General features: G+C 30.6%; 4 protein-coding genes across 5 annotated transcripts; 1 reads left to right on the forward strand and 3 right to left on the reverse strand.

Moving 5' to 3' along the window:
• The first annotated feature begins 7326 nt into the window (after positions 1-7326).
• LOC124822891 (uncharacterized) lies at positions 7327-14048 on the forward strand. Of its 2 annotated transcripts, XM_047294977.2 has the most exons (6): positions 7582-7939; positions 8053-8296; positions 8594-10086; positions 12216-12625; positions 12735-12795; positions 13193-14048. In XM_047294977.2, the coding sequence occupies exons 3-6, from the start codon at positions 8710-8712 to the stop codon at positions 13703-13705; spliced, it is 2361 nt and encodes a 786-aa protein (XP_047150933.1). In that variant the 5' UTR covers positions 7582-7939; positions 8053-8296; positions 8594-8709; the 3' UTR covers positions 13706-14048. The 2 variants fall into 2 exon arrangements, with proteins under 2 accessions (XP_047150937.1, XP_047150933.1); XM_047294981.2 differs by lacking the exons at positions 7582-7939; positions 8053-8296 and adding an exon at positions 7327-7546.
• A 7318-nt stretch (positions 14049-21366) lies between these two features.
• On the reverse strand, positions 21367-23431 carry LOC124822892 (alpha carbonic anhydrase 7-like). Its single transcript, XM_047294982.2, has 7 exons — positions 23353-23431; positions 22993-23210; positions 22762-22868; positions 22482-22584; positions 22221-22388; positions 22031-22084; positions 21367-21450 (listed from the first exon to the last, which is right to left on the reverse strand). The coding sequence occupies exons 1-7, from the start codon at positions 23429-23431 to the stop codon at positions 21367-21369; spliced, it is 813 nt and encodes a 270-aa protein (XP_047150938.1).
• Positions 23432-36264: 12833 nt separating this feature from the next.
• On the reverse strand, positions 36265-44686 carry LOC124822890 (isoprene synthase, chloroplastic-like). The gene is made up of 7 exons (XM_088092830.1): positions 44451-44686; positions 44078-44345; positions 37773-38151; positions 37375-37593; positions 37127-37265; positions 36790-37041; positions 36265-36707 (listed from the first exon to the last, which is right to left on the reverse strand). Exons 1-7 carry the CDS (start codon positions 44631-44633, stop codon positions 36381-36383), a joined length of 1767 nt encoding a protein of 588 aa, XP_087948956.1. The 5' UTR covers positions 44634-44686; the 3' UTR covers positions 36265-36380.
• Positions 44687-52431: 7745 nt separating this feature from the next.
• LOC124833701 (isoprene synthase, chloroplastic-like) lies at positions 52432-55346 on the reverse strand. The gene is made up of 7 exons (XM_047308243.2): positions 55118-55346; positions 54750-55017; positions 53872-54250; positions 53539-53757; positions 53291-53429; positions 52954-53205; positions 52432-52871 (listed from the first exon to the last, which is right to left on the reverse strand). The coding sequence occupies exons 1-7, from the start codon at positions 55286-55288 to the stop codon at positions 52545-52547; spliced, it is 1755 nt and encodes a 584-aa protein (XP_047164199.1). The 5' UTR covers positions 55289-55346; the 3' UTR covers positions 52432-52544.
• Positions 55347-60948: the final 5602 nt, after the last annotated feature.

Below are 60948 nucleotides of genomic sequence, written 5' to 3' on the forward strand. Positions count from 1 at the left end.
AAAAAAAATATAAAATTACAATTCTTTAATAAATTATTTTAAATGTAAAGAAAATTTTCATTAAAATATATAGAACGAGTTAGTATATAATATATGTATAATGTTGCGTGCTATACATGAAATACACTTTAATTTATTTTTTCTTGACAAAGTATTCTTCTTCACTTTACTCGTGTTGTCTAAAATAAAGTTAAGCGAAACAAGAATTACAAACAACATTTCTAACTTTAGTTTTCGACGTGAGAGATGGTTGAAGCATTAATTAAAAATAAAATTAATTTATAATATATAAATAAATGTAAATTTTATTTTATAAACGGTTTTGTGAAATTAAATTACACTTATATTCACTTCTAACCATTATAAGATTTATTTCTTCACAATCATTGCCCATCTAATTAGAGTTTTTTTATTTTTTCTAGTAAAATTCATTCGTTAATACTGAAATAGTACAATTAAAATATTCATAATATATTTCTTTCAACAACACTCTTAATTATTCACTGTTTTTAAAAAATCAAGAACTAGATAACAGGCACTTGAAAGGTGACAAAATTGGAGTATATTAACAGTACAAATGTATCAGAAATAAAAAAATTATTAGTTAGTATTAAAAGGAGAAGAAGTAAAGAGGAAAATGTGTTCGAAATGATGAGAAAAAAATAATTGTTGACAGAGGGAGAGGTAGAAGATTACGTCACCTGAGGATTTGAATAGGGCGAGCAGAAAAGAGTGAGAGTTATGGGGTTTCCAACCATGCATGCAGTAGCAGTAACAGTGAAGTTGCAGTAGCAGCAGATCTTTTGCTTAACGGCAGTGATAATTCACCATTTACCGATAAATTCAAAAGCTGACCACACTAAATTCCTAGCACACACAAACCCTGTCTCTCATTATTCTCTTTCTTTCTTTCTTTCTTTCTTCATCCATCACACACTTTCACTGTCTTCTCTTTCTCTCTGCATGTTTTCAAATTAAGGTTTAACTTTATCTTTTTTTTTTCATTATTCTTGTATTTTTTAATATATATTCCTTTACAAAATTACTTTTATTTAACTGAGATATTAAGAACAGGTAATTTTTAAAGAAGAACACTGTTACTAATTTACCATTGTTGACCACTGACCTTGTAAGAAGGTTTTCTGTCAGCTGCATACCAAGAATTGTTGGGTTCCAATCAATGAAGTTGCTGCGTGTTTACTCTAGGGAACGATGACATATCTGTTAGGAAAGTAAATGTAACTAGTGCTTTAAGGTACTTTTGGAAATTTTTTGTTTACATTATCCATTATTTTAAAAATTCAAGAAACATTATGAAAATAACTAATATAGTTATCAAGGAGTACACATAACAAATAAATAATCATTTTTGATAAACGATCGAATTTACTTATTTTTGTAATCTGTGCTACATAAAATCTTAAAAAGAATTATTATAATCTTATAAAGCGATAGAAATAAATGATAGATGAGTTGTCAAGAAAAATATTTTAATAACGTTATAAAAAATAATTTTAAAATATATGTGTAGAAAAATGAAATTATATGTATATTGTTCATGAAGGTTGGATATCCGTATATATCATATGTATATGGATATCCATTCTTGAAGATTTGTTTGCCACTTCAATGGGTGGAGCAGCCGTGATTAGCGAATGCGAGGGTAGCCTAAAATCGGGTTTATGCTATTTTGATATTACCATTGTCTGGATCGTGTGGCTCATAGGAGTCGCAGGAGTTTTGTCTCATGTTTTGACTTTTAAATATTAGAAAGATAAGTTTCTCACTCGAAATTTAAAAATAATTAAAATTTATTCTTATCAGAAGGTTTAAGAGACTCAAGGTTTGATATTGAGTACCATTATTATGGTTAATTATTATATATTTGAAGTATTAGTCATTTTGAAGAGTTAGTCTTTGTTATTATTTTGTATTTAAAAAATACTTTGAAAGATGAAAAGAAAAGAATATATTTAAACTATGTAAACTTATTGAAAACGTAGGAAAAAAATATAGGTTACAGTGATGGGTATTTCTCGAAAAAATTAATGTTCAGATTCTTACAATAAAAAGTAAGATTTGATTTTGTTAATGCGGATGATAATAATCAAACAAAAGATATTTTTGACTTGTTTAATAAATAATATATGACTCAAGTAAAAAAATTATAAAAATAAAAATAATCACAAACTTAAATATACAGATAAAATTAATAATTAGATATTACTTAGATATTAGTTATGGATTTTTATAAATATTTATGAAAAATATATAATATCTTTAAAATATAAGTCTAATTCATGTAATTAATATTATTTATAATTTAAAATTTTAAGATAATAAATTTATTAAGTTTTTGTATATATTTACTCAATATAAAAATAATTTTATGATTTTCTTTTACTTATATTACTTATCATTTTCACGTGACATACTTACCTAAACCAGATATAATATTCAAGCCGGACGGGACATTCAATTTTGATATCACTTATAAATTTTTTCAAAAAATTTTATAAAAAAGATAAATAAAAATAAAACATAAGTCGAAATTACGTGAATTATTAATATCATTTTCAATCTTAAAATTTCGTATAATACGTTAAGACTTAAACTCACGTTCAAATTCAAATATATAATATTCTTATAATATATACTATAATTGAATTTATTATTTTAGGTGTAATTAATTATTTACATATTCATAATTATCTATATGTATAATTCTTAATTTTCTTTTAACTACCACTTTATTTGTATTTATATGTAGTCTAGCATGCATTTGTATGATATTTTAGGTTTTGTTCGTTAGGAGAGAGTAATTGAGAGAATTTGAAGGTAAATCTTTTTATTGTTTATTTGAGTGGATTTGGAAGTAAGTAAAAGTGAATTTAAAAGTAAATTTTTTTAACCTGCCGTATCAATCAAATTTTACACTAATTCTCGTAAACTTTACTTTCAAATTCATACTCACTTACTTTCAAATCCACTCAAATAAATAATAAAGAATTTATCTCCAAATCTTTTATTCTTTCTCCCTTAAATTTATTTAAGTGAAGAAAGCTTTAGTCATTATGAGTTATTTTTGTAATGTTTTGATTAATTAGAAGGCCGTCGGTGTATGTTAAAGAGTGAAGAAAGGTGAGATGCGTAATTTGGAGGGAAGTAGTGTATTTAAGAGACATTTGTGGGTATGTGGTATCCATCGAATCACAATTAATGAAAGATGTTATATGTTGGTGTTATGGCTGAGATTTGTGACAGTGCGGTCTCATATACAAAACCTGACCCATCCACGTGCTCCAACAAGCATTTCACTGCTTATGCCAATTCTCCATTGGGACATTTCACCGCAAAATGGTACGCATTAAATATGCCAAAAATGACCTTACATTTTCTGTCTGTCACCATCTTTACCCACGCCCTACGCCACCACGCATATAAATCAATTTTATCAATACTTAATTCATTCAATTTTAATTTTCATAACTTTTTCTTCATTTTTAATCACTTTATTCTTTTTAAATACAACAAGAGGTTAAAAATTATTTTATTAAAAAACAAAAAAAAATTAATGTCGAATATTAAAAAGTATAAAATAAATTATAGTCTATTTAAAATAGAAGAGAAAGCAAGTGTGGTTTTATACTAGTTTTATTACACCAATCGAACTAGGTTCATGCCCTTTCACCTGGCCTACTTCAGTCACACGCGAATACTTTACCTTTAATTAAATTCTTCATCCCTCTCTTAAACATGAAATGTATACCTTTTTACTCAACGGTTAAAAGCATATGTTGGTAGATCCATACCGGTGGAATCAAATCTAAAAGGATAACGATACTTTGACAACATTTTTTTAACAACATTTTAATATTATTTACGTGTCATTCTGTGATTGGTCCATGTTAGTGTTTATGATTATTATTATTGATTGTGGAATAATTTTGGACCAATCACAGAATGACCCATAGATAATTTTAAAATGTTGTCAAAAAAATGTTGTCAAAGTATCATTATCCAATCTAAAAACATTGGCAAACTTGTCTTCGAGGAAAATACCTATTTTTATGTATACAGAAAATAGTCCTCTGTTTGAAGAGATGATTTAGTACGTTTTTTATAAAATAGTTAGTGATATTTGAATGATAGGAAAGACATAATAGAATGAAACAATTAAATCTAATGAATATTGTTAATTTACAATTTGACAGTTTAAAAATAAAATTGATTTTTGAATAATTAAACTTTATAGCATATCATCAAAATACAATAAAAACAAAGTATATACTTTTATTGGAGAGAAAATTATTAAGTTACTTTTATCGTAATTAACGTCACGTTTATAACTAACTTTTACACCTCTCTTATCACAACACAGCTTTTAGCTATTGGTTTCTTTTAAAATTGTAAACAAGTTAAAAATATGAATGTCTAAGTTATTTTTTATAAACGTCATATCTATTTTTTTAAAATTTAATATTAAATACATTTATTATTGTAATGCGTTTACTTGTTTGGATTTATAAATGAAAATAAAAAAGAGAAAGGTCAAAAAAGATAACATAAAGTTGTATGAGAACAAAGTATGAAAAGTGAAAAAATAAATAAAAAGGTCATAACTAAATTGATTTTAATGATAAAAAAATATATTGAAAAATTCAACTAAAAGGTAAGAGGAGATAACCTAAAAATAAGTTCACCTATGACTCACTTATGGAACTCGATTTTGTAAAATGCAAAATTTTATAAGTTATATTATAATAGTTATGGATACAGAGTAACCTCTCATTTTAAACATTTTTTGTCTTGCTAAAACTTTTTTGGTCAAAACTCTCTGTCGGGAAGGAAAATAAATAACGAAAAAGTACACTATAAGTTATAAACATTTAACTAATTATAAACTACTAACTGAAGTAAAACTTGAAATGTGTTACATTCTATGTATTAGGTATAATAGTCTATCCTGTCAAATGTTCCAACATGTAAGCATCGTTACCGACATCTTTGCCTACAAAAAACCTTCCTAAATTATAAAGAATTTGCCCTCTCTTTAACTAGCATTGTTGGTCACGCGCCAAACTAGATCACCCTTTTCGAAGGCCTTTGATTGCAACTTAGAGTTGTATTTCTTGAACTTCATATGCTTAGTAGTTGTTTCGCGAATTCGAGCTTGTTATGGTTTTTTAACTGATAAGTCCAGGTTTGGGCAGTATCTGTTGTGTTATATGTCAAACTGTTGTTGTCGAAGAGACGACTCACCAATATCCACATGAATCATGGCGTTAGTGCTGTATACAAGGCTAGATGGACTTTCCTTAATGGAAGACTGAGGAGTGCATTTATAAGCACATTACACTTCTAACAAGTGTTGTAGCCAACTACTATGGTCGAATCTAGTATATTTTTTTAACCCTACTAGATAACTTTATTAGTGACATCAACTTGTGCATTACATTGGGATGCTCCATGGAGTTTGTCACATGCTTAATTCTAAGATTGGCTTAGAACTCGACTATTCAGTTGTCTATAAACTATCTTCCGTTTCAGTTGTCTATGAACTGTTTTCCGTTATTAATGATAATGGTATGCGACACTTTGTATTGACATATTATATTCTTTCAAACAAATCGTTGCACCTGTTGAGTAATAATTGTGACCAGAGTCTCTTCCTCGATTCACTTGGTAAAGTGGTTAAAACCAACTAATAAGAATATAACTTTTCCTTTGCTAAAAGCAAAAAGTTCAAGGATATCCATACGTAAAAGGCAATGAGGGAGAAAATACTGTGCAACTCCTCTTGCTTAATGCGGATGATGTTGTCATGGTTCTGGCAAGGAATACACTTCTTTACATACTTGACACAATTTTCTTCCATGGTTAGCGAAATGTAACTGATTTATAGGACTTGTACTGCCATGATCCTTGCCCCCAAAAATGGTATCCACAGATACGTTAATGCACTTCTCAAATAATATAGTCGACTTGATCTAGAGTAACACAATTTAGTAAATACTGACTATAGTCTATTTTGAATAACTTTTCACCTATGAATGTGTATCAGTCAGTATTTTGTATCCATTCTTTGTCTATATCCTGTACGATACCTCTAGTTTTGAGATATTGGATAAAGGTTGCCATCTATGTTTCTTCTCCCATTTCTTCTTCCATACACTAATCTATTTTTATATGACCTAATTACTTGTTAATTTTGGATTAATTATTTTCTCTTTACTTTAATTGTGATTTATCTCAACTAAGATTCTAACTAATATGATCTTGTATTGATCGAATAGGTGTGAACTGTATATATATTGATTTAATAGATTGAGATATATTTGATCAAGATTTTATATTATCTTGTCCGATAAATACTTAAATGTATACTATATATTAAAAAATACAAATGTTTGTTTGTTTTCTCTCCAATTACTATACATCTAATAAAACAAACAATAAATGTTTAAGATTTGTTTGAAGTGATATTAAACGGAATATAAATGAAAACTCATAAAAGTTGATATGGTTTTTAATTCAAAATTTTAAAACTAAGTTTACAGATTTTTTTTAAGATATTCAACTTCTTTTTAGTCTTTACTTTATATAAAATTTATACATAAAAATTTTAAACACTTTTTAAGAAAAATATTAACTCTTTTTAGCTGCAAATAAATTCCTCTTCAACAAATTCACAAATTTATGCGTTGAAAATGAAAACAAGCAAGGCGCAAAAAATTTAGAACGTTATCCAGTTTTATATGGAACGTATTCGAAGGAAAGAGAAAAATACAAACGTAATGTGTAGAAAAAAAATTATATATTAAGAGAGGAAAAAAAGGATACGAATAAAAATGATATTGAACCCACCAAGTATGGTATAGCTTAAAAATAACTGATTAATACGGTCGCATCAAAAGTACTTAATGTAAGAAGGTATATGATTAATTATTCTCTTACTAAACATAGAATTTACTCTAATAAATCTTCATTTAATATGTATGCTTTTCGAAATAGCATTGACACTTTTTTTGTCGATATAAAATGGACATAAACAAAAATGTCAAAAAAATTTTGTAAGCATGCCATCACATCAGACAATTAAAAGTTGTTCAGAAATAGTTGAAAGTGTGTTATTGATTGATGCCATACAAAACCAAGCACTTGAAATAAAAATAGGAAAAAGGAATGGGATGTGTGAACCTACAAGAGTCCGTCGCATCCAAGTTCCAACAAACACAGAGAATATAAAAAACACAGATAATATGCAAAAAAGGAGGGAGCCGAAGATGAAAGTGTAGGGGCCCCAACCACACTCGTTCAACATTGGATGAGGAAAGTGTCACTGTTTTCCAATGCTTGCGTAGTATTATATACTATTTTTTAACCTTTTAACTGCAACTTTACGTTAATTTAAACGTCAAAGCTAAAGGGCCATCATGGTAATGATTGTGGTGCTGGCTAGGGTGGTAGTAGTGAAAGCTTCTTTCATTCTCTTCTGAATTGTAACTGGTTCCGTCTCCATCATCGCCAACTTGCCATGACACAGGTGAAAGTACCTTAACTAGTTCCTTATAGTCCTTTCTCACCCTTTCAAACTCTCCAAACCAATAATAAAGAACTACACGTTTTCTTTCTTTTCTTGGCTCCTCCATTTGAAACACTAGATTTTTTCTCTGTCGTTTTCTTTCTCGCCGCTTCATGTCTCTGCGTCGTTTTCTCTATACACCCAACGTAGTAGTAGTCCGTGTTTCTTACCTCCTACTTCTTGTTTCTGCATATTCAACAATAATGCTTTCAAGGTGTCTCCGCTGTGCCTCATCCAGTTTTTACCTTTCTTTCAAAACTGGGAGGTCTCTGTGGATGTGTGAGGGCGCAGATCCATTTCAAGGGAGCCCTACAGCTAGGGTTTTCACTCGCTATTTGTGCCTGCCACTAAGAGGTGTCTAACGTTGTCGTTGTGGTTTACGTATAGCTTTTAGGTTTTTCTTTTTTTGTTTTTGTTCTTGTAGTGCTAATTGTGTGGTTCTCGTTCGATGTTTTTGTTACCGACAGAGAGGGTTAGATATTGCGCTGTTTGGTGGGTGGAAAAGCATCATATTGGAGCTGTTTTTTGAGAGAACTATTACTTTTGGTGTCTGGTAAGGGAGGAAGCGCTACCTCTCGACCCTTGACCCTGGACCTTTTTCTTTTGTTTTGTTTTTTTTTTTTTTTTTTTATTTTGCTGCAACGAGTTAAGTTACAGTGAGGATTGAGAAAGGAAACCAGAACGAGAAGCTTTATTCGAAACATGTACAAGGTGGGAATATTATAGAAAATTATGAAGTTAGATCGGTTTCTTCAGACTTCACTCACAGTCTTGTCTTGCCTTGTGTATTGTATTATTGTTATTTATGACGGAGGGTTGCTGCTGCAGTCTCTCTCTCTTATTTATCTCTTTCTTTGGGTGTCTGTAGTGCAATGTTTTTTATATATTAAAATAATAATTTCTGAAATTATACTAGGGTAAAGGGTGTAATAAATGTTGTCTACTTACTAATTTGTATTTTTCTTGTTCAAAATTTAACCCATACGGTGATGCGGAATTTCTGTGCAGGAGATAGCAATTACAGTGGCTAAGTTTCTGCAGTGACTGATATATCTTCTGAGAGGCTTTCATCCAACGTTTAGAAGAGGTTTTCTCATCGGATTGTTAAACTTGGTGAGTGGAAAATGAGCAGTTTAAGGCCTGAGTCTCATGTGGCACAGCAAATTCGGCGCGAAAAATTGAGAATCCAAAACAGTTCTCAACCTCTGCACGAATTTCCCAACAATCTTGAACCGTTATCGTTACAGCCGGGGTTTAATAACTTTGACCTTCTTCATGTTAGGAATGTTAGAAACGCTAACATGCTCGACGAACCAGTTGTTTATCCACCAGAAATGCCAAACTTCTCCACTTTGAACCCCTTGTCTACTCCAAAGAACGCTTTGGAGTATCATCAAGAAATAGGTGCAGCTGAAGCGAGTAACAGGCTGATGATGAATCAGTATGGTTCATTTTCCCATTCCATGCCCTCTATTCATTCTTCCCACAAGGAACAGTGTGAACTTCGTAATTTGGGAAATTGGAGGAACAGTGCTCCCCAACAAGGATCTGATTGGTTTATAAATTATCCAAGTAATGCCAATTCTTTTTTGTCTTCTGAGCTCAGCAACGTGTCTTCTTACAACGAACTAATGGATGCACAGTGTAGCAATGCATCTGATGAAATCAGTGGTAGAGAAATTCAAAAGCAATTAGGTGGACTGCATAATCCTCCTCCTCCTCCTCCACTGTATCAAAATGCTTTGCAAGATATTGTGAAGTCTGCCTCTATCAGCGCCCACACTGGGCAAGACATGACTTCCCTAATGCAGCAAAATGACCACAGCATTTGGGTGGGCAATAGTACTGAAGTTGAGCTTCAACATCCGAGTTATGGAAATCAGCCAAATCCGTTGCGTTTTGGATGGACAAATCGAGCAATAGATAACATCCCGAGTGATTCACTTCCTCAGAGCTTATCCTTGTCACTTTCATCGAACGCACAACCCAAGCCTTCTGTTTCTCAACATGAGCAAGGGTCTACATCCGATGATCCTCGTTGTTTGAAGTATATGACGCCGTCTATTGTCTCTAGAGATTTTGCGAAATCACTTCAAGACACGGTGGGAATGCCTTCGAAGAGTACTATAAGTTACCGAAGTGTGGGTCCCCTTGGCCCTTTTACAGGGTATGCTACTATTCTTAAGAGTTCAAGGTTCTTAAAGTCTGTCCAACAGTTGTTAGATGAGATTTTCTGTGTATCTGGTGCAAAGTTTGCGAAATCATATGATGTTTCAGAACGTGTTTCTCCAGAAGTTAGTGCTTCTACTTCTGCGGATACTGTTACTGTCAATAACACCGGATTTACTGCAAAAGGTAGGAACTCAGGTTCTTCATCAACTATGTTGTATAATGTGTCAAAGGAAAATTGTTCTGATTTGGGAGTTGGAAGTAGCTTTGGACTTTCTTCGCGGCCAGATTATCAACAGAAGAAAGCAAAACTGCTGTACATGCAAGAGGAGGTTTGTTTTCGCTGTTTCCATAACCTGTTTTATATTTTCTTTTCCCATGTATTTGTCTTTGCACATTAATGTCTGTTTGAAACAACTTACTGTTAATATGGAAAAGGACAAATGCTTTTTCGCTGCGTGTGCTGCAACCAACAGGTCTTGATATCTACAATGTTAAGAGAAAATCCGTTTAAACCTCACTTTCGAGGGAGAATATAGGGTAAACAAAATGGTGACCCTGTTCATGTTTTAATTTGTCATTTTGCTTTCTATGTGCCTCGACTTTTGCAACTTCTGGTAGTCGGAACTTCTTGCTATGTTTGTTACCTGTGAAGTTATCATCATAGATTTGATCTATAGTTCACACATAAAGGCTTAAACGGTATCCTAAGAAGAGTAACGGAGTAATGTTTGTTCACCCCTTGTGAAAAACAAAGGGAAAGGAATATAAAGGTCCCATCACATAATGACATTATATAAATATAATATCACCTTGATTGTTGGTAATGATAAGAGATTATTGACTGCTTTTGGATTAACCTCCTCATGGTCAAATCAAAACCTTTTCAGTTACTTTCTTGTTCATTGTGTGGTCTCTTTTACCTTGTTCCTTTGCTTTGTTGGCATTGCTTGATCTCCCTTTTACATTTAAGTTGCAGGTTTCTCCACACAGAAAATTCGAAAAAGAAAATGAATAATGGAATTGATAATATGGTCCAATACTCATGTATATATAAATAGATTTCAAAAAGCACATGTCAGTTCCAATATTTTCTTCCTGGAATGATTGATAAGAAACAAATTCTATATTGAACTTATTTTAGAACAATAAAATAATAGTTCTTCCTTTTGGTTGTAGACCTCGTACGTCTGCTAATTTCTTTCATCTATCATTTATTTATGCTTATCACGCATTTGTGCTCAATTTTTCTTCCATTTTAATTACTCATGCTTTGTTTCTTTGGTAAAATATTCCAGAAGTGGAGTCTCTTGTGTCTACCAAGGACGACATGACAGTAGTTTTGGACATAAGCGAAACTATGAAATAAGAATTTTTGTTAGAATATTTTGCAAATGAAAAGAATCAACTAGTTATTCAAATAAAAATGATTGATTTTTTATTCAAAAGAGAAAATATCAAGTATTTTTCTTGTTTATTTAATCATCCCAAGCATCAATATAATTACTTTTATTAATTGGCATCACCATGAAACTCTCTATCTATGTATGTTAGTTTTAAAGATATCTCTAATGTTGCCAACATCATGATTGTAGCTAGTGAATATCAATTATATTGATATCTTCAGCACTTGTATTATCTTCAAAAAAATGTGAAATCTTTAAAAACTCTAATTTGGTAATCCTTCCATCATATCTACAAACGAGTAACATTTACTACATGACTTTGTGAATTCAGTTTCATACTTAAATACCTCAAAAAATCCTCTTATGCAACCACTTAAAGTACTGAATCAAAGATTCTGAACTGTAAGTTTTGTAGGACTTCTATTCTTTACTAATGGTTGAGTTAGTTACTGTAGTTTCTGGCCTAGGCAAAGCAAAAGTTGAAAATGCACCCAATCACTCTCCTTCATTCTACACACACTAACTCATCAGTGTTCCTAATTTTGTCAGGCATTTGCTTCCAGTACACGGTAATTTTTAAAACCTATCTAGGATGCACATGTGTGCAAGAATAGTGTTAGTCAACCGGTCAACCATGTAAACTACACCTTACAAAGTTTAGTACTATATTCCAAACATCATCAGGAAATATTTAGTACATGGAGGCTATGCCCTACCTTGTTACTGTCAACTTGGTCAAACTGACGGGGTATTCGTGCTTACTTTCAGTGATGTACTTCAACATGCTGGTAATATTTTGCCAGAAAGAATTTTTTATTGTTATATGAAGTCATAAATGTTAAAAAACTCATGTTATTTTGCTTCGTCGTAACTTTTTCTCGGCATGCAACAGTAATACAGTTCCTTGATAAATGTAAAGTTAGGTTATAATGAATTTGGTCCTAGGAAGGTAGAGTGATTTTGCTGGTTAAAATTTTGGCGAAGCATTGCTTTTTGATTTGGGTTAATTTTGAAAAGTTGCTTTTTGAAACTGTTGCGTTGGGCCACTGTTATAGGTTACGAGGCAATGCAAGCAGTACCATCTACAAATGCAGACGGTTATTTCTTCGTTCGAGTCAGTGGCGGGTCTTAGTTCTGCTACTCCTTACGTCTCCATGGCTCTCAAGTCAGTATCAAAACACTTCAGATGTTTAAAAAATTCTATCTCAGATCAGCTGAAGCTTGTAAGCGAAGCCTTGGGAGAGGATGTGTCAATACCCTCTTGCAGTACTGGCAGTAAAGCTGACACTACTATGGCAAGGATAAGATGCAGCATGGACCAAAGTTTTCTAAAGAACAAATCTGGCAGAGGGAGTACTACGGATCTTCTTGATCCACAACAGCATGTGTGGAGGCCCCAGAGAGGGTTGCCAGAGCGTGCAGTGGCAATTCTTAAAGCCTGGTTATTTGAGCATTTTCTTCATCCGTATGTTTGTCTCTATGTCTCTATTTCTTGCTCCGTGACTCTTTTCTCTATTCAACACAGACATTTGGATTGAACATTGTGGCTTTTTTGCTGTTTAATTTCTTTTCAGTTACCCTACAGACACTGATAAACACATGCTCGCTAGTCAAACAGGTCTATCACGGAATCAGGTGGGGGCCTTTTCCTTCAAATTCATTATTATGTCTCTAGGCTTTTTATTGATTGAATTTTTATAAATAATTGATATATGTTCACGTTCGCAGTTTAATATGTTCTTTATTTGATGGAAATTAATCTGTTAATAGTATACATGTTGATCTACAGTTCTAAGGTAGTGCCATAGTATTCAATTTAACAGACATATCTAATGGTCTGGTTAATTAATGTATGTTAGGATCATCATCATAATATATCATTTTGCTATTAGTTCACTCACTGACAATAATAATATAAATTAATATACCGTGTTAATCTTTTTGGCTTCTGGTTCTTTGTACAGTCACTAACTATACTTACAAGATATTTCATGTTATATTTCACTACTGAAACAATGATTGATTAATGAAGGTATCAAATTGGTTCATAAATGCTCGAGTACGAGTATGGAAGCCAATGGTTGAGGAAATACACATGCTTGAAACAAAAGCAACAGGCACCAGAGAGAAGAGTGGTAAACATGAGGGAACATCTTCTGGCCCTGAAGGTGGTGATAGCAGCCAACCTAGAGTGGATAAGCCTTTGAGAAATATTGGTATGAATTCAATACCTGAAAACAGATTTGAGGGCATGGAAATGGAATCAAGCAATGCTGAAGAAAGAGGGTTAAGTGAAGAAGAATGGAGTCAAGAGAAAAGATCTAAAATGGAATGCCAAATGACTTCAAACAATATGGATGGTACATTGATGGGTTTTATGCCATACCGACGCGGTGGCCTTGAGGTTGGTGGACTTGATTCTGTGTCACTAACGTTGGGTCTTAGACATGGCGTTGAAGGAGTACAACATCAACAACAATTGCAAGAGGAGCAGCTTCGACATCATCACCTCGGAGGGCACATGATCCGTGACTATGTGGGCTGATTGTAGTAACTTCGTGATGGGATAATCAAAGTGGACACCCTCTGGGGTACTCTGATCACATGCAACTTTGCTTCAGACTGCGAAATTCTGAACTAAAACTGGATGGCAAACGTTCAAATACTGTTCAACAAGGGCATCACTACCAAATGAAAGAAGATAGGGTATAAGGTGGAAGAAGGCTGAGGAGTAAAATATATGAATATATGATGGAAAAATTTCCTCCTCTCTGAAGAGTGGTGAATAAAGATGTAATGGTTTTATTAATGTTTTAATTATTATACAGCAAACTTTTTATTATATCTTTTTATTTTGTTAAATTTAAGTAACTCAAATTTTCAGTTCAGCGATTCTAAAACTTGAGTAAACTTTAAACCATCTGTTTTGCCGGAGCTGAACAAGTAAATATTTGTGAACTGGTTAAAATAGTTAGTTATATAGACATTTTCTATCTTTGTAACATACTATTTATCGATCATTAGATGAACATTTTCAACTAAATAATTATGAATGAGATTTTCTTAAAATCTGGGTCCAGTTCTAACCCTTTTTCTGACATATTTAACTCTATTTTTCTGATATGAATTTTTATATTCAATAATCATTATGACTGATCTGGAAAATGTACTAGTTAGTGGATTTAGAAACAGGCGTTGGTGTAATCTTAAAAATTTGATTTGAGTCTTGCCTTCATGTTACAAAAATAAAAATTGTTTCTAATTTGTACAGCTTATTTAGGAGAGTTGGATTTTTTCAGCTAACTATAAAATGATAAATAAATAATTTAAATTCTACAAACTTAGTTATTAGAAGCACATTATTGATGAAAAGACATGCATTTATTTTGTAAGAAATGGTAGGAGCACAGGGAAGCAAACAAAGCGTCTAATATCTTTATTTATGAACAGAAAACGATGATCATAATTACTACTGCACTCCTTTATAGGTACACACTGATCGAAGGGGACACAACATACAGGTACTGAGATATAGGCTCAGTTCTACGAGTACTGAGAAATTCTTGTATCTGTGAAAGGAACAGCCAGGAATTTCTCGTAATCTACTTTCACACACATACATGTCTACCAGTAACTGATTTATTTATGAAACATTTCGCACAAAGTTACACATATATATCATCTTCATCTATGTATAGCAGCCATATATTTGAATTCCTCGTCACAAAGTTGCATGGGTGATGGTTCTTGTGAGGGAAGAAGCATGCCCTTGAGATGATTAACCATGGGTTTTTCTTAGTCCCCCAGGTTTGCCATAATTATAATTAGAATTATCGTCATTGACATGATATTGGACAGAGGCAGGTTTAACAAAATCATTACCACGAGTGACGTCAAAGTGGGCTCTGGCAGGGGTTTTGCCATGGTGATTATTGTCGTAACTAAGTTGCTTGGTTTTTCCATGCATTTGGGCCTCTATGTTCCACCTATTCCCAGCCATACAGCAGCAGAAGCATGCTACCATCAAAATTAATGCAATTGCCAGAACCCTCATTCTGACTGACACCACTGATGTCATTCTGCTCTTTTTCTAACATCAAGGATATTATCATGTTAAGCAATGGAATACATCAGCATATCAAAAGAACTGTTTAACGGATAAAAGTGAATAAAGTTTGAATTTAAATTCCATGCAAAGTGCAAGTTTTGTTATTATCATTCTTATATCCCATTAGAATCTATCTATCTATGTTAAGTAAAGAAGACATTAACTCACCCATACGAGTTAGACACAATGTTCAACAGTTGAACTATAGTTATACGTTGTAAATTACTTTAAATCTAATAAAATATAAAAAATATATAATTGTTATATTTTATATATTTTAAATATATATACCGATTTTAATATCTAAATGAAAAGTGTAAAATAATTATAGATTAATTTAAAATTATGTAAATATAAATTGATAAGAGAATGTTTAATCTACTTTTGGAATGAAATTATGAAAAAAAAATTACAATGTCAACTAATTAAAAATAATCCTAATTAATATGAAATTTTAGTTAATTATTATGAAAATCAATATTCTTAAGGTGTATAATTATTTACTACGATGATGTAATTAACTTTACACTACAATAATTGTATAATAATTAAAAATTTAAAAGTTAGTGAATAATGTGAAAGTAGATGTATTCATATTGATGTAAATTTATCAAAATTTCTTTATGAAAATATTATCAATCTGATTTCAATAATAAGAATGCATGGATATAAGTTGAGGATCCATTTATGATGGAAAATAAGGAAGGAGGGATAAGAGGGAGCAATGCATAAACTCACCAGGTAAAAGTTGGATGCAATAGATTCAGATTTAGTATGGAGAATAAAGAAAAGGGTGAAAGGTGGTTTTATAGGGAGCAAGATTAGGCTATTACATGGCTAATGAAATGGAGGTTTCTTAAGTCAACTTGAAATACTAAAATGGTGGCAATGTGCATGTGTTGTCACCAAATAAGGCAAGTTTAAGTGCGATTCCCATTAAAAATGTTATTTAATCTTATTAGTTGTTGAAACGTTTTGTCCTGATTTATATGTGGACAAAATAGGATAATTCCACCTCATTCAAGGCTACTGGTTGTGTTGATTGGTATCAAAATAATTTGGCTACGTTAAGTCATTCTTCTTTTAAAATTAATATCATCGGTTGCAACTTGCTTTATGTTGGGAAAAGACTATACCAAAATACCATTTTGAGTTATTGCCTGATTGTAAACATCGAATTCAATTCAACTCAAATCATTTAGCCTACACTATATTCATCATACACATCCGTGTTTGCCGGTTCTTCTACTATTCTTAGTGTTTTTAGTATTTTGGAATATGTTAATTACTAAGAAAAGTTCACGCTTTCATCATTCATTCAATTCATAGAAATCGTAGTGCATAAAACCTATTTCATAACTGGAAATATGAGAATATCAATGGAAATGGTGGAATTTTAGAACGAAAATATTCATTATGATAATAATAATAATAAATTCAATCTAAATTCACATCGAATCTAAGTAGTTATATTTTAACTAAATCAAATTGAAATATTTTTTAGGAAATTTTAATCATACTAAATTTAATTTATATATTTTTAAATTTAAATTTAAATTTGAATTAGTATGACTTGAACTCGATTTAGTTAAATTTAACTTAACATAAACTCAAACTCATAAAACCTAACCTAAAGTGGGATTGACCAACGTAATTTGATTTGAGTTCAACAAGGCTCAACCAAGCTTAAATCTAGCATGGATTTGTCTTGGCTTAATCCAAGTCGACTTCGGCTCGATCAAACTTAGTTTTAGCTTGAATTACAATAAAAAATTTCACTTCAACATGATGGACCCAATCTCACTTGCTTAAGCCTAACTTGATCTACTGTTTTAATACAATCCTCAAATGTCTCTCATGTTGTTTATGAAGTTTGGAATTAATTAAAATGTCATTAATGAAAACAACCACAATTTTATCTAAAAATGCATGAAAAATACGATTCATGTAGTCCATGAAAATGGAAAAGCATTGGCCACAACAAAATGGATTACCACGTACTCATAATGACCGTATCTTCTTATATACAGGAACAACTTGGACTACGAGTTATGCTGTTAATATTAATTAGGCTTAATTTCTATTTTGGTTCATGGATCGTAATGTTTGTTCAAAGTGGTTATACCTTTCTTAAAAAGTTTTAAATTGTCCCACATTGTGTAAAAACAATTTAAGTTGGTCCTTTTTGCTGACGGCATTAAAAACTATAACGGTGTAGCTGCCCCCTAACTAAAACTGAATGAGCTGTGCATTTTTTGATTGCGTGGCACGCTGAGGTTAATTGAGGTGTAAATTTTACAAATAAAAATTAATGATGTGGAAATTTGGGGTTGAAGAATCTGCTGAAATTAGTCTTCAAATTGGTCTTCTTCCTATTTTCTCTTTCTGCCTCTTCAATTATTTCCCCCTTCCCCAATGCAGAAAGAATTTATTGAAGATCTCCATCTAAAGTCTCAATACAGGAAAGATGCAAGACTTTAAGTTAGGGAAAATCAACCAAAGAAAGGGTTTTTAATGTCACCGCAACACCCCATGGCAGCCCTAACCAGTGCCTCCCCCACCGCAACTTGGGCAACCACCATCAATGTCTTCAGTCCAAGAACAGAAACGAAAAAGAAAAAAAACAAAACCCAAATTCGCAGTTATCATCGTCCAAGCGAAAATATAGAATCTTAATTCAAACCCTAGCCTTAAATTGCAATACCAAACCAACACAGAAAAATCAAGAACGCAAAAGTAGAAACCTGAAAAAACTAATTCAACAACTCCAAACCACAAATCCCAAATTCGAAAATTGAGAAAGCAAGAACAGAAAATCCCAAATTCCAAGATCATGAATACCAAAACCCAAAATGCGAGATCAACCCAAGAATAGGAAACCCAATTACCAAACAAAGAAAAAAAAAACCCCAAACGTAAAATCAACCCTGATTCAAAATCCTAATATGAAATCCCTAAAATTTGTAAGACCTGAAACATAACGAAGAAGTGCCACCTCATTTGACCTCATGTCATTAAGTTTTATTTTTAAAATTGACACCTCATTTGACCTTAGCGTGCCACACAATGAAGAAGTGGACAACTCATTTAGCTTGGCTAGGGGGCAGCTACACCGTTAGAGTTTTTAACGTTGTCAACTAAAAGCACCAACTTGAAACTTTTTTACACAATATGGAACAATTTTAAAATTTTAAAAAATGTAGGACCACTTTGAACAAACATTATGAATCGAGGGACCAAAATAGATATTAAGCCTATTAATTAATTACGTGGTTTAGACCCACTAATTGAGAGAGATGGCCAAAGAATAATCTAATAATTGTTTTTTAGGACAATTAAGGCATGTGAATGTTAGATTTATATTAAAATAGAATTCTTGCAAATTAGATTATGGAATCAGATAAATCATAATCCAAGTCAACTAAGCACAATGTAGTGCGATTAACATCTATGAGTTGGTTGCTTAGCAATATGATTTAAATTGATATCATGAGTTCAGACCGAATTGGGTTGAACAAAATTTAAAATTTTGATAAGATCAATTTTGAACTTGATTCACCCGTGCTGAATCCGTGGTGAACTGAGTTGGCTCACCAACCCATGTAATTTTTGTAATAAGTATTTTTCTTGGGTTAGTCATTTTACAAAATATTGAAGTAGAGACTCGTGTAAAATTACTTTTGTATAGAATAATTAGGTAACATGAAAAATTCTTAAATCTCTAATTACTAACTAAATTTTGATGGAGAGGAACAAATCAGAATAAGCTACTAAAACTTTTGTTGAGATTTTGTGATATTTTTGTGTAAATGAAATCTTATGTTTGATTTACCATAAATCTTATTTAAGACATTTCTCTTTTATTTAGATTTGAATTAAAAAATATTATAATTTTTTTAATTAAAAAAAACTTATTAATTGAACTAGTTAGTTAACCCGTTTAACCCACCAACCCATGGTGAGCTGAACTGGGTTCAAAAATTTTTTGACACGCAAATAAGTGACCTGAATTGAATTGACTCACTAAGTGACTTGAATTGACTCACTAAGTGACCGATCCATATATACCGAGTCGGATCGGGTCAGATGACCCGTTTTGATAACCCTAACAAAATACTACATAAAACACTAATTTCTTTTATATAACATTAAAATAAAGTAACTCAGTCAGTCTAGCGTTATCTTTTCATTTTTATCATTAAATTTATTCTAATATAACAATTTGATAATTAAGTCGTTTTTTTAAAGCAATTCTCTTAATGTTATCGTTAAAATGACTTTATTTTTCTTCTCTTTAAAGCTATAATAGAGTCATGACTAATCAGACCACAACATTTATAATTTAATTTAACTTTTGATATATATTGCTATCTCGACCTTATCTCCAAAGGAAAAGCCCTAGGCACAGCTTGTCTTGCATCACAACGCAACTTTGCACTAAAATAGTATGTCCCGCTTGAAAGAGTGAATGTAAAAAAGAGGTAAAGCAAAGAGAAAAAAATAGTTAACACATTAAGTAAATATTTAAATATTTAAATATTCAATTCAAGTAAATCATAAATATATTCTAAGATATCTTTTGAGTGCTACTTTAGACTTGACCTCGTCAATTTTGTGAAATGTATGTTCTTTTATGATATAGTCAAAATGATAACAGTGAACAAATAAAACAGTAAGTGAATTTTTATGAACGAGTAAAATTATTTAATTCAAGACCCGACCCAATACATTCATCAATTAAACTTTATATGTACGCATAAAAACAGCGTATTAATTGAATAAAATAACTTCTGAAATAAATTTGTTGTGTATGATATGAGATTCATGAAAGAGATATACTCAATTGATATTAGAATCATATAGAAAATAATATCAGATGGTTAGAATTGAATGAATTCCAATGATAGTTTGTGATACAAAAAAGAATTGTGTCATAAATTGCATAATATTATAAACTAATTTAGAATTGATAATAATTAGTAGTTAAAATTTTAGTAATTAATATTAGAGACTAACTTAGATTCTAATTCACAATCTAATTATAGTATTTTATTTAATAATAAAAATTATTTTAGATATCAATAATTTTTAGTTTATAAAATAATATCTAAGTTAGTCAATAGTAACTAATTATATTTTGTCTCTAAAATTAATTGTTTTAAATTGCTTTTCTTATAGTTTATCAATTTAGTGAAAGTACTATAATATGTTCAAACATCTTAGTTTAATTCAACGGACATGTATTTTTTTTAAAGTAGAAGTGTTTGTGGTGATTAATGTCATTACTATTCTCACATGAGATGTAGCTAGTGGTGAGTTAGTAGTCAAACACTTGGTTATGAGTTTGTTTTAAATGAATGAATTGAAACTGTATTGAATATATGAATTTGATGTAAACGGAATCTATGTGTGTGATTTAATTTATACAAATATATAAAAGTTTTTAAGACTTTAACTTATCTTGTTTTGTGTAATTGTGTTTTTGTCAAATGAGAATAGTGATAGAGGTTTATATTTTACAATTATTTGATATATTTTTATTTTATGTATATATACATATATGTGTTTGTTTATTTTTTATGAAGATGAAAATTTATTTTGTAAAAATATTTAAAAGAAATAATGCAATTAGTAATAAAAATGTAATATAAAGATATTACAATATTAATAAAATTAATTACAGGTACTCATACACAAACGTTGTACAGACAGGGAAGTAGCGTATGAATCACAGTACCATATATCAAACATTTATCAATCGAACTTTAATTCAAAAAACACAGTAATTCTCAAACATATAATAAATAAATAAAAAATAATATATATATATACATATAGCATCCACAAAAAATTATTAAATTATTTATTTCATTCGATATAAAATAAATCTATCAAACAATATATAAATTACGTACGTGGCACACATTAAAAGAATTGAAGCATCTAAGTGCTTCTTTATTTATTTAATTTTTATTGTGGATATAAAAAATTATAAAGAAAAATAAAAATAAAGGCTTGGGCCACGTATGACTGCATTGACGCTCCGACCATTCAGAAGTCAACTTTGGTCAGGTTTGCACTGGAAAATGTCCTGAATTTCAATGTTTAATATATTTTTGCCGATAAAGTTGCAGCAAGCGGTTATTTATTAATTGCAGTGGCCTTGCGTTACTTTCTGATTCCTGCGAAGGTGTCAAGGTTAAAATGCAAGAAATACTTAGTCTAATTTCTCAGCATGCAATTAAGTTGACGCTTTCAAATACTCAATCAAATAATAAAGTAATTTTTTTATGAATGAGAAAAGCCAAACAAATAAAGGTGATACGTTTTCTAGTTTACGAATTTTTCACCTATATTTTTCCTAAATATTAAATATAAGATAAAAAAGAAACATGGTTTTAACATTATATATTTTATATGCAATGTTCATGAGCTTAAGTTTTCCATTCATTAAAGCAAAAAAGTAGGTAAAGAATTGAAAACTTAAAATAGTTACGTAAGGAGAGTCGATAATCAAACTTAGATATCATGATTATTGATTTCGATACAGAGTCTACCTAATATTCAACTACTGCTTATATGGACCTAATTGATTAATTAAGCAAATATTCTCTTAGTGGAGTCTCTTTTAATAATTATTTTATAGCTTAATCATGACCTAGAAGCTTACAGAGAGGGTCTCATGTTTATTATGATGCAAGGTTTTACTTTTGTGTCCTATTGTTTCGTGACATAATTGAACTTCATCATGAATTAACTTACATCATCAACAGCGGCTCGAAGCAATCTAACCTGTTCCTTTGAAACGGATCGTATCTGATAAATTGAATAAGGATCAAACACAGTAAGGTAATGTTATCACAATATTTGAAAAGAGAAGTTCAAGAATTGCCACTATCGTTAAGCAATAATTGAAGAATGAAATCGATGAATAGATAGTTAGAACACGTACCTCTTTAACAATGGTCCAAGAAACATTCTCAGTGCAAGGAGGAATTGTGAGCGAACCCATATACCTGTAATACTGCTTGTAAAATATTTTGATTTGCCTAGGGTCAACTACACCCACCACTCTTTCTTCTTCCGTGGTCTCAGAAATGTTCTTTATATGACTCGTTAACTAGAAAAAGCAATGTCTAACTTCAATATAATAGTCTTTACAGACTTAGTTATTCACGCAAAATGATAACACAAACACAGAAATCGAATTTACCGATGACAGAAAAGAGTCTGATCTTCCAATCTTGTACAGTATTCCTATCACAGTTGTTTGTCCAGATGGAGTTTCGTGCACCAAGTGTAACTCTAGATCAAACCTGCAGTGCAATTCCATTTTTGACTATTTATTTTTTCACGTACAGGTATAAATAAAGGTAAATATTCCACGAAAATAAAACAACAAAAGCACAAAGCAACCTATTATTACAGTTTCTTTGTATATAGAAAAAAGAAATCATGTATTTTTTACGTAAATTCGAAGAAGTATGTATTACCTTTTGCCATCTATGGTGTGTTCAGAGGGAGAATGCCAATGACATTGATTGAGTACGTACTTAGTTTCATTAATTTGAAGATAACCTGCGCCAGAAACCCATTCTAGCTGCATTTACAAACCAGATCAAAGTTTATTTTTTGTTAGGTAGATAACTAGAAAGACATTATAAAGTATATATACTATAGTGATTTCAATATATATTTCGTAATTTATTTCTATATTTACTCACCATGATATCGTGGCCCCTATTCCTAATAGTGGCATTGGAGGGTTGGTAGTTCATCTGAAGCCTCCCTAACTGGGATACTATTTCAACCCTTTCATTCAGTAGATCAATCGGTGACTGCATGGATCCATTGTTGCACGCACTCCATTCAGGGTGTATGTCTCCCCAATGAGACGGTCCGTTCTCGCTCTCTTCCTCGTAACTAAACTCTCTCTCATCTTCTGCACTTCCAATAAAACAGAGTTAATATTCGAGCCATGCAAACTGCATAAATAACATATTAACACGTATATAATGATTTAAACTTTCTGATAAGCATGCATGCAAACTAAAACGAAAGCCGACAAGCTAATCGTTGCTAACCAACTTCTCGAGACATCACTGGTAAAGACAGGAACAAAAGTAAGCAGCAAATCGAAACCGTGGTAGCAAGCTTCTCCATTTTGGTTGTCGTATTTGGTGTTACCTTATGAGAAGTAGAGGGTTACGATTTACTTGATATTGGTGGGTGGAGTAAGTAGCTAGTTCTCACAGCAGTATTTTTATAAGCGCTGAGGGGTAGGTTAGCCAAATATATGAAACAGAGAATATGAGGTAGGGCAAGGTTTTGAAAATGGAAAAGGTATCAATGAGTAATTTGACACTTTGACAAGTCAGAAAACCTTTATATTCGTCGGCGCAAGTCGGAAGACTAAGTTTTCCCGTTTCACGCAGCCACCATAAACAAAATAATATATGTAAACATTCTGAAGCGAATAATCACTTTTTTTTTATTTAATGCATCATTTACATGTTTGTTTTCTTTTTGATTCTCTATTATACTTTCTTCCGTGTCTGATTTTTCAAGTACTGTGTCATGCATTACGATTCTCAGTTCATGCTAAGATGGGGTTATCAATTTCTATTGTTGATCGAATTTCTTTTATATCTTGATTACATCCTGAACTCAGATAAGTCCTGATGGAATGCAAAGATAACAATTCTAATGTTGCGGAGACAAGTTATCGCTATGTACAAATTGTTGAATACATGACATATAAAATATGAAGATATAAACTATAGATAAGAAGTCAGAGATGGGTTCAGGATATCTTTCCTTATGTAATTAATAGAGAATTAATTTAGTTTATATTAAAATTATATAGAAAATTTGTTTAGCTTATATTCAAATTAGTTTATATGATTATTCAAAGCTTAATTCTTTCCTAAATTATTTTATATTATAATCTCAATTGCTTGAAAGTTCTTATCAAATATAATAATCAACTTTATAGATTAAATGTTTAAATGTGATTACTTATAATTAATTAATTCTTAATATTAAACTCAACTAATCCTTTTAAATTTCAAAGAGTTTTTCGAAGTCTATCGTATATCAATTGAACATCTAAAATTACAAATGAACTAGAACATTATTACTAAGAAAATACCCTAAAGCAGAGCATTTAACATTGTAAAAAGTTTCCTCCTTTACATTTGCATTTGCTTAAGGAGTTTTTGCACTCTAAAAGAAATGTTTTGTCTGATTTCATTAGCTGAGATTACCCATCTTGGGGAATGCTTAAGTTCTAGCTTAAATGATTATTTTATTTAATTCAAGCGAATAATTTTTTTTAACCTAGCTGAGCTGTTTAATAACTATTTATTAAATATTTTGCTTAAATTAAACATGCAATTAACTTAGGCTAACATTTTGTCTAACATAACTTTAAACCATTTGATAAAAGCAAAAAAAAACTAAACTTAGAAAAAAACAATTTATTTGCAACCACTTATATACGCTGAAATATATACATTTTAATATAAAACTAAACATTAATTGATAATTTAAACAGTTAAATAATACTTAAATAATAAATCTAACAAATAATAATTTGGTTGAAATATATTTTAACTCACGACTTTAACCATAATTTTGTTTTATAAAATATATCTATAAAATGAGGTTTATATCTAATTAATATTTTGTCTCCTAGACCTGTGATTTCTAATAATTATAAAATAAAATATTTATCACATAAAGTTGCATAATTTTTACTATATAACTGTTTTACCTTTTGGTTTAAATTAGTTAATAAAAACAGTCATCAAATTTATTAAACACTTAAATTAATATCTGTAACATTTATTTCAGACGATTAAATCAAAAGGAAAGGAAGTTTTCGGTAGTAAAACAAAAGAGACGAGGAAGAAAGGTCATAATCAAGCGGAAGCTAAGGAATTTTTAATTTTTTCCATCTTGTCAGACAAAAAATGCTTTTGTAAAAGTCCTTTTAAAATTCTCACCATTCTAAAAATTGACAAGTCATTTAATACATGCTATTTTAAAGTTACTTAAAAATTAAATTTTTGTCTTAAATCTGTTTGGGGTGCGGAATCTTTTGAAAAAAAAAAATCAATCACAGTCGATAATAGTGTTTAAAAAAATATATTTTAAATTAGTTTTCAATATTAACTATAAAAGAATTTAGTATCTAAATTAAAAACCAATTAAAAATCAACAATAGATAGTAAGTAAAACTTTGGTAGTTAATAACATTGTAAACCAATTTATACTTTAACTTTTACAAAATAATTATGATTTTTATTCATAATAAAAATAATTTTAATAATAATATTTCTAAAATTAATTATTATTTAATAATTTTTTAATAATAATAACTTACACGAATTATATTAAGTATCTAATAAAATTCTTCGGTTTGTCCCAATTGTATTTTTTAATTTTATGTATTTTTTTTTTCATGTCCTTATCTGTCTCGTTTTCATATTTATCTCTTCATTTGTTATATGTTTTAATCAGAACCTACTAATTAGAAGACAATACAATATTTTAGAAAAACATATGTCCGATTATTATTAAATTTAGAATAATTAGTTTATTTTTATTTTGAAATCTTCACATTCTCAACTCTTTTGTATTTTCCGCAAGTGGTTTGATTTTATTACTCTCCAGTTAGTTGATAAATAATATTTTATAGTTATCCATTGTTTTGATTATTTTCACTGGGTCTTATAAGTTTTGGTGTAATTCCCGTCGTTTTTAATAATTTGTAAGTCATTGAGTTGAGAAATAATTTTAACATAAGAAATACTTTTAAAACGGGTACTTACCATAAATTTTAAAATCCAAATAAAAATTATAATATATATATATATATATATATATATATATATAAACTTTACTAAATATTAAGGCACAAATTCTGATACCAACTGATAAAAAATTAGAAAAAAATCATTCTAATATTCAGTGTATAAAAGAATATTCACACTAAAAAAATATAAAAATGTAAGTGATAAATTATGAAAGTATAATCGTCTTATATTAATTCAGAGTATTTCACATCAACATTTTCAATGTAAAGGAAAACTTAATATAGTTTTAATTGAGATTATGTGAAAATCAAATATACATCATAACTTAAAAAAATGTATTTATTTTCTTATTCTTCCCCTTTTGTTTTAATTGTAGTTAATAATAATTTGATTTTTATTAGTAGTAAAAATAACTTAATTTTAACTCAGCATTGAGTTCTTCAAAATGATTAAATATGATTTTAAGGTAATATCCTCAACTTTGTCAACTATCTGAAAGGTATAGAAAAGAAACACATAAGCATACAAATGCTCCACGTAATTCCCCTGATCAACTGTCCGTGTTGAAAAGGTTGATACGAACCACGAGTTCAAATTGTTATGCAGTAAAAAATTGACTTTTTTACGGAAATTACAAATCTTTCAAAAAAGAACATAGTTGTACTTGAAGTTTTAATGGACTCATTAGTGCCTTTCGATTGGGTTTTGAAATTAAGTTCCGTAATTAATAAATTATTGAAACTTTAATCATACTAATTGACAAAATGAAGGAGGAATTCTTGCATAGACATATAGTCAACACAAGTTTTTTATAAATTGAAATTTAAATCAATAAATACATGCACGTAAGCATTAGGTTTCATTAAAATATATACTTATTGATTACTTGTGTATACACACAATTACGCCTGTACCACGATTTTTGAAATATTATAATGAGTTTTAAATATTTTTCAAGTAGCACAAAGTTGGAGAAAAACTATAATCTGAAACCTATTTAAATATTTAATAATTTCAAATTATTTATATGAAAATTTACTTTGATTTTGTATTTTTTATCATTAAATATTCGTTTCCTTGTATATTTTCAATCTACGACTTTTTCTTTTCTTTTTGTATATATGCAACGTTTTAGTTGAGTGATTAAAATAATTTTTTAATTGTAAAGGACTAGCATCACTAGTGCAGAACGGGCTATAGACGTCCGTTCTGTGGGTCTTTTGACGTCCGACCTCCAACGGACGTCTATGTGGGTGACGTCTATATAGACGTCCGTTGTGTCAGGCCGGACGTCTATATAGACTACCGTTGTGTCAGGCCGGACGTCTATATAGACGTTCGCTGTGTCAGGCGGACGTCTATATAGACGTCCGCTGTGAACCTCTTGGACGTCTATACACTACTGCAGAAAGGGCTTTATTAGACGGGTTATTTAGGGTTATTTACGGGTTATTTAGGATTACAGGGTTTGGACGTTTGTTTGTGCACTGCAACACGTCTGAAAAGCAGATTCGAAATGAAAATGGAGGGAGATGGAGGAGTAAACGACCTAAAACGTAGGCCAAAAACGCCGCCCAAGAACACGCTACAAACTGCACAAAAATGCACAGAAAACGACTTTTAATCGGTTCAAATGAAAGATATTTCATCACTGAACGATTTAATCGGAATAAAAGTAAGATTAAATGGTCCAAAACAGATAAAAACCAACCTGGAAATGCAAGGCGCAGAGGGAACTCTCACGGGTTCGCATAACTCCTCGCGGGTTCGCGTTTTGGTTAGTAAGTCCTTATTTTAAACGTCTTTTGAACGTCCGTCCTGAAGGGGGACGGACGTTTAATATATATAGACGTCCGTCCCCCTCCAGGACGGACGTTCAAGAGGCTGACAGAGTAGTTGAACCAGTCAGCCCCTTGAACGTCCGTCCTGGAGGGGGACGGACGTCTATATATATTAAACGTCCGTCCCCCTCCAGGACGGACGTTCAAGGGGCTGACAGGTTCAACTACTCAGTCAGTCTCTTGAACGTCCGTCCTGGAGGGGGACAGACGTTTAATATATATAGACGTTCGTCCCCCTCCAGGACGGACGTTCAAGGGGCTGACTGGTTCAACTACTCTGTCAGCCTCTTGAACGTCCGTCCTGGAGGGGGACGGACGTCTATATATATTAAACGTCCGTCCCCCTCCAGGACGGACGTTCAAGAGGCTGACTGAGTAGTTGAACCTGTCAGCCTCTTGAACGTCCATCCTGGAGGGGGACGGACGTTTAATATATATAGACGTTCGTCCCCCTCCAGGACGGACGTTAAAGAGGCTGACTGAGTAGTTGAACCTGTCAGCCTCTTGAACGTCCGTCCTGGAGGGGGACGGACGTTTAATATATATAGACGTTCGTCCCCCTCCAGGACGGACGTTAAAGAGGCTGACTGAGTAGTTGAACCTGTCAGCCTCTTGAACGTCCGTCCTGGAGGGGGACGGACGTTTAATATATATAGACGTTCGTCCCCCTCCAGGACGGACGTTAAAGAGGCTGACTGAGTAGTTGAACCTGTCAGCCTCTTGAACGTCCGTCTTGGAGGGGGACGGACGTCTAATATATATAGACGTTCGTCCCCCTCCAGGACGGACGTTCAAGGGGCTGACTGGTTCAACTACTCTGTCAGCCTCTTGAACGTCCGTCCTGGAGGGGGACGGACGTCTATATATTAAACGTCTGTCCCCCTCCAGGACGGACGTTCAAGAGGCTGACTGAGTAGTTGAACCTGTCAGCCTCTTGAACGTCCGTCCTGGAGGGGGACGGACGTTTAATATATATAGACGTTCGTCCCCCTCCAGGACGGACGTTCAAGGGCTGACTGGTTCAACTACTCAGTCAGTCTCTTGAACGTCCGTCCTGGAGGGGGACGGACGTTTAATATATATAGACGTCCGTCCCCCTCCAGGACGGACGTTCAAGAGGGTGACAGGTTCAACTACTCAGTCAGCCTCTTGAACGTCCGTCCTGGAGGGGGACGGACGTCTATATATATTAAACGTCCGTCCCCCTCCAGGACGGACGTTCAAGAGGCTGACAGAGTAGTTGAACCTGTCAACCCCTTGAACGTCCGTTAGAGGGGTCGGACGTCTATTGTATTATAGACGTCCGGCCCCGTCTAGGACGGACGTCTCCACACTCAATTATTTACATTTATGCCACCGGTCAATTATTTACGTTGGGGTTTTGGTGGACGGACGTCTATGATGTGACGTTAAAGATCAATTTTGCACTAGTGCATACGACTCTTCTCTCTCATTCCTTTTTCTTTTTCTTATTTTTATTTTTCTAGTCAGTTTTTATCTTTTTTTTATTAGTATCATTAGCAATAATTTTTTTCATAGGAAGTTTATTTTTGCTCTGAAATTTTTATAATTTTAAATTTCTGATTCCAATCTTCATATCCTTAATAATCTTATTAAAATGTTCCATGTCCAAATTCAATTTAGAGTAAGTATAATTTTACTCCACTATTATTTCCCAAATTCTTGTTAATTTAACTTATTTTGTGATTCCTCAATTTTTTTACCAGTGTTTCGATTGAATTTGTTTGAGGGTTGATTGTCCTTTTTTAGTTTACTTTTTTTCGACCGTCCAATCCTCTCTGAGAATGCAATCCACTTCGATGGATTGTTGATCTACAGAAAATACTTCAACGCTCAAGTCAGATATGTTTCCTAGATAGGTCTCTATTTTATTAGAATAGATAAGGTTATTTTATATGGACATTAATTGTATATTTATGGGGCTTAAGCACATTGATTAACCATTAACACAATATATTTTTACTGAATCAAACCCAATAATAAATTATTAATATCGAATATTTGTAGAGCGCAAGACAATCTGACCCATTAATATATGCAAATATACCTGCTAACTGCACATAAATGATCATTAACTTCGATATGTATATTTCATATAGTACAACTAGTTTCGAAAACTACGAAAAGTTATTTTCTCATATTTTATCTTTTAACTAAAGTTTTAAAATATTTAGTATTCTTATCCTGCTCAATATACATGCCAAAGAGTATGAGCTAATAAGGTTTATTAAGTCTCTTTATTCTAGAACAACTCAAACCTATGTTTATTAGAACAATATTCAGAAATAATAATTAATCACAGTTTGGTGTTATGATTAATATATACGATGATGTATTATTATGTTGTTATTAACTATTCTATTATATACTTCACTTGAATTAAATACTATTTTAATGATAAGATTGATCCTCTAGTTGAGGTTTAAGGGTAATGACAGTTCATCCCTGATGGAGATCTTAAGGAATAAATAGTTCTGATATGAGTCCAACATTAGGTGTCAATGTTCTGATCTCAAGTCCATCTATGACATCATTATTGTTTTCTTTGAAGTCTAAGAAGAATGACTTGTCTGAGAACCTCGTTATCAGCCTATGATAGGTGTCAATATTTCGATCTCAAATTCATCAAGTAACATCACTAGTATCAATTGCTATACATTCCAACTATTGTCCACTTTAGAAATTTGTCCGTTTCAATTTTTCTTTCTTAAAATACATCTGGTAGGATAAAAGGAATAATAAATATTTAAACTAACTTAATTAACCACAATTGAATATATAGCCTTATTTTATAATAATTAGAAACTACACAGTTACTACTACTTAAAGAAAAGTTATTTAGTTGTAATTATTTTATTAATTTGTCCATGACTGGTATGTCTTTAAAATTCTGAGTTGTGAATTGAAATTAAATTGATAAAGGTTTGTAATTATATGTATTTTTAAACTTGATAACGTTTTGAAATAATTAAAATAATCATTAGCTATTGTGAACAAATTGTGTTTTTACTAACTCAAGTTGTATTTCAAAACTTTCCAGTTGTTTCAATTAAAGATTGATTTTAGGTTGATTTTGTTTTTGACAAATTTGTTATTATATATATACAGGAGTTTGCTAACGCGCGTACGCCTGATTTTCAGTTGGTACATTTTAGCAATGTGTATCAGGTTTTAGTAGACAAAAATACCCTTATATATATCTTGGATTCTAAGTTTTAAGGTTAAGGGTATTTTAATAATTTTCATTCTAAAAACTAAAAAAAAAAAAACCCAAACCCTTACTCACCTCTCTCATTCCTCTCAACCCTCTCTCTTTCATCTCTCTCACTCCAACCTTTTCTATGTCATCCTACTGTAGCCCCAATTGAAAAAAATTAGAAACTGTAACCCCAAATGAAAAAATAAGAAACACTTGCTGTTAAACAATTTGCCTTTGTAAAGAGTCGAGTCATTGACATATTCACCTTCAGGCAAAGGTTCATTCAAGATCTCTTCAATTTCACCATCTTCACTAACCTCTCTAATTTCATCATCTACATATGTTGAATCATCATCTCTAAAAAAACCCTCTAGGCCAATTACCAATTCCTTCGGATGTTATTATGCTTGTGAAAATTAGATAAAATTATATACGACAAAAATTATAAAATGAAAACTCATTATAAAATCATTTTTTGTAAGAAATTGTTTAACAACGAGTGTTTCTGATTTTTTTCAGGCTAATTACCAATTCCTTTGATGTCATTATGCTTGTGAAAATTAGATAAAATTAGAAAAGACAAAAATTATAAAATGAAAACTCATTATAAAATCATTTTTTGTAAGAAATTGTTTAACGACGAGTATTTCTGATTTTTTCCAGGTCAATTACTAATTCCTTTATACTTGTGAAAATCGGATAAAATTAGATAAGACAAAAATTATAAAATGAAAACTCATTATAAAATCATTTTTTGTAAGATTGTTTATTTTTTGTAAGATTGTTTAACGGCAAGTGTTTCTGATTTTTTGAATTTGGGCTATAGTAGGCATGACAGAGAAAATGTTGGAGTGAGAGAAATCAAAGAGAAAGGGTTGAGAGGAATGAGAGCGGTGAATAAGGGTTTGGGGTTTCTTTTTTAGTTTTGAGAATGAAATTATTAAAATTCCCTTAACTTTAAAACTTAGAATTCATGATATATAAGGGTATTTTTATCTACTAAAACCCGATACACATTACTAAAATGTACCAACTGAAATATAGGCGTAAGCGCGTTAGCAAACTCCATATATATATATATATATATATATATATATATATATATATATTTTGTTTGAGTAAGCGAGGTTACATATTAAGTGTAGAACATTATAACTAGTCAGTCTTGATGATTTTGTTGCCTCAAGCTATAAGCCAACCATTTGAGCAAAGAAAAATTAAATTTTTATTTATAAATTATTATTTTTGTTTTTAAAAAAGTTTTTATTTTCTCTCATCATTTTCTTTATTTAAAACAAACACACATGAAAAAAAATCAATTCATTTGCTTTTTATATTATAATTTTTCTAATACAAATTTATCACCCTCATTTATTTAGAAAAAATAAATTTATCAACATTCCAAATTAAATCTCAAAACCAATACTCAATATTTCAAGAAAATTAATAACATTTAAATGATTAGCTTCATTTACCTTAAAGTACTAGATTCTTAATATGACTATTTTCTTACCTAACTTCAAAACCTAAAATAGTTTATGTACACAAAGAAGATTTTAATTAAGAATTACATATGTGTACTAGAATGAAGAAAAGTTATATATAAATAAGAAAATATATGGCTTAAAATAACAATAGAAAATGAACTCACTCAAATGAAAAAAAATTCAATCTAAAATATTTTTTAGTTTCTCAACTTCTCTGTGATAGAATTTAATTTTAAAAATGATAAGAGATTGAGGATGAAAAAATTGAGATAAAAAAGGTGAAAGAGAAATCAAAACTAAATAAAGAAAAGAGAGAAAACTGGTTTTTAAATTAAGAAAACTTTTTAAAATTAACTTAATATAAATAATATATCAATATAAAATAATTTTAAAATATATATAAAATAGAATGAAAGTTTAATTCTTATCCGACAAACCGCCAATCATAATAAAGAACTACCAATCTCCTATCCGACAATACTTGCTTAAATGACAATTGATTGTTCGAGAAATGAATTTCTGCCGATTTTGATAAGTCTTTAGTTTTTATTTTCTGAAGTTATATACAAAGGTATAGCTCAATCCTTGGTATTAAATAAAATAAAGCAACCTTTATAAATGTGATGAAAGTGCATCCTCAAAGCTAATTCTAGATAATTTTTTATTTTAATCCTAAATTTTAAAATATGGTTTATGGTACGTTTTGAATGATTATTCATATAATGAGTATGATACTTGTTGGAAAATGTTTGATTTGAGAATGGTATTCTCTTTGATGTGAAGTTTTTGTTTATAAAGTTTTGAATTTATATAAAAGAGTTATCTTATGACTTGGTAGAAGGATATAATTTAAGATGAAACCAATATTATATGTTTCATCAATTAATTTAATTACTTGTTTTTTTGTCCTTATTTAATAATTTTAATTTTGCTAATAAAAAAATAATAACACACGATTGATTTATTGAGTTTTTCCACCTAAGAATATTTTTAAGGAAAAAACTTTTTTGATCAGTTTACATTTCTTTTATATTACTCTTTTCACTTATTCATTAAGAAAACCTCTATCAAATGAATAGGCTAAAGAATGGAATTAAAACCTTAACCATTAAAACCTTAGACTATTAACAAATTCTATTGATAATCCTAAATTATTAAGTTCTACTTTACACTTATGTTTTATTTTATTATTTAGTAACAATAAACTTATCATAATATAATAAATCTTTACATTCATATTTAAATAAGTTTTATATTTCTAAAAGAAAACATGTAATGCTTTTCTTTTTGGAATGATTCAATTTAAATTAGAAAAAAAAATGGGAAAAACTTAAATTGATACTGATAAGTAGTTGAGTTAAAACGAAACCCATATTTTACTACTTTCATAATATGGTAGTCTGAAATTCAAATAACAAAACCGCAAACCAATATATAAAATATATTTAAACAAATAAACTCAAATTTTTTCAACATCGTCATTGCTCATTAATTAAAACGGGTACATTACCATTCACTTAAATGATTTTTAAAATGATTTAATGTTTAAAAAAGAATATTAGTTAAAAGAGAATATTTAATGTTTTTTTTAAACGATTCACTTTAAATCAGAAAGAAAATACTCGAATTGACAGTGATAAGAAGCATTTAAATTAAAATGAAACCCGAACTTTACTAATTATTATAGAACATGACACTAAAGAAATTCAAATAAAAAATTCCAAAAAAAAAATATTTAACAAATTTAAACAAATAAATTCAAATTTAAATTAAGATCATCATTCGAGCTGTCATTACAGATGACTGGAATCAGATAATGATATATACCTTGAATACATTATAAATCAAATTCATCTTCAAACATATATAAATCAAATTCATCTTCAAACATATATAAATCTTTCTTCAATTTTGCAGCGCTTCAAGAGGACATCTCCTATACTAGAGGACACAATTAGGTAGATAAAGCAGGAGTGGACAGCTTATCTTCTGCAAAGATGGAGTTAGAAATAGTTGAATCTTTCTTCAATTTTGCAGCGCTTCAAGAGGACATCTCGTATACCAGAGGACACAATTAGGCAGATAAGGCAGGAGTGGACAACTTATCTTCTGCAAAGATAGAGTTAGAAATAGTTTTATTTGTTGTTGAACATTGCTTAGTTTTAGTTTAAGTTTATATCTTGATAGTTTTCGTAATGGATTATTTTTAACATTAAGTAGAACTTTCTTTATATGAAACGTATATATATATATATATATATATATATATATATATATATATATATATATTATACTATATTGTTCTGAGACCATTTTCTAATTTTTAGATGTGGTTTTATTGTAAAAATAAATTAATTTTTTAAAAAAAAGTACCAGTAGACTTGTTCATTACTTTGTTCATGTATTAATGGTTTCAAGAATTAAGGGGTTAAAGCAAAGATATTAAGAGAAAAACATAAATCCTATAAGGTGTAATTTTTATAAAAATTATTTTGTAAATAACTTTTGCTTTTACCAAGTAAAACTAGTTCATTTTTTTTCCTAATGATTTTTAAAAAACATTATTAAGTATACAACTGCACAAGTTATCAATTATCAAATTCTATTGATGATCCTAATAATTATTAATTTGTACACTTATTGTTTATTTTATTAGTTAGTAATTATAAACTTATCATAATAAATATTTACGTTCATATTTAAATTAATTAGAGTAGGTTATACGTATGGAAAAAAACTCATCATTTTATTTGTCAATCCATAATTTTGAATACACACCATACCATAAGTTACCGTTATAAATATTGAGGTTCCTAAATTTATCCATATTTAATTAAATTGTAGTCACTAAATATATTTTTAATTAGACTAAAAATTAGTGTTCTCGTAACAAACTGGAATATGTGACTTAATTCGGTTCACATAGGTTTGGATTGAAAAAAAATTCTAAAATTTTGATACGGACCAATTATGAACCTAATTCCCAAATAATTTGTCACCTAATTTTTTTAATAAGTATCTTTTGTTGGATTTGTCATTTTATAAACTATTGAAATAGGGGTTTGCATGAAATTATTTTTGTACGAAAAAACAATATGAAAAATTCACAAATTTATGTTTAGTAACTCAATTTTTATAAAAAAAAATTGAATTGTTGTAAAGCTACTAAAAGTTTTTGTTGAGAAGATTATGTGATATATTGATGTAAATGAGATCTTATGTTCGTTTGGTTATAAATATAATTTAAAACCCTTCCCATTTATTTAGATTTTAAATATAAATTTTTTGTTATTTTCTTAATTGAAAAATAAAACTTGTAATTAAATAAAATATTGAGTCAATTCGTTTAATCCACCAATATGTGGTGGGTTAGATTGGATTCAATTTTTTTCACTCGCTAATAAGTGAACCGTGTTAGGTTGATTTACTACGTAGTTAACCCGTGGTGGATCGAACCAGATTGAATCGATGACCCGTTTTGACCTTAAAAGTGATAAATAATCATAAGAGTAGTATTTCAATAATTTCATTATACAAGAAAAAAATAATTAAAAGAGAATATTTAATGGTTTTTTTTAAATTATTCAGTATAAATCAGAAAGAAAATAAGTGATAAGAAGCAGTTAAATTAGAATGAAACCCGCACTTTACTGGTCACTAAAACATGATACATAACTGAAGAAATTGAAATATAACAAATTCCAAAAGAAAATATTTAACAAATTTAAACAAAAAAACTAAAATTTAAAACTTTATTTTCTGAATATCGTCATGGCACATTAGTTGGAACGGGTACATTAGTACTGACTTAATTGTGCTCTTTGTTATATTGTTTTGTCGTCCAAATCCATCTCCATTTTGATATATGAAATGACCACTCCGAACAACGTTAATGACAACTTGAACAAAAGACTTAGGGAATATAGAATCCATAATTAGGTATTTATTCAAGTTTTTCCATTCTTTCTCCATCAAAGTTTTGAAGTATTGACGGGCATCTTCTTCTGGAAGACCAGTTTCGTGCATATAGCTTACAATTGAGTTGGAGGTTTCACCCCTCTCTATCTCGTCCTGTCCAGAACAACATGTTAGACATAAAGTTGGATCAATATGAGTTACGTAATAAGGTTATGCCAAACAAAGTTAAAATTACCGTTGATGTTCCCAAATCATTGCTTAGCCTAAAATTGGTGTATACAGAGCGCAACAAGTCGTGGTCATTATTAGTTAGAGAGTGAATCACTTGTTCTGTGATGTCTTTGCTGATCAAAAAGTAAATATGAGTAAGAATAAACCCTGCTGAGATCGAGATCCTTGCATTTTCTAGGAACTTATCGAATGGTGGAATGATTTTGTTGTGAAACCACTTTGCTTCTTGGAGGTATGCTTTGCACAAATCAGATAACTATCGAATAATCAAATAGACATTTTAATTTTAGTTATACTGAATATAAATAAGACAGAAATAAGTGTTGTGTTGTGTTACATACAGATTTTGTGAGGTAAGGAAGACAATTTGTGCCTCGTTCTTTAAAGATGTCATAAGCCAACCCATTAACAGTGTTATAGATGGCTAGGAAACACAATACCATGTAGTCTGGAAGAGTGTTTATGGAATTCACGTTCCATCTTGTGTCCATGCACATGCATTAAAATTTAAATGATTAAATAAGACATTTTAAAACTTTTCCTAAGCATAAAGTAAAATGAATTCCATCTCAAGCTCAGATGAACAAACCTTTCAATGGCATATGTGAAGAGCTCCAGTTCACCCAAAGTACCGTAGATGTCATATATATCATCGAGGTATGGGATTAATATTGTTAGCTTGCTGATTGCATTGCGATATATAGCAGATTGAGGTTCAGGAAAAAGTGCTACCGTCCAAATAAATATTTCTACTAATCTGTCTCGAGCGAACTTTAATTTCCTTGAAAGGCCAATGTCCGACCACCACCTAAGTAACAACACATTAAAATGGTTATTTTTATTTTTAAAGACCGTTACAGAAGAAAAGAAAATTCTAGTAATTATCTTAAAAGTAAAACACTTTTTCTATTAGGTATGATTTTTTATGCACATAGTTTCTTTTAACATGTGTATAATTTTTCTTTTTGCTTGTCTATTTCTCTTTACCTTGATAATTCTTTTAACTCGTTTTGATATGATGACTGCTCCATGTTGAATTCCACCTTTGCAAGTTCTAACAGTAAGAGATTATGCGGTTCTGTCTTATCATATGTGTTAATATAGTGTACTGCCACTAGTCTACAACAACTTTTATGATAGGGAAGCCCCTCCAATACATGCCTAACTTTTTCTGCCATTTTCGCATCCATTGATCTTTCTTCCATTAAATTCATCAGATGTGTTCTTGAAAATGCATTTGCCTCCCAAAGACTTTCTCCTTCCAAGGTCAAGTATGATGCTTCGTACAAACTTAACATTCCTTGTGCATCGTTGCTAATTTCAGCTTTGAATTTTCCTTCTTCATCTTTGAAACTCATAAAAATGTCTGCAGGCACATCAAAGAATAATCTTAACGTGAGTGATAATTAGAAAGCTTTGCTATGGCTAAGAGTTAAAGATAAGATGAAAGTTGGTTAAAATGAATTGATGGACAATACTTGAGGCATTCATAACCCTACTTTACTAAGGGTTTGAATTGAAGGCAGTGTTCATTTTATTATTATTAGAATATTTAGGATATTTTTACAGACTATTTATTGAAACTGGAATCTAAAATTAGGAGATGATCTTTTAAATAAGAATAATTTTAAACTAGAACTGATTTTCATGTTAACATGAGGGTTGCGCGTCGTGGCAGAGATCCGGACAAAATCTTATAGTATATAAATAAGAAAAGAAAAAGAATGAAACCGGTATTTATTAGGTTAAACAAAAATAAACGAGTTAGTTTTCTGTTACAGTTTGGTACTATATAATTGCTGTAAATCATACTGTTTGATGTCAATAAAAATTTGTTCTGAAAGTATTACAGTACCTGAGTGTCTTCTGTGGGTGTGCCGGTCTGAACCTTGTGTGTGTGTGATTTCCTCCGATGAGCGGTGAGTGTGGTGGTCTGAGGAAGACGTTGGAGAAACCCTAGCAGAGCTTCTAGCTCTGATCTCTCTCTAGAACATCACTCTCTGTTACTTCTCTCTCTTTCACGTGCATGTTTATTTTCTTTAATATCTGAAGATATTAATTGGGTGTGTAGTTACTTTTCTACCCCTCCTTTTTCTAATATGGTATCAGAGCTTAGGCTGTTGCCCTGGTGTTGTGTTGATATCTGGAGGTGTGTATCCAGAAGTGCAAAAAGAAGGGCTCTTTGACTGTGTGTAGTTCAAAGATTCAGAAAGATTGTTGCAAGAAAGGATGGCTGGAATTGGAGGAATTCAGGGATCACTACCCATGTTTGATGGCAAGCATTTTGCAGATTGGCGAATCAAGATGTGGGCTGTGTTTGGCTTTCAGGATGTGTTGGAAATCATTGAAGATGGAGTTTCTGTGTTGAGTGAAAAGGCAACCCAAGAACAGAAGAAAGAACACAAGATGTTGGAGAAACTGGACAGCAAGGCCAGGTTCTTGATGTATCAATGTGTAAGTCAGAAAATTTTAAACAAAATCTCTAATGCAGCCACTGCAAAGGAGATTTGGGGTATGTTAATGAAAACCTACGGTGATGGAGACAAAAATGCAAAGGTGAAACTGCAAGCTTTAAGGAGGAAGTTTGAAACTCTGATCATGGAGGAGAGTGAAACCGTGGCTGAGTATTTTGATAAAGTGCAGGAGTTAGTAAATAAAATGAGAGCTTGTGGTGAAAAGGTGACAGATGAGTACATTGTAGATAAAGTTCTGAGAACCCTAACTCCCAGATTTGACTATGTGGTTACTGCCATTGAAGAAACCCGGAGAAGAGAGGATATTGACAGTGAGGAGCTGTTGCATTCATTAGAGGCCCATGAGTTACGCCTCAACGAACGCAGACAGTGTCAGGAACATGCTCTACAGGCCAGATTTCAGTGGAAAGGAAAAAGGGGCTTCAAGAAAGGAAGTAAAGGAGGCAAGAAAGGGAAAGACTCTCAAGACCAGCAAGGAGAAGAGTCCAGTGAGTCTACAAAAGATAAAAAATCAAAGAAAACTTATGGAGAGTGGAAATTTGACAAGAAAAAGGTAACTGCCAGAAGTATGGCCACTAAGTCAAAGAATGCTGGGATGGAGAAGGGGCTAATAATAAACTCAAGAAGAGAGCTAACCTTGCCCAAGAAGAAGAATCAAATTCAGAGGCAGTGATTTTAATGGCGCTTGTTGATGAAAAACAACCAGAAAGCACTGTTTGGTACCTTGATTCTGGGTGCTCCACTCACATGACCGGGAGAAAGGATTAGTTTGTGAAAATTCAAGGAGTAGAGCATGGGAAGATCAGATTTGCTGACAATAGTAGTTTGGAGGCAGAGGGTTCTGGCAGAGTGGTTTTGAGAGGTGTAGATGGCAGAGAAGTTGTTATAGAAGAGGTATTGTATGTACCTGGATTGAAGACTAACTTACTAAGTCTTGGACAACTGTTACAGAAGAAATACATGATGAAGATGGAAGACAATTGTCTCAGCATCTTCAATCAGAATGGGAAGGTTGTTGTGCAGGCACAACTGTCACAGAATAGAACATTCAAAGTGGTGATGGAGGCAGTAAATCATCATTGTTTTACTGCAACAGAAAGTGAAGAAGAATGGCTGTGGCATCTCAGATTTGGTCATCTGAATTTTCAGGATCTGTCAATGTTGAGCCAGAAGAAAATGGTGACTGGTTTACCAAAGGTAGATATTCCAGGGACTGTTGCAAAGAATGTGTTCAATGCAAGCAAACCCGTGGTAGTTTTCAGACGTATTTACCACACAAATCTGCAGAGAAGCTTGGAGTGGTATACTCTGATGTATGTGGTCCTATGCAAGTAGAAACACCTGGTGGCAGCAGGTATTTCCTACTATTCATAGATGAATGGACCAGAAAGTGCTGGGTCTATCTATTGAAGAGAAAAGGAGAGGTGCTGCAACATTTCCAGAAGTTTAAAAATATGGTTGAAAAACAGAGTGAGAAGAAGGTGAAAGTTTTGAGAACAGATGGAGGAGGAGAGTATATATCCACTTATTTCAGAGAATACTGTGAAAGGGAGGGAATTATTCATGAAGTTACTCCTCCCTACACCCCTCAACACAATGGGGCAGCAAAGAGGAAAAACAAAACTGTTCTAAACATGGTCAGGTGTATGTTGAAGAGCAAGAGACTACCAAATTTCCTATGGGGTGAAGCTGTGGTGACAACTGTTTATGTGTTGAATTTATCTCCTACAAAGAGACTAAATGGTGTCACACCAGAGGAAGCTTGGACTGGAGTAAAGCCAGATGTTAAGCATCTGAAGATTTTTGGCTCTCTATGTTACAAACATGTTCCAGAACAACTGAGAAAGAAGTTGGATGACAGAGGAGTTCCATTGTTCCTAATAGGTTACCATGTTACAGGTGGGTACAAATTGTATGACCCTATAACAGGTGCAGCTTCAATCAGCAGAGATGTGAAGATTGATAAAGTTGGAGAGTGGCATTGGGAGTCAAGAGAGAAAGGAGGACCAACCATTGAGTTGGAAACTGAACCTGCAGCAGATTCAGAGACATGCAGGAGGGAGGAAAATGTTAGGAGATCTTCTAGAGTCACCCAGATACCAACACATCTGAGAGACTATGACCTGGCCTATGGTGAACCAGTTGAGTTTGAACAGGCAGTGAAGGATGAGAGGTGGTACAAGGCTATGGAGGAAGAAATTGGTTCAATTGAGAAGAACCAGACCTGGGAGTTGACAGAATTGCCTCCTAACAAGAGACCAATAGCACTGAAGTGGATTTATAAGTCCAAAATAAATCCACAAGGTGAAGTGGTTAGGTACAAGGCCAGATTGGTGGCCAAAGGGTTCTTACAATGAGAAGAAATTGATTATGGAGAGGTGTTTGCTCCAGTGGCTAGAATGGAAACAGTGAGATTGGTAGTTTCCTTGGCTGTGCAGAACAACTGGACCTTACATCAATTAGATGTAAAGTCTGCTTTTCTGAATGGGAACTTAGAGAAGAAGTATATTTGTCCAACCTCAAGGTTTTGAAGTCAAGAGGCATCTGGACAAGGTGTACAGGTTAAAGAAAGCCATGTATGGACTTAAACAAGCTCCAAGAGCCTGGAATAAAAGGATAGATGGTTTTATGAGGAGCATTGGGTTTGAGAAGTGCATTTCTTAACATGGAGTGTATGTTCAAGGTTATCAACAGGATGGGAGAGAAGAAAAATTGATAGTATGTCTATATGTGGATGATCTGCTTGTCACAGGAAGTAGTGCTGGGAGAATTGTTGATTTCAAAGTCCAAATGTTACAAGAATTTGAAATGAGTGACCTGGGTCAGCTTAGCTATTTTCTTGGAATTGAATTCACCAAGATTGAGAGGGTATGTTGATGCATCAATCCAGATTCACTTTGGACATATTAACTAAAGTTAGCATGCTTCATTGCAACCCTCCGAATACTCCTGCGGAAGTTGGCTTGAAGCTTGAGAAAGAACCTGAAGAAGAATCTGTTGATTCTACAGAATACAGAAGGATGGTTGGGAGCCTACGGTACTTGTGTAATACTAGACCTGATGTGAGTTTCAGTGTAGGACTGATTAGCAAATTCATGCAGAATCCCAGAGTATCTCATTTAAATGCTGTTAAAAGAAGGTTTAATAGCCAATTTAGTCCCCACTTTGGTTGAAAAATCTCAATTTAGTCCCTCGTTATAAAAGTGTTTTGAATTAGTCCTAACTTTTAAAATAGTGGGTCAGATTGGTCCTTTCTGTTAAATATAAGTTAACAAAATTAATGGATGATGATGTGACACAACTTAAAGCTAACGAGGGACCAATCTAACACATCAGCTTTAAGCTGTGTCACATCATCATCCATTAATTTCGTTAACTTATATTTAACGAAAGGGACCAATCTGACCCACTATTTTAAAAGTTAGGACTAATGTAAAACACTTTTATAACGAGGGACTAAATTGAGATTTTTCAACCAAAGTGAGGACTAAATTGGCTATTAAACCTTAAAAGAATTCTGAGGTACCTAAAAGGTACTTACAGATATGGAATTTTGTTACCAAAAGGTGAACCAGGAGGAAAGATGCGAGTCACTGCCTACTCTGACTCAGATTGGTGTGGAGATAAGGCTGATAGGAAGAGTACTGCAGGATATGTGTTTTTCTTGGAAGGAGCACTAATTTCTTGGAGCTCCACTAAGGAACCTGTAGTGGCGTTGTCATCCTGTGAGGCAGAGTACATTTCTGCGTGTGAAGCCACTTGTCAAGCAGCTTGGCTATGTTCTTTGATAAGGGAATGGAAGATTGAAACAGAGGAGAAGGTCAGATTTCTTGTAGATAACAAGTCTGCCATAGACCTGGCCAAGCATCCTACGTCACATGGTAGGAGCAAACACATTGAGACTCGGTTCCACTACATCAGGGAACAAGTCAGCAAAGGGAAGATTGAAGTGGTACACTGCAGATCTGAAGATCAGATTGCTGACGTACTCACTAAAGCTCTAAAAGGAGAAAGTTTTCTAACTCATAGAAAACAGATCGGGGTGAGAAACGCTGGCATGATGACAAATCAACATAAGGAGGTTGCGAAAACCTAGGGTTTTCGTCTCATAAGAAGGGGCTTTCACGGTTTTTAATCGGTGAAAAACCGTTCAAAACAAAAGGAAGGTGTTTTTACCGATTATTAATCGGAGGTTCGCCGGAGGTTCACCGGAGGTGGTATTTTCACCGATTCAATCGGTGGAAAGGGGGTTTTTTCATCAAATTGTTTTCGTTCTTCATTTTTGTTTAGGAGGAGTATTACGTTAAACAAAAATAAACGAGTTAGTTTTCTGTTACAGTTTGCTACTATATAATTGTTGTAAATTATATTGTTTGATGTCAATAAAAATTTGTTCTGAAAGTATTGTAGTACCTGAGTGTCTTCTGTGGGTGTGCCGGTCTGAACCTTGTGTGTGTGTGATTTCCTCCAGTGAGCGGTGAGTGTGGTGGTCTGAGGAAGACGTTGGAGAAATCCTAGCAGAGCTTCTAGCTCTGATCTCTCTCTAGAAACATCACTCTATGTTATTTCTCTCTCTTTCACGAGCATGTTTAGTTTCTTTAATATCTTAAAGATATTAATTGGGCGCGTAATTACTTTTCTACCCGTCCTTTTTCTAATAGTATTTAGGGTTAGTTCCTTCTGAATCGCCCTAGTATCTAATAACCAAAAAATCTTTCGAAACTGCACCATTTTGAAAATTTGGTAAGTCGTGTATTATTAAGTTTATTTGCTGCGGACATGAAAAGGGATTAACAGATTAAGGTTGAAATCGTGTACCTTGGGAGACATGAAAGCCATGTCGTCTGAGAATTCGAAAATGAAGAGCGGTTTCATGAAGAGTTTTTGTGGTTCGGTGTATGATGTTTTCAATCGAAACAAGTGTGAGAAGGGCTTTGTTTATCCAGTCTTGGAACCTGAAGATCAGTCCCAAGCGTTCAATATCATCAATCAGTTCAAGTAGGCTTTGTGGTTCCATGTCCGTTGCATCCATCATAAGTCGTACTTTCTCCTCCAACTCTGCTGCTCTTTCTTGCAGAATTTCTCTCTTCATTTAGCATGCATGACAGAAAAAAAAAACACTAACAGTGAAAAAACAATAGTTCCAGAAGTAACATTGAGAGCAAAGAAATTGCAGGAAAAGAAAGATTACGGGAAGAGTTTTTGGCAGGGAGTGGATAAATTCATGAGTAAAAGAAGGTGTGGGGTTGAAAGTAGGTGGAGTTCTAAATGGGGTATCCTGTTTGTTGGCATCACGAACGAGCTTGACTGAGGATATAGAAGGAGCTTGTGTGGTAGACAAGGAACAGGGAAGGCTCCATTCATTACTTGCCATGTTGTTTTCACTCTTAAGCTTCCACTTTCTTTAGTATCAAATATGTGATGCTCACCAATGCGTGCCTTCTCTTTATATATGTAACAATCCTAAGTAGTAGAAATATACAAGCATTTTTGTTTTTAAAGTCGTGCTATACGTACTTTTACCTTTTTTGTTTCTTCCTCAAATTGTGCTTGATAGCACGTTTTTGTTTTTTCTTTTATGTTATTTTGTGGTAACAGTGCTGTCTAACATGTTTCTCTCCTTTTTTTTTCAATTTTTTTATATTTCGAAATTTTGTTATCTTTTCTTAATTTTTTTAAGGATGAAACTTGGGTTTTGTGCTTTTGATTTTTACAAATTTAGATAATTTAATTAAATATTTATTTATTAGCTAATATAATATTTCTGGATAATTTGAAATAATAATATAGTAAAAAAATATATTGAATTCAATTTTATTTAAAAATATTTAAATATAATGCTTTAATTTTTATTTGTGTGACTTATCTTAATTTAATTTAATTAATTAGTGAAATAATTTAGTTAAGTGAATGTAATTTCAACAAATTTAAACTAGTGTTACTAAATTATGTGATTTGTACCATATGATCGCCAGTTAACAATTGACTGAACAATCAACTTCTTGTTTAACTCCAGAAACTGGATCGTAACAGGACGATTTTTACTATTAGTGACCAAACTGTTAGCTTCACCATGTTGCAAATTAAACTTGCTTACAGGTAAAATATTTTCTTCAACTATTAGGATGTGATTAGGTTCCTCTTAATTGAAAATTTATTTGAAAATTTATAAATATAAATGTAAGATAAAAAGGTATATAATTGTATTTATTATATTATTGATAATTAACTCTAGTTACTGGATCATCATCTACTACTTTAATCATTGGAGTACATAAACGTAGATAATCCAATACAGTATAAGGAGTACTGAAAGAAAAATACTTGAATTACTAGAGCATTTGGAGGTTGTTTGAAGCTTCATGTTCAAGACAGTTGTACGCGACTCCAACACCGAAATATGATTCTATCATAATAAAATAAATTTATAAAAACATGACTTCTTGTTATCATAAAATATATATATATATATATATATATATATATATATATATATATATATATATATATATATATATAAGGGTTAAATATGTTTTTATTCCTTAATTTTCATTAAAAATTACAATGAGTCTCTTTTTAAAACTTTGGACCAATTTAGTCCCTAAACTTTAAAAATATGTGAATTTAGTTCTTTTAACTAAATTTTGTTAACTGAGAAATGCTTTTGAAACATTAAGTAAATCTAACAAAATTTAGTTAAAAAGACTAAATTCATACATTTTAAAGTTTAAGGACTAAATTAGGCCAACAATTTAAAAAGAAACTAATTTTAATTTTCACTAAAAAAAAAGAGAAAAATATATATATTTAAGCCTGTATATAATAATAATAAAGCATATATATTCAAATTGACGCAGACCACCCATTTAGGAAGCCTTGCTCTCCTTTCAAAAAAATATGCACCTACCATTCACTTGTTTTCTTCTTAGTTTGTCAAGCAGTTACCACAAAATTACAATAATGCCATGCCGTAATGAAAGCCAGCCCAGGCATTAAAATAGGATAGCAAACATGGTTCCCACTTGTTGCAATGTAATAAGCTCGCACAAGATTTTGACAGAGATTGTATAAATTGAACTAAATATATTTTATATACATCATTATTATTGTTTTAAATTATTCAATTAATTAATAAATTAATATTTAATTAAACTATCTAAATTTATAAAAATAAAAACAAAATTCCAGGTTTCATTCTTAAAAAAATAAAAAAAATAAACAATTTTAAAAAATGTAAAAATATTTAGAAATAAAAAGAAAAACGTGCAAAAAAGCACTATTTAAAAAGAAAGCCTAACTCACCCCACAAAACGGACTTATAAGGTGAGGTTTGCACCTCAGTTATATATGATAATTTAGAAATTAATCGGATGGTCTAATAGCGGTCTGACAACTGTGGAAACAGAAGAATGCCTACATAGATCTCGTTAGGATAGACTCTAATTATGGCTTTGATATCATATTAGAAAGCGGTTTTCTGCCTAACTCAATCCCACAAAACCGGCTTGTATGGTGAGGTTTGCACCTATATTATGTATTATAATTTGACTTTTTCTCTAGTTGATGTGAGACTTCCAACAAAAGCCATGAACAGTTTATAGAACACATGTTTACCACTACTTTGATAGACACTGGAGGACTACATTTTTAAATACTTTTGAAAGATCTTTTATTAACACTTTTATTAATGATGGAGGACGCATTTCTCAGTTAACATTCAAGCAAAAGTATGTCAAACCGTGTAAAAACCTCAAATGTTACCATGAAACGTACTTGAAACATTAAGTAAATCTAACAAAATTTAGTTAAAAAGACTAAATTTACACATTTCTAAAGATTAGAGACTAGATTAGGCCAAAATTTTGAAAAGAGACTAATTCTAACTTTTACTGAAAAGGGACAAAAATATATTTAAGCCTGCATATAATAATAATAAAGCATATATATTCAAATTGACGCAAGCCACCCGTTTTGGGAAGCCTTGCTCTCCTTTCAAAAAAATATGCAGCTACCATTCACTTGTTTTCTTCTTAGTTTGTCAGGCAGTTAGCACAAAATTACAATAATGCCATGCAGTAATGAAAGCCAGCCCAGACATTAAAATAGGATAGCAAACATGGTTCCCACTTGTTGCAATGTAATAAGCTCGCACAAGATTTTAACTAAGATTGTATAAATTTAACTAAATATATTTTATATACATCATTATTATTGTTTTAAATTATTCAATTAATTAATAAATTATATTTAATTAAATTATCTAAATTTATATAAATAAAAACAAAAGTCCAGGTTTCATTCTTAAAAAAATAAAAAAATAAAAAATTTTAAAAAATGTAAAAATATTTAGAAATAAAAAGAAAAACATGCAAAAAGCACTATTTAAAAAGAAAGCCTAACTCATCCCACAAAACTGACTTATAAGATGAGGTTTGCACCCCACTTATATATGATAATTTAGAAATTAATTGGATGGTCCGATAGCGGTCTGACAATTGGTGAAAACAGAAGAATGCCTACATAGATCTCGTTAGGATAGACTCTAATTATGACTTTGATATCATATTAGAAAGTGGTTTTCTGTCTAACTCAATCCCACAAAACCGGCTTGTATGGTGAGGTTTGCACTCATATTATGTATTATAATTTGACTTTTTTCTCTAGTCGATGTGAGACTTCCAAAAAAAGCCATGGACAGTTTATAGAAACACATGTTTACCACTACTTTGATAGACGCTGGAGGACGACATTTTTAAATACTTTTGAAAGATCTTTTATTAACACTTTTATTAACGCTGGAGGACGCATTTCTCAGTTAATATTGAAGCAAAAGTATGTCAAACAGTGTAGAAACATCAAATGCTATCATGAAACGTACTTAAAACATTAAGTAAATTTAACAAAATTTAGTTAAAAAGACTAAATTCACATATTTCAAAAATTTAAGAACTAGATTAGGCCAAAATTTTAAAAAGAGACTAATTATAATTTTCACTTAAAAAAAATTAGGGACAAAAACATAAGCCTGTATATAATAATAATAATAAAGCATATATATTCAAATTGACGCAGGCCACCCATTTAGGAAGCCTTGCTCTCCTTTCAAAAAAATATGCACCTACCATTCACTTGTTTTCTTCTTAGTTTGTCAGTTACCAAAAAATTACAAAAAGGCCATGCCGTAATGAAAGCCAGCCCAGGCATTAAAAACATGGGGTGTTGCTCCCTCCACCATCACACCTTTCTCCCTCCACCTCTCATTTACTATTTTGCCCCTAAGTAAAATTTTTTTTTAGGGTTATTTTTTAATTTTACCCATTCACAACCTATTCCACTAATAACTTATTCCAGTCTTTCGTATATGAGTAAAATATTTTTCTTTTATTTTAACATTATATTTCTTCCTCTCTTTCTTTTGTCGGTGTGAGATACTACAAGTTGTAAAGGTTGATGGTGGTGGAAAGAATTATCAAGCAGTCTCCCTCTCGTGGTGCAGTGTTGCTCTCGTGGTGCAATGTGTGGAGTGGTGCAGTGCGTGTGTTACTTCCTCAAGGTCTGTATTCGAATAAACCTTCAAATAAAACCCTAAAATAAAAAACGTAATCTTTAAACAGAGGTGACATCCTTCAACGGATGTCAAAATCCTTCAACGGATGTCAAAATCCTTCAACGGATGTCAACATCCTTCAGCGGATGTCAACATCCGTTTTTTCCTTAAACGGATGTTGACATCCGTTGAAGGATGTCACCTACGTTTTTAATTTTAGGGTTTGTTTTATTAGTTTATTCTTTATTTTAGAAATATTTTAATAATTTAATTTAAATGTTTTGATTTATTATTTTTGAATATATTTTTAATGTATTTTAATAATGTAAGGAAAATGAAGAAGAAAGAAACAGATGAGGAGAAGTGAAACGAAGAAGACAAATGGAGTTGTAGAGTAAAACTGAAGACAAATTGTTAAACGGAATTGAGAGATGGAAAGATTGAGTGCAGGGAGTAAAGTAGGAGAACTAGGTTTGAAATAAATTAAAATAGTATAAGTAAAAAATTTTAATTTGAGGATATAATTGGAATTAAAAAAAAATTGGGGAGGTGGAGGGAAAAATGTGTGGTGGTGAAGGGAGCAACAACCAAAACATGGTTCCCACTTGTTGCAATGTAATAAGCTCGCACACGATTTTAACTGAGATTGTATAAATTGAACTAAATATATTTTACATACATCATTATTATTGTTTTAAATTAATCAATTAATTAATAAATTAATATTTAATTAAATTATCTAAATTTATAAAAATAAAAACAAAATTCCAGGTTTCATTCTTAAAAAAAAATAAACAATTTTAAAAAATGTAAAAATATTTAGAAATAAAAAGAAAAACGTGCAAAAAAACACTATTTAAAAAGAAAGCCTAACTCATCCCACAAAACTGACTTATAAGGTGAGGTTTGCACCCCACTTATATATGATAATTTAGAAATTAATCGGATGGTTCGATAGCGGTCTGACAACTGGTGGAAATAGAAGAATGCCTACATAGATCTCGTTAGGATATACTCTAATTATGGCTTTGATATCATATTAGAAAGTGGTTTTTTGCCTAACTCAATCCCACAAAACCGGCTTGTATAGTGAGGTTTGCACCCATATTATGTATTATAATTTGATTTTTTCTCTAGTCGATGTGAGACTTCCAACAAAAGTCATGGACAGTTTATAGAAGCACATGTTTACCACTACTTTGATAGACATTGGAGGACGACATTTTTAAATACAAGATCTTTTATTAACACTTTCTCGGTACTTATTGAGCATAAGAGAGCATAACTGTCCAAGCATAACAGATTTACCTCTATTTTGAGAGACTTTCGAGGAAGGCATTTTTAGATACTTTTGAGAGACCTTTTAGAAACACTTTCCCTGTATTTATTGAGCATAAGAAAGCATAGCTATTGAAACATTGTAATGTTTGCATCATTACGGAGAGCTACACCTATCTTGTGGTGAGTTTATAATGTAATCCTTTGAAACTTTTTGGTATTAGTAATGTTTTATTTATTAACGTAAGCTTTTGTTTACGTCTTTCCAGTATCTTTGTTGGAACATTGACTATCTCTCGACATCAACGCACATGTGGCAGCTTTATTAAGGGACGTTGAGAGGTGAAACAGAGAGTAAGCAACAGGTTGTGGTTGTGCGGTGAAGTCGTTGTCTCTGGTTTATGGTTGCTCGTCGGAAATTCACCATCCGAAACCGTTTCTTATTCCGAGTAAAGGGTTTGTTAATTAGTGTTAAGAGATGGATTTTAAGTTTAATTCAATCTCACAAAATCTGTGTATCTATTTATATATTATAAATTAGTCTTATTTTTAGTTGATGTAAGATTTCTAAATTAGTAATCACACTTCTAACCTTGGTCTTATCTTTAGTCGACATAAGATTTCCAATTTAATAGTTTTATTTATTTCTTAATTTTGTTTCATTTTATATATAAAAGGTAAATTAACTAATTAGAACTTTTTAGAAAGCAATTTTATTTATCAATACAAAATTGAGTGTTGAGAAAAGCTTTCATTTAATATTGATAGTCAGTTTCATACTCCAAATGGCAGCAGATTTCACATACACAGTTTGGAGACATCGAACTATTCAAAATTCACTTTGAACTGAAATAGAAGCTAATTAAATTTTCTTTTTAGATAAACCTTAATTCCATATTAGAAGAAATAATTGATGATGATTATAATAATTTTTTTCTTTTTTAATATTTTATTCAAATTTTAATAATAATATCAGTAGGTCACTTGTTCATTACTTTGTTCGTGTATTAATGGTTTCAAGAATTAAGGGGTTAAAGCGAAGATATTAAGAGAAAAACATAAATCCTATAAGGTGTAATTTTTATAAAAATTATTTTGTAAATAACTTTTGCTTTTACCAAGTAAAGCTAGTTCATTTTTTTTCCTAAATTTCATAACTAATTTTATGTCTTTCATGAATTAATTTAATTACTATAGCATACGAGTGATTAAGTTTTTTTGCACCTAATGATTTTTTAAAAACATTATTAAGTATACAACTGCACAAGTTATCAATGATCAAATTCTATTGATGATCCTAATAATTATTAATTTGTACACTTATTGTTTATTTTATTAGTTAGTAATTATAAACTTATCATAATAAATATTTACGTTCATATTTAAATTAATTAGAGTAGGTTATAAGTATGGAAAAAAACTCATCATTTTATTTGTCAATCCATAATTTTGAATACACACCATACCATAAGTTACCGTTATAAATATTGAGGTCCCTAAATTTATCCATATTTAATTAAATTGTAGTTACTAAATATATTTTTAATTAGACTAAAAATTAGTGTTCTCGCAACAAACTGGAATATGTGAGTTAATTCAGTTCACCATAGGTTCGGATTGAAAAAAAATTCTAAAATTTTGATACGGACCAATTTTGAACCTAACTCACTAATAATTTGTTACCTAATTTTTTTTAATAAGTATCTTTTGTTGGATTTGTCATTTTATAAACTATTGAAACAGGGGTTTGCATGAAATTATTTTTGTATGAAAAATAATATGAAAAATTCACAAATCTATGTTTAGTAACTCAATTTTTATAAAAAAAAATTGAATTGTTGTGAAGCTACTAAAAGTTTTTGTTGAGAAGATTATGTGATATATTGATGTAAATGAGATCTTATGTTTGTTTGGTTATAAATATAATTAAAAACCCTTCCCATTTATTTAGATTTTAAATATAAAATTTTTGTTATTTTCTTAATTGAAAAATAAAACTTGTAATTAAATAAACTAGTGAATCAATTCGTTTAATCCACCAATATGTGGTGGGTTAGATTGGATTCAATTTTTTTCACTCGCTAATAAGTGAACCGTGTTAGGTTGACTCACTAAGTAGTTAACCCGTGGTGGATCGAACCGGATTGAGTTGGATGACCCGTTTTGACAATACTACTAAAAATATATCTTCTAAATATAGTAATTAACCTTAAAAATATAAATAATCATAGTATTTCAATAATTTCATTATACAAGAAAAAAAATTAAAAGAGAATATTTAATGGGTTTTTTTTAAAAATTATTTACTATAAATCAGAAAGAAAATAAGTGATAAGAAGCATTTAAATTTAAATGAAACCCGAACTTTACTAATTATTAGAACATGACAACCAAGAAATTCAAATATAACAAATTACAAAAGAAATATATTTAACAAATTTAAACAAAAAAAACTAAAATTTAAAACTTTATTTTCTCAACATCGTCATGGCACATTAGTTGGAACGGGTACAATAGTACTGACTTAATTGTGTTCTTTGTTATATTGTTTTGTCGTCCAAATCCATCTCCATGTTGATATATGAAATGACCACTCCGAACGAGGTTAATGACAACTTGAACAAAAGATTTAGGGAATATAGAATCCATAATTAGGTATTTATTCAAGTTTTTCCATTCTTTCTCCATCAAAGTTTTGAAGTATTGACGGGCATCTTCTTCTGGAAGACCAGTTTCGTGCATATAGCTTACAATTGAGTTGGAGGTTTCACCCCTCTCTATCTCGTCCTGTCCAGAACAACATGTTAGACATAAAGTTGGATCAATATGAGTTACGTAATAAGGTTATGCCAAACAAAGTTAAAATTACCGTTGATGTTCCCAAATCATTGCTAAGCCTAAAATTGGTGTATACAGAGCGCAACAAGTCGTGGTCATTATTAGTTAGAGAGTGAATCACTTGTTCTGTGATGTCTTGGCTGATCAAGAAGTAAACATGAGTAAGAATAAACCCTGCTGCGATCGAGATCCTTGCATTTTCTAGGAACTTATCGAATGGTGGAATGATTTTGTTGTGAAACCACTTTGCTTCTTGGAGGTATGCTTTGCACAAATCAGATAACTATCGAATAATCAAATAGACATTTTAATTTTAGTTATACTGAATATAAATAAGACAGAAATAAGTGTTGTGTTGTGTTACATACAGATTTTGTGAGGTAAGGAAGACAATTTGTGCCTCGTTCTTTAAAGATGTCATAAGCCAACCCATTAACAGTGTTATAGATGGCTAGGAAACACAATACCATGTAGTCTGGAAGAGTGTTTATGGAATTCACGTTCCATCTTGTGTCCGGGCACATGCATTAAAATTTAAATGATTAAATAAGACATTTTAAAACTTTTTCTAAACATAAAGTAAAATGAATTCCATCTCAAGCTCAGATGAACAAACCTTTCAATGACATTTGTGAAGAGCTCCAATTCTTCTAAAGTACCGTAGATGTCATATATATCATCGAGGAATGTGATTAATATTGCTATCTTACTGATTACTTTGCGACAGATAGCATATTGAGGTTCAGGAAAAGTTGCTACCGTCCAAATAAATATTTCTACTAATCTGTCTCGAGCGAACTTTAATTTCCTTGAAAGGCCAATGTCCGACCACCACCTATGTAACAACACATTAAAAGAAACAAATATAACCTTAGGTATGATTTTTTATGCACAAAGTTTCTTTTAACAAGTTTATAATTATTCTTTTTCCTTGTCTATTTATCTTTACCTTGATAGTTCTTTTAACTCGTTTTGATATGATGACTGCTCCATGTTGAATTCCACCTTTGCAAGTTCTAAGAATAAGAGATTATGCGGTTCTGTCTTATCATATGTGTTAATATAGTGTTGTGCCACCAGTCTACAACAACTTTTGTGATAAGGAAGCCCCTCCAATACATGCCTAACTTTTTCTGCCATTTTCGCATCCATTGATCTTTCTTCCATTAAATTCATCAGATGGGTTCTTGAAAATGCATTTGCCTCCCAAAGACTTTCTCCTTCCAAGGTCAAGTATGATGCTTCGTACAAACTTAACATTCCTTCTACATCGTTGCAAATTTCAGCCTTGAATTTTCCTTCTTCATCTTTGAAATTCTTAAAAATGTCTGCATGCACCTCAAAGAATAATCTTAACGTGAGTGATAATTAGAAAGATTTGCTATGACTAAGAGTTAAAGATAAGATGAATGTTACTCAGTTAAAACGAATAAGATGAACAGTACTTAAAATAGTAAGAAAATTCATAAATACGTTGCTTTATAATTTAGCTATTTAAATATTCTAATATTTTATATATATTTATTCACTTATCGTAAAAGTATAATTTTTTATAACTTAATTAGTAATTTGATTTTTATATTTAAGTTTTTTTTTCTATATAATTTTTGTAATCTAATTGAGTTTTTGTTTTTTAAAAATGATTTAATGTAACATGTTTCATTAAATTGAGTTTAAATCATGAAAGAACCACGTATAAAAATTTATGTTTATCATATATTAGAAAAAATTGAAGTTTTATTCTACTTTGAAAGTGTCACGTCATTGTTATGTTTATTTGCAGCTGACAAGAAAAGGGATTCCCTGATCAAGGTTGAAATTGTGTACCTTGCGAGACATGAAAGCCATGTCGTCTGAGAATTCGAAAAAGAAGAGCGGTTTCATGAAGAGTTTTTGTGGTTCGGTGTTTGAAGTTTTCAATTGAAACAAGTGTGAGAAGGGCTTTGTTTATCCAGTCCTGGAACCTGAAGAACAGTCCCAAGCGTTCAATATCATCAACCAGTTCAAGTAAGCTTAGTGGTTCCATGTCTGTTGCATTCATCATAAGTCGTACTTTTTCCTCCAACTCTGCTGCTCTTTCTTGCAGATTTTCTCTCTGCATTTAGCATGCATGACAGAAAAAAAAACACTAACAGTGAAAAACAATAATACAAGTAATATTGAGAGCAAAGAAATTGAAGGAAAAGAAAGATTACGAGGAGATTGTTGGGTAGGGAGTGGATAAATTGATGAGTAAAAGAAGAAATAGGGTTGAAACTAGGTGGAGTTCTGAATGGTGTATGATGTTTGTTGGCATCATGAACGAGCTTGGTTGAGGATATAGAAGGAGCTTGTGTGCTAGACAAGGAGCAGGGAAGGCTTGCCATGCTGTTTTCACTCTTAAGCTTCCACTATCTTTACTATCAAATATGTGATAATCACCAATGCGTGCCTTCCCTCTATATATTTAACAACCCTAAGTAACACAGAATTGATAAAAGATTAAAATATAAGTTTAAATCTTACATTCATTAAATATTAAATATGATAAATTTGACTTTTTTTATCTTTTATATATATATATATATATATATATATATATATATATATATATATATATATATATATATATATATATATATATATATATATATATATAATAAAACATACATATTCAAATTGACCCATATAGGAAGCCTTGCACTCCCTTCTATTGCACCTAACATCACTTGTTTTTTTCTTAGTTTGTCATGCAATTAATTATCACAAAGTACAATTATGCCATGCATTAATGAAAGTCAGGCCACCCATACAGGAAGCCTTGCACTCCCTTCAATTGCACCCAACATTCACTTGATTTTTTCTTAGTTTGTCATGCAGTTAATTGAGGGTAAAAGTTAACTGAGGATAAATTTTTTTTTGTTATTTAATTAAGTGAATTCGAATATAATTGAATTTAAAGTAAAATTTGTAAAAATTATTATAAGATTTAATTGATGTGACAGATAAAAAAATTGTTTAATTATTAAAAATTAAAAATTATCAAAATACTTTCAATAATAAAAATAATATAAAATTGTAATTGTTATTACTATATATAATTATAAAATTTATTATAAAAAGAGAAAAAATAAAAATTAATTTTTAACATGAAAAAAATTATATTATTATTATTATAATGTATGCATCATTTGTCTTCAATCCCTTCATGTTGAATCTTGGTATTTACATAGATGGAAACCAGCAACATGATTACAAATGCAATTATATAAGGGTAACATTGACATTTCATATAAATCTTCTCAAACCTACACATATAACTGAAGATTGAAAAAATGGTTATCCTGCAATTCTTCGCTTTCCTTCCCTCGCTGATTCTTTAAAAACATAGAATCAATCAACAATCCGTATTCGCAAATCAACTTTAACAGTAACTTTCTTTAGTCTAAAATAGGATAAGTTCCAACAAAATTTTAACTTAGATTGTAATAAATTGAACTAAATATATTTTATACATCATTATTTTGTTTTAAATTATCCAGAATTATTCAAGCAATTAATAAATTACTATTTAATTAAATTATCTGAATTTATAAAATAGAAAACAAAATTCCGAGTTTCATTCTTAAAAAAGTTAAAATAATAAACAATTTTCAAAAATATAAAAGTATTTAGAAATAAAAAGAAAAAATTGCCAGAAAAAAACACTATTTAAAACAAAAGGTGCTATCAAGCATGATTTGAGAAAAAACATAAAAAAAAAAAAAATTGCTTTGTAGCCCCACTTTAGAAAAAGTAAAAATAAAAATAAAAACGTGCTATTAAGTACAGCTTTAAGGGTATAAGGGTAAAAAATAACAGAAAATATAACAAAAAAATCATGTGATATATAGATAATAAAGCATTTTGGAGTGTTCCTACCTATATACTAAAAATATATATACATATATTTCTATCTTAGATTCTCATCCTCCACATGGTACTTATACCTTTTAGTTCAATTGTAAAAATTTATGATGTATCTCGAAATATAACTTTCTGTATGACATATTTTAAGTAAATAAATTATTGAATAGCAAATCTGTATGACATATTTTAAGTAAATAAATTATTGAATAGCAAAGAGTATCTTTCGAATGGTGGTATAATTATTACTATGAGATATTATGTTTGTCTTCCTTGTCACTCTTTGCACTTTATTAAGTTTACATTGATATATACACATTTTAAAGTTGGTATGTATTACAGATCTTTTTGTTAAAGACTAGGTTAACAATTTTTTTTAATAATTTTTTATAATAAATTATGTGTTATTAGTTATTGTAAAAATATTGTTAAAAAGGTATTTTCCTTATAGAGAAACATGATATTCCGGTGTGTAGTGACTTATTTTTATATCTTTGATTTTTCATTTATGTCTTTGTTATTAATATTGGTTTGTTTAGCTTTGTCCTCTTTCGGTTACTTTAATAGTCCATCCAAAAAATTGTATTCGTACTTCCTTGTTTTCATGTTCTATCCAAATATTTAACAGGAATATTCTAATATGATATACAAATATAGCAATCAGAATATAAAATTTTTATCTTTTAATTAACTTAAATATCATACAAACATAAGAAAATTAAATATTATATAAGAATAAAAAATCCATAAATTTATTATTTTAAAACGGAAGTTAAATATATTTTTACGTGACTATGGTTAATATTTGTTAATATTATTTCTTAAAAGCCCCAAAAAAAATACCTTTTTTATTCTATATGAGTTGGCTTCCTGTGTATATTCCATATATCCACTAATTACATGTTACTTAAGTATATATAACTATTTTTTTTTTTTGATAAAAAATATGATAACAAACCTAAATAAAAAAAAGTTGTGAAATGAGTGACTAATTTAAAATAAATACGAGTAATTGATTATATTACATCCCATTTTTTAATAGTAAAAATACTACTAAAATAAAATATTACATATAAGATAATGAAACCACTACTAAGAAAATAAACCTACAAATGACAAGCTCTACATACGTAGAATCATATGACTTTTCAACTTCTTCATCCTCATCTCCTACGAGAACATCTGGAAAAACTCACAATATTATGTGATTATCGTAAAGAGAAACAACACACAACATACAACCCAAAACAAGGGTGAGCTAGATACAAAACAATTCATATCACCTGTATTAACATACATAAAACATTTAAATCACATACATCAACCCAAACATCTTAATCATGCAAAGACCTAGACTAACTAAAGGTTCTGCACTGGTGTCGACGTGACTTTTTTTTTTTCAATTCGTGTTAAAAAAATTAATTATCTATTATTATATTTTAAATATTATAATTATATATATTTGATTTATAAATCTGATATCTCATATTATATATTTATTTTTTTAATAATTTTATATATAATAAATAATGATGGATGAATTTTAAAGTGTCAAAATTTATACTTATATCTTATTTAAAAAGTTTCAACCATTTAAAATTTAATTTATCATTTGTTAGTTAATGATAAAATTATTTGTTATTATAATATATATATATATATATATATATATATATATATATGTATATTTGGAAAAAATAATTTTAATATAAATAAGTTTTTAAAATATTAGTATATATTATTAAATTTAAATTTTAAATTTAATTAGAAAATAATAAGGACAACACTTATTTCAGAAAAACAATTTACAAATATTATAAAGATACATCAACTCTTAATATATATTTAAAGAGAGAAAAAATAATGTGTATAAATTATATGATGTGATAAAAAAATAAAATTAAATAAGTGCATAAAAAATATAAACAATATATATATATATATATATATATATATATATATATATATATATATGCTAATTGCTCATTATTTCTTTTAAATAATTTACTTTTTTAAATAATATAAAAAAAAACGACAAACGCACAACTACTTTAATTAGAAAATAAGGACAACACTTGTTTTATTGTAATTCGTCTCTGGTCTGTCCTATTGTATGACACGGACACTTTCTTTTCTATCACATTCATGAATGATATAAAACGATTATCTGTCGTTTTCAATCTTCAGTATGCATCTATTGGTTTGTATATACATAGTTCTTGTTTTTATCTTTATCTCTATATAGGAAAAGACAGTGCGAGGAAAACGCAATAATAATATATTTTTCATATCTTAATTTTATTTAGATTTTTCAATCCACTTCCTTTTTTTCGTTTTTTTTCTTATATATTTTTAAACATTATAATTATAGTTGTAGAAAAGAGATAGAAGCATAAGAACATAATATTTTGAGAGTAAAAACAAATTTTAAATAAATAAATAATCCAATAAAAGACTCAAATTTTCATGATTCAGGTGCAACACTAATTTGAAAACAATGTCTAACAAACTTATTTCAAGGTTGTTAATTAAAATTCTAATTGAACAAAGTCATAATAGGAGTACCAAATCTGTCTCCTGATTTATATGATAACACTTGAGCAGATTGATGGCAACATCCCAACCAAAGCTTTACCTGCATTCATTCTCAATCCACCCAACCAAGTAAAACTAATAGAACTTTTTGAGTTATTCTTCTCACTACATCATAAAGTATATAGAGAAATTCAAGCTTGGATTAGAAAGCAAAAGAGATGGGTTTGATTAATAAAAATTATGCAACTCTTTTACCTCAAAAGATTTACCTCTTCTCAGTAAACAAACACATTTTATTAACCAATAAAATATATTAACCAATAAAATAAATTTGATAAAGTAAACAAACAAGGAAAAATCTTACCTTTTCTTCAACCCACAACAATAGACACACATATATTACAAACACACGCAACAATACTGATATTACAAACCAAAAATCAATGTTCACATATATTAACTCATAATATGTTTCAATTTTAAAGAAACTGAAATATAAAACGATGCAGTGACATTTTTATAAACTTCATAAATTTATAAGTCTTGATTGCAAAATAATCTAATCTAAATCATATGTTATTTTTAACATTGGTTAATAAAAAATATTAAGGCGTAGAGGTGTGTCAAGTTTTCAAAAGTCCTACTTTTTAATTATTTATTTATTTATGTAAACAAATTTTAGCACCTTTTCACATAAGTTGGTAAAGAACCAAAGCCTTTGAAAGGTGCATGAAATTTTTAAAAATTTTCAACACTTTCGCTATCTCTTTAGTTTCTATTTCTTGGAGAGAATATATGGCTTCAGTTATTATTTGAACAAATTGCTATCATATCTACTTTCTATAATTGTTTCCTAGACAATTGAGGTTAAAAATTTTATCAAAATTTTAAAATTACCATTGAAATTTATAATTTTTATTTTATTAAAATTTTATAGGCATCAGTTTTATGAATAAAATGCTCCCTTTTCGACATGCGTGTGACATTTCTCGTCTCCTCTTAGACAATGATTTAGAGTGTTAATGTCGCTCTTTTTACTCTTTTAGGTTCATTGTGCATGATCGCATGTCCAGTCTCCTCTCGAGCATGTATTAAGAGTGTCGAAGTTGCTCTGTTTTCTTTTTGAAATGTCTTGATTGGAGAATCTGGGATTTGTAAGGTTTCTCTCTTGTTCATCCATGACTTTTTCTCTTTCTCTTTTGATCTCCCTTTTGTCACCATTGCGTTAGATATGTCCATATATGTTTTTCTCCCGTGACAAAGATGATTTATGTTAGTTTATTTATAGCCGTAATGATTCTTCAATGATATCTTTATCTATTGGATGTCAACAATACATTCCTTAACATCGATTAGCAAAAAGAGATTTACATGAAGCAACCTTCCAAATTTGTTGCCCAAGAGGAGTCTTCTAGATTGATATTTTGTCTTTTTATCGTCTTCACAAATTATTAACAATTTTGTATCACTTGAGTGGAGATATAATTTTGCTAAGTCCATAAATTATATAAGTAACAAGCTTGATACATTAGATTTGAATGTAATAGATTAAGAAGGAGTGTTGGATATATTATATTTATTTTATCTTTATCTTTTATCTTTAGTT

Source organism: Vigna umbellata, chromosome 6 (assembly GCF_029865625.1).
Source record: "Vigna umbellata cultivar VRB3 chromosome 6, Vumbellata_1.0, whole genome shotgun sequence".
Lineage (NCBI taxonomy): Eukaryota > Viridiplantae > Streptophyta > Magnoliopsida > Fabales > Fabaceae > Vigna > Vigna umbellata.

Excerpts from the sequence above, each read along its gene's own strand:
- LOC124822891 (XM_047294981.2), top strand. The coding sequence starts at position 8,710 with ATGAGCAGTTTAAGGCCTGAGTCTCATGTGGCACAGCAAATTCGGCGC. Across the intron at positions 10,087-12,215 it reads TGCTGTACATGCAAGAGGAG|GTTACGAGGCAATGCAAGCA; the intron begins GTTTGTTTTCGC and ends CCACTGTTATAG. Across the intron at positions 12,796-13,192 it reads CAGGTCTATCACGGAATCAG|GTATCAAATTGGTTCATAAA; the intron begins GTGGGGGCCTTT and ends TGATTAATGAAG.
- LOC124822892 (XM_047294982.2), bottom strand. The coding sequence starts at position 23,431 with ATGGAGAAGCTTGCTACCACGGTTTCGATTTGCTGCTTACTTTTGTTC. Across the intron at positions 22,389-22,481 it reads CAGACTCTTTTCTGTCATCG|TTAACGAGTCATATAAAGAA; the intron begins GTAAATTCGATT and ends TGCTTTTTCTAG. Across the intron at positions 22,085-22,220 it reads CTTGGACCATTGTTAAAGAG|ATACGATCCGTTTCAAAGGA; the intron begins GTACGTGTTCTA and ends TCAATTTATCAG.
- LOC124822890 (XM_088092830.1), bottom strand. The coding sequence starts at position 44,633 with ATGGCAAGTAATGAATGGAGCCTTCCCTGTTCCTTGTCTACCACACAA. Across the intron at positions 44,346-44,450 it reads CCCTGCCAAAAACTCTTCCC|AGAGAAATTCTGCAAGAAAG; the intron begins GTAATCTTTCTT and ends TGCTAAATGAAG. Across the intron at positions 37,266-37,374 it reads TTCACATATGCCATTGAAAG|ATGGAACGTGAATTCCATAA; the intron begins GTTTGTTCATCT and ends CATGGACACAAG.
- LOC124833701 (XM_047308243.2), bottom strand. The coding sequence starts at position 55,288 with ATGGCAAGCCTTCCCTGCTCCTTGTCTAGCACACAAGCTCCTTCTATA. Across the intron at positions 53,758-53,871 it reads GAGTTAAAAGAACTATCAAG|GTGGTGGTCGGACATTGGCC; the intron begins GTAAAGATAAAT and ends GTTGTTACATAG. Across the intron at positions 53,430-53,538 it reads TTCACAAATGTCATTGAAAG|ATGGAACGTGAATTCCATAA; the intron begins GTTTGTTCATCT and ends CCCGGACACAAG.